This window comes from Erythranthe guttata, chromosome 3 (genome assembly GCF_056151865.1).
Source record: "Erythranthe guttata isolate IM_541 chromosome 3, IM_541, whole genome shotgun sequence".
Classification (NCBI taxonomy): Eukaryota; Viridiplantae; Streptophyta; class Magnoliopsida; order Lamiales; family Phrymaceae; genus Erythranthe; species Erythranthe guttata.
In genome coordinates, this window is record NC_142535.1 from 5588040 (window position 1) to 5660128 (window position 72089).

Genomic DNA, 72089 nt, shown 5'->3' on the forward strand with positions numbered 1-72089 from the left:
GTAAAAGTGACATGTTTAGGGACTAAAATTGTAACTTCATCTTGTTTAAGGACGAAAATCGTGTAAGTGGCAAAGTATAGGGATGAAAAGTGTAATTATCCCAAATATAGCTAATCTCTTAGATAGCCATTATTGAGATTTGTGATTCATGCAGTGTTCTAGATTTAATTGCGTGTGAATACAGTAATTGAATCCAGCGTATTAGAACCGTAATACATGCGGAAGCGGGTTATGATTAATTTAGCATAAAATACTAGGCTTCTTTTCTCTAATAAATCTTCGTTTTTAATTGCTCCAGTGCTTTTGCTTGTTTAATTTGTTTTAATTTAATTTAGAACTACTAATCATCTTTCGGGATAATTATAGTTTTGGTCCCCCAAGTTTGCACTTTTTTCACTTTTGGTCCCCCATTTACCACCTTCAACAAAATACACACTAATGTTGTCACATTTTAACACATTTAGTCCCTCCGTCTGTTTGACCGTTAATAAGTTATGGCCAATGGTTGAATTGTGGTTGAATTTTAGGTTTTTCTTTGAGAAAATTGCAATAAGACCCTTGTATTCTTTCAAAATATTATCCAATCATAATTTAACCCCAATTTCATCAATTAACCAATTTTAACCAATGACCCCGATTTTTCAAAATTGGGTAATCCGACGTTGACTTTCTTTTTAACTCGGTTGACTCTTTTTTCGATTGATTTTTTTTTTTTTGCCATTGTTGACGGATGTTGAATGTCACGTTAACAACGTTGACATTTTTTTTCTTGATTTTTATTTAAATTGTTGAGTAGTGGGAAAAATATAATTTAAAAAAAAAGTCAAAAGATGATAAAATCGGCGAGAAAAATAATATCATAAAAGAAGTCAAAATAAAAGAAAAACGGAAAAAGTCAACGTAGCTAAATAACGGAAAAATTTTAAGACAAAAAAAATAATAAAAATTAACGGTCGTTGTTAACCCCAAAACAGTTGTACTGGAGTGGTTATCTCATTTCCAAATTATTCCGCACATGCCTAATTTATCTTCTTCGTATTTTTTTGGGAATAAATTTGAGATGCACCGGCAGTTCCACGAAAAAAAAATGAGGGGAAGAAATTACAGAGTTTAGAATTTTCTTTAAATTGTATTTAGGCCCAAGAATTTTAGATAAAAACATTGTTAGAAGTTTGTAATTTTAATATTACGATACTAGATATTAATACAATATTCTTATTGTGTTATAAAGTAATAATATTGTGTTGATCGAAAAAAAGGTCAGAGGAAAAAGTTCAGAAAAAATCAAGGAAAATAAAAAAAGTCAACATTGTTAAACGAGAATACAATGTCGGTGAACGGAGTCAAAAACAGTATTAAAAAAAATTCAATGCCGAAACAAAAAGTAAAAAAAAAATTAACGGCGGTCAACGGTCAACGGTCAACGGTAATGGTGGTTAAAATCGGGGTCGTTTGTCAAAATTGATTAAATGGTGAAATTTGGGTTAAATTAGGGTCGAATAATATTTGAGGGGTTTTTAAAATATTTTAAAAAAATGCAGGGGTCTAAGTGCAATATTACTTGTACGATACGCTGCACTTGAGTGTAGGTATTACCACCAACAATAGACTTGTTAGAAGATTCCTATGGATTTTGTATTTCTTATTTATTTATTGTTCAAATCTGATTATAATATGAGGATGAAAGCAGTTGATTATAGTTATGTATTGAAAAATTCATGTTCGCTCAAAATTAACCTTTTAAGAAGCAGTTTCGAAAAAATTAACAATTCTATACATGCAACGAAATCAAATCAATTGTTCACTTGAAGTTATTTAGACGATAGAGTCGGATGAATCAATTATTCTTTCTTCTTCTTCTTCTTGGTTTTGATTCTCGGTTTTTCCTTTGTTATTCGGATACATGAGGTATGTTTGTATTGCTCCCACTGCACAGCAGAATCCATTCGATATCTGGAAAAAGTAGTCAATTAGTTAGTCGGCTGATATTAAAAAAAAAAAAAAAATCTGAAAATCATACGAGTTACGGTATTTATACTTACAATCATAAAATGGTCTTTTCGAAGTACGGCAAAGGCAAACCAGAATGCCCCGTTCAAGAACATCAACTCCGAACTGTAGAATGACATGAATTCCACGTCTTTTGTCTTCATCACCGAGACCTACATACATATTTTTTCAACAAAATTCACCAATTAATTAAAAAAAAAATTGCAAATACCATTAACTATATATATGGCAAAACAAGAGATACTTACGAGTGATAAAGTATAGAGAATGATGGAGAAAGCAGTAGCTAAAGCTCCAGTGGAAAGCGCATTAAGATTCTCAGGCATTGAAACCGGAACAATTGTACTAGTGAGCACTACCACAGATACAACAAAGAGTGCTACAATACGCTTTACAAATATATCGTCTTTCGGCGAAAGAAACATTAATATGAATATATAAAGAATAAGGATGACACTGTTTATAGCATTCCCAAGTACGGCAAGCAAATTTGGTGACCAAATTCCATACCTATTAGACAAATGCAAAACCAACCAATTAGAATATTTTGTGAATGAAATTATTACTATTCATCTGAAAATAATTAGACAAAAAAAAAAAAAAAAAAAAAAAACTAACGCACGTACAATATACAAAACTGGCAGTTCAGATATGCCAAAATATACGGGGTTACTGATAACTTTTCTGATGACCTTTCCTCCACAATCCTTGAGATAATTTTCCTATTAAGAAAATTTGGGAATATTAATAAATAACAAACATTAGTCATTAAATGGTTTTTCAGCTACTATGTAACATATCTTCATTTTTAATAATTATATATATATTTTTTTAAAGAAATCAATTTATATATGCTGCAATTTTTTTCAGCGTCGCGAAACTTACATCGGTGAGAGGTAGAGAAGTACCCCCGACATGATTCCTGTTTCATGAAAAAGAAAACAAGAATTAAAACATAATTGTGGAGAAATTTTAAAATAATTAAGTGAATAAAATAGTAAAAATAAAAAAGAAAAAAAAAAACCCACCAGCAAGTCCAACCGCCACCTTAGGGTCAGTGTTTATAATAGCTAAAAGATTCTCCATATATCTATAATAATAAAAATGAAATTAGTAACATGATTTAATTAGAGTTTAAATAACATATTTCTATAGACAAGCTTCTTCTTAACAGCAATAAAGCCACCAGATTTAACTAATGGAGCATCGTAAATAGATTAGCAAATAATAAAAATATAATTCTAGGCATGCAGCTCTTCCAATTTTATTTTTATTAAAAAAAAAAAAAAAAGATAAAACGTATAATTCATTTGAATAAGACAAACATGCATGTAAGCTGTTGAATTTCTTAAATCAACATTCATAATAAACACCTATTGAAAATTTCTTAAATCAACATTCATCAATGTTTAATTTCTTGAAGATATATAAAACTGGAAACAATTGAAAAAAGAAAAAAAAAACATGCACGGAACGAAAGTAAAAGGGAAATCGATCAAACGTTATATCAACAACTCGTAAATAGAATTGAGTGGGGAATTGAACCAAACTATATATTACCTGAAGATTGGTTGGGATAGAGAAATTTCGGCGGTACGGTGGTACGGTGGTCAGAGTAATATATCGTTGATCGTGGTTTGTAGAGAGAGAGAGTTGTATTTTACTACTTTTATTAATTTATTATTATTATTGATAAGCAGATATAGGGTCTATTTATTTTAGTGTTTCCAGAAATCCTAGTATAAGCATGATTATTATGCTTGTAGTTTCCATGTAAAACTATACCTACTTGTCCTATATATATACAACTCTCGTACACGTCTTTCATTATTGTGGGATTCTTCTCAAGAGTCATAAGACTGTAGGGGTGGGGTTGGTACCAAATTTATTGAGTAAACTGCAAAAAGTACCCCTCTGTAATCTCCAAATAGCAAAAACCCCCATGTGATAAATAAACTAGCAAAAACCCCCCTGTGAAATTTAGTCAAAGGCAAAAATCCCCCCCGGTTGACTTAAGTGTGGCTCACTCGCAAGTTGCGCGACTGGTAGTAGGTTTTTGGATGTTGTTAAATGACGAAATTGTCCCTAAAAATGTATTTATATGTATATATATTATATGTATATATAGTTTCCTTTTAATTTGATTGTTTAGAAATTAAAATATTGTTAAAAAATAGTAAATAATTAAATTTAAAAATTATTAAAAATTTGTTAATCAAATTAAGTATAGATTTTTTTTAAACATATAATAACGGAATTTAAATTTTCTTTTGATGTAGCGATAATTTAAAATATATACAAAAACTATGTGATAATAAAACCAAAAATTAATTAAAGACCCCATTGTACCTTTATAATTAAGATATAACAAAAATAAAATAATTTAAATATTTAAAAATATAAGAATTTATTAATTGCAAAATTCCGGGGGTATTTGTGTCTTTTTATATGAAGTCAACACTCAAATGATAAATGGGCCAAGTGTGCTATTTAAATAATTTCACATGGGGGTTTTTGCTAGTTTATTTATCATAGGGGGGTTTTTGCTATTTAGAGATTACATAGGGGTACTTTTTGCAGTTTACTTCAAATCTCTTATCCAAATTTTGGTATTGTAAAATTCGTTATCAAGATATAGACATGTTTAAATGCCCAAAATTAGTATTTAAGGCATAAATTTTGTTAAAAGTTAATTTGTAATTTCAAAAATTAATATTTTAAAATAATGTAGAAAAGTACATTTCATCTTCCATCATTAATGGTGGAGACTTATCTTGTTTTTTTAAATACTCCATATATTAGTATTTGGAATATCAAGAAAAAACAATTAAAGAGCAACAACTTAATTGCCCCTTAAAAATTCCATTCTTTTTGTTCATCTTCTTTGCCTTCTTTATCAACAATATTCTTCCATATCAAAGGGCAAATCTATTTAACGATCTTCCGTTATGCCAATTGGCATCAGAGCCACTTTGTGGTTCCTATCAACCTTAAAAATAAATGGCTGGAAGTTCAGTCACCACTATGTTCAAATGTTCCCCAAGTGAAGTACAAATCTTTGAGGGAGAACATTACGATTACTGCAGTAGCGAACATGAGGGGTTTTTTCATCTCTCATGATCTTTGGGATGTGATTGAGATGGACTATGAAGAACCACCAGAAAATGCCACCTCCACAACCTGGACAAGAGAGAAGCAACAGGAGTACAAAGAAAATCAAAAGAAAGAGTGCACAACATTCGATATATTAAGCAAGGAGTGTGCAAATCAATCTATCCTCGCATATTCAGCAAAAGAAAAACAAAAGATGCTTGGAGTGTCTTGCGGAGAGAGTTTCGAGGAAATGAAAAAGTCGTCTCCATAAGACTGCAATCTTTATGATAAAGAAAATAAAGAAAACTCTAAAGGTTTTATTAAAATTCGAAACTCCTCTCAGAATAAAGTCCTAAGGCAGCTATTTATACTAAAAAACTGAAAACCCTAATTAAACTAAGAAAATACTAAAAATTACCAAAAACGGTAAAAACGAGTTAGAGCCTGATTGTAGAAGATCTCTTAATGTTGGGAACAACCCAATTTACGGAATCCTAGTAAGATTTTTCTATGATTTGCTATTAATTGTCTAAAACCTGCCTAAAATAGCAAAAACGAACTTTTAGGAGTCTAAACGACGTTGGATTGCTGAAATCGGACGTGATTCATGAGCTATGTTCATGAGTTTTGTTCCTTGCGCTGTTTCACTTAAGATAGAGCTTGTTTCGTACTCAAATACAATCCGAGTTCGTAGAAAACCTTTATTTTTCTATAATTTCTTTCGATATATCCACCAATGCCCATTAATAACTCTTTTTCGAATTAAATAGTTATTTTGCAATTTGAATCCAATTTGATGTTCCTTATCATTTATCTGGATAGTGGTTGTAGCAACCATATGACTGGGAACATAAACCATTTTGAGCAGCTTGACGCTAACTTCGCCTCTCAAGTGAAACTTGGCGACGAAAAAATGCAAAGTGTTCAAGGAAAAGGAATTATTTCTTTCTACACCAATGGAGGTACGAAAAAGCTTATTCATGATGTTCTTTACGTACCTAATTTAACGCATAACGTTCTAAGCGTTGGTCACCTGATACGAAATGGATGTTAATGATGACAAGGGAGTAATATTTGACAAGAAAAAGAATATGATTGTAGCTGAAGTCTATATGACTGACATAAAGTCTTTCCTCTCATAATGCCATCTAATCCTGAATTTGCGTTGAAAACTGAACAAGCTCGTGATTCTTATCTTTGGCATTTGAGATACGGACATCTGAATATGAAAGGGCTGCATATTTTGAAGCAAAAGAAAATGGTTATCGGGCTCCCGGATATCAATAAAGAAGATAAAGTGTGTGAAGGCTGCGTATTTTGAAAAATACACCGGTTACCGTTTCCGAAAACCTCTTGGCGTGCTAAAGCTCCTCTCTAATTGGTTCACTCCGATATTTGTGGTCCTATTCGGACTCCAACTTTCTGCCAAAAAAGTTATTTCATACTTTTTATCGACAATTTTAGTAGAATGATGTGGGTGTATTTTTGCAAGAAAAATCGGAAGTTTTTTCGGTTTTTCTCCACTTCAAAGCAATGGCAGAGAGGCAAAGTGGACATCAAATGAAGACTCTCCAGACTGATCGTGGGGGAGAATTTAATTATTCTCCGTTTATGAACCATTGCAAAGAAAATGGCATTACGAGGCATCTCACTGTAAGTCGTAGCCCGCAGCAAAATGGAGTGGCCGAACGGAAAAATCATACGGTTGTCGAGATAGCGAGGAGCATGTTAACATTCCAAGGTCTACCAAATAGTTTATGGGCATAGGCAGTCAACACTGTTGTTTATATCTTGAACAGTTCTCCGACAAAAGCTGTTCGAAAGCGCACTCCGTTTGAAGCCTGGAACAAAAGGAAACCAGTTATTGATAACTTGATAATTTTATGCTGCATCGTCTAAGCCCATATACCAGCTGTACATCGAGAAAAGTTCGACTAGAAGGGAAGGAAGTATTTGTTTATTGGCTATAGCGATGAGTCGAAGGGTTACAGACTTCTAAATTCCAATTCGAATCAACTTGTGGTTTCAAGAGATGTTATCTTTGACGAAGGTGCAACCTGGGAGTGGAATGTTGAATCAAATCAACAACCAGCTAAAAATTCTAATTTCATGGAACCATTATCAACTCAAGGTGCTGATTCTTCTCTGCAAAATTCACAACAAAATGCAACTCGAGATTCACCAAGCACTCCTCAAAGGGAATCAGGCCCTAGTCAAATAATTGAGGAAGACTCTGAAAATCAGGTGAGAAAAGTTCGGTTGTTAAAGGATATTTACGATTCTTGTGACATTGCTTTTTTGAGTTGCGAGCCACAAAGCTTTGAAGAGGCAGCAAGGGAAAATGTTTAGGTTAAAGCAATGGGTGAAAAAATGAGTGTTATTGAAAAGAATAAAACGTGGGAGCTCGTAAACTTGCCAAGCAACAAAGAAGTCATTGATCTGAAATGGATCTTCAAGACCAAGTACAATGAGGATGGCTCCGTACAAAAGCATAAGGCACGGTTGGTGGCCAAAGGGTACTCTCAACAGCCCGATCTCAATTTCAATTGAGAATTTTCCTCCGGTGGTGGAGACAATAAGGACTGCTCTTGCAATTGCAGCACACATTGAATTACAAGTGTACCAACTTGAAGTCAAATCGGCCTTCTTGAATGGAGAATTGCAAGAAGAGGTTTACGTCGAACAACCACAAGGATCCGCCGTAAAAGGGAAGGAAGACAAAGTTTATCAGCTTCGAAAAGCATTATTTGGGCTGAAGCAGGCCTCACAAGCGTGGAATAGCAAAATCGACGGATATTTTTGTCAAGCTTGTTTTCAAAAGAGCCCAAATGAACCTTCGCTTTATGTGAAAAAATAAGGCATGGATTTCCTTGTTATTTGCCTTTATGTCGATGATTTTATATATTTTGGATCTAATCAAAATATGGTGCAAGTGTTGAAGAAAAACATGATAAGCGAATTTGAGATGACGGATTGGGGAAAGATGAAGTATTTTTTAGGAATTCAAGTTAAGCAAACCAAGGGACAAATTTTTCTTTTTCAAGAAAAATATGTCGAAGATTTGTTGAAAAGGTTTCATATGGCAAAAATGCAAACCAGTAGCTGCGCCTATGGTTATGAATGAAAAGCTACAACAACTTGATGGTTCGGAAAAGGTGGATGCTACTATTTTCAAAAGTTTAATTGGACCACTCATTTATCTTACATACACAAGGCCTGATATTGCTTTTGCGGTAAGTGTTGTGTCTAGATTCATGAACGATCGAAGTTCAAATCATTATGCAACGGCGAAACGGATACTTCGGTATCTCCAAGGAACTAACCAGCAAGGCTTCTTGTTTAAGAAGGAGAAAAAGTGCAATTTAATTGGCTACACAGATAGCGATTGGGCGGGCGCACTAGATGATCGCAAAAGTACATCGGGCTATATCTTTTGCCTTGGCTCAAACGTGATTTCATGGAGCTCAAGAAAGCAAAAAACAGTTGCTCTTTCATCATCCAAAGCAGAATACATTTCAGCGGTTGATGCGGCCTGTGAGGTGGTTTGGCTAAGAAGACTCCTTGCCGATTTACAACTTAAACAAAAGGAGGCCACGGTGATTTTTTGCGACAATAAATCTACTATATCAATGGCCAAAAATCCAGTTTTTCATGCTCGTTCCAAGCATATTGAACTTTGGCACCATTATATAAGAGACTTGGTTAACAATGAAAAAGTACGTAAGGAGTTCATTGGCACAAGTGACCAACCAGTTGATATCTTAACAAAAGCTGCGAGTTTGGAGAAATTGGAGAAGCACAAGGCTCTATGAAATATTACAAATTAAGCAAGGGTGTTAAGAGTTAATTTGTAATTTCAAAAATTAATATTATAAAATTATCTAACAAAGCACGTTTCATCTTCCATCATTAATGTGGGGAGACTTGTTGGGGCTAAATACCTAACATGCAAGTGCACGTATCGCAAACAAGTAGTAAAAGTGGACTCGTGAGAGTCGGATGTCGATCCCACATGGAATACTCAAATTATCTAATCCTAAGTACCAAATTCTAACAATTATGATTTTTATACAGTCTACGCAAGGTTGTCAATTTATTCAACTAAATAATTAAACTAATTATGAAAATAAATAAACACGAGAAAATATCAATAAAAACGGACCTAGGATTTTATCTCCCCCCATGCAAGAATTGCTCACCCAAAACCCATCAATTATGAAATATATGATTCATGATTATTAACCCGAGACACTAATTTACTCATAACCCGCTGTCGCGTGTATTATGAGTCTATTATTCATAAACGGTTCACTATATGTCTATGCAAATAAATTATGAATAAATCATTAACTAACAAGTCTCGTAAATGGCTACCTAAGGTGATATATGTATGTCTACGACACCACATTCAATTGACACACTCATCCGGTGAAAACTACTCGAAGGTTCTTATACTTACCGTCTAATTATCAAAATAGCTCTATCGAGTCAATCCCAATAATCACAGATAAAACACATAAATTGATCAAGTTCATGCACTAACAATCATAATAAGTATAAGAAATAATCATAAAATCATAATTGCATAATCTCAAGAAAACGGGTTCACCATCCCCACATAGGGTTCCAACAAAATCCTAGATTAAAAACTTAGCTACTCATGTTCTCTACGAAAAACATAATAAAATATATAAAAAGACATAGATTAAGAAAAGATAGATAAAAAAAGAATTGTGATGAAGATTCGTCAATACTTCGTCTTCGATTCTCCGTTCTCTCGCTCCTCTTGCTTTAAGATTGTGTAAAAAAGTTCTCTCTCTAATTCGTGCTTGGTTTGCCCTTAAATAGATGCCCCAACTTGGTAGAAGAATTTAGGTTTCCTTCTGTGATTAAAAGTCCAAAATTGTCCTAAGCGTGTTTTGGCGCGGCCGCGCGAAAATCAGTGTAATTCCCACACGGCCGCGCGAGAATCGCCGAAACCTTCTGCCCAACTTCTGCAGTTGGCGCGGCCACGCCAAAAATAGGCAAAATTTGGCACGACCGCGCGGGCCACTTTTCAGCCAATTTTCAGCATATTTTGTTTTCTTCCGTTTTTGCCCGTTTTTTACCTTTTTTGCCTCGTTTCGCCCTTGGAACTTCCAAGTCGTCAAGTTGTACCTAAAATACAATAAACCACTCATTAAGCATCATTAAATCAAGAAAAGTATACAAAAATCCTCGTAAGAAAGTATACATTGAGTGTAAAATATACACTCAACAAGACTTATCTTGCTTTTTAAATACTCCTTATATTGTTTGGAATATCAATAAAAACAAAGAGCAGTAGCTCAATTGTCCCCTAAAAATTCCATTCTTGTTTGTTCATCTACTTTGCCTTCTTTATCAACAATATTCTTCCATATCAAAGGGCAAATCCATTCAGCGATCTTCGGTTGTGCCAACAAACTTACCTAATCAAACTATTTCTAAAGTGAAATTACAAAATTAACAACTTTTAACATAAATTATATGATAACATTAACATTCAAAATATTTTTGACAAACCTAAAAACCACAACTAATTTGAATTAATGATAGTTACTTTGAATACTATATTCAATCTTTATATAAATAAATACATTATTAAAATTAAATTCTATTTATTTTTGTTTATTTATAATACTTCGGCGTGGTCGGATAATACCATAGTAATGATATTGAGTACCATATCCCTACCAAAATATTTCGGTATGTTACGATAATCATTTGGTCCTATAAATATTGGACTATTAATATCCGGGTGTTTTATTTAAAACATGATTATGAATATGCGAGTTATAATCCCGTGGCATATGTATGAAATTACAAACCATTCCAATGTGGCTGCATATTATCACAATAGATACACCCCTCATTTTGGACTACACCAAATATCTTCGTTAGTAATTAAATATTATTAGCCTCTTTTTTCTTATTTTTCCTTGTTCAATTTTTGTGATTAACTGTTTGTATTTGATTACGTAGTACTTTGCCCCGTGTATTGCATGGCCGAATATTAAAAAAAAAAAAATTGCATCGTAGGTAATTCAACTAATTACAATCATAATTTATACATGTATTTTAGAAATAAAATTTGATAGATATACCCCCTCTCTCTCTCTCTCTCTCTCTCTCTCTCTATATATATATATATATATATATATATATATATATATATATATATATATATATATACTAGCATCTTTTCCCTGTGTGATGCACGTGATATTATTTTAAAAGTGAAAAAGATATAATCAATTTAATACATGATAAGAAATTGTATTACACTAAAATAGTAAAATTTAATAATGTAGTATTATTCATATTTTATGTAACATTAATTTTTTTAAATCTAAGATATTAAGATTTATAATCCAAATAGATTTAACAAAACGGATTTTTATCTTTATCACTTAAGATTTGAGATATATTGATGAAAAATAGGAGATTGATAATTGTTGAAAATTATAGTTAGAAATTAGTAGAGAAAAAAATATTAAAAATAAATAATTACAGAAGTACCATTAAGGTAGGATTCTTCACAGTTTAGTTTCAATCTTGATAATTGTTAAAAATTATAGTTAGAAATTAATAGAGAAAAAATACTATAAATAAATAATTAAAAATAACATTAGGGTTTTTTTAGGGTTGTCCAACGTTTTTTTCTTATATATACTAGCATTTTTTCCCCGTGCGATGCACGAGATATTATTTCAAAAGTGAAAAAAATAATCAATTTAATATACACTAACATAGTAAAATCTGATAATGTAGTATTCTTCATATTTTATATAATATTGGCTTTTTTTTTAATCCGAAATATTAATTTATAATCCAAATATATAGATTAAGATTTAAAAAATCGTATTTCTATCTTTATCTCTTAAGATTTGAGATATATTGATTAAAAATTGGAGATTGGTAATTGTTAAAAATTATAGTTAGAAATTAGTAGAGAAACAATATTAAAAATTATTACAGAAATACCATTAGGGTTTTTTAGGGTTGCCCAGCGTTTCTTTCTTTTGATATATATATATATATATATATATATATATATATATATATATATATATATATATATATTAGGGGTTTTTGTGCATAAGTCTCCAACCAAGCATCTTTATTATTCGAGGTTTACGGGCTATATCTCTTTCACCAATAAGCCCATCCCTTTAATATTTATTATAAATAAAGGAAACATTCATGTATATTCCAATATTACCCTCAACCATTTATACTCAATTCTTAATTGTAACCCCAATTTAATCAATTTTGTCCATAAAAATCCAATTTTGAGCATACTTTAATATGCTCCAATTTCATCATTTACATAATTTAATCTCAATTTGACCCCAAATTTCACAAATTACTCAATTTTGACCCAAAACATTTTTTTTCAAAAAAAATTTTTGCCACCGGATTCCGGCATTGACCGGCGGTTAACGCCGGTCTCCGGCGTTGACTTTTCAATTTTTTAATTATTTTTTTATTTTTTTATTTTTTATTTTATTTTTTTTTGGTTTTATTTTTTATTTTTTTACGTCCGCCGCGAAATGTTGACCGTAACTGTACTGTCACTGACAGTAAATTAACGTAATTATACTGTCAATGAAATTTAATTAACGTAATTTTACTGCCGTTGACAATACATTCATGTAATTGTTTTGCCGTTGACAGTAAATTAACGTAATATTATTATGTTTTATTTTTTGTTATTTTTTTTTTTTTATTTGTTGACAAGTCAACGTTATTATATTACTGTCAACAAAATAACTGTAAACACAATAATATTTGTCAACAACATCAATACTATTATTTTTTTGGGTTTTTTGTTTTGTTTGAGTTATTCACGGAGTAACGTAATAATATTACTGTCTATTATTGTAATATTATTGTAAACACAATAATATTACCGTGGTTGACGGTAATATTACTGTTGTTATAGTAATATTGTTGTCAACCGTGGTTGACGGTAATATTACTGTTGTTATAGTAATATTACTGTCTCTCACAGTAATACTAATTCTTTTGGCTTTTTACTATGCTTACATTTGTTGAACGGTCAACATAGTAATATTACTATATTACACAATAATAATGAGTTTTGTTGTGTTAATATTACTGTGTTAGAGATTAATATAACAATATTACTGTGTTAAACTGTAATTTAGTTAATTTTATTGTGTTTAACAATAATATAGTTAATATTACTGTCAAACACAGCAATATTGTTGTTTAAACGAAAAAAAAAAGTTACAGAAAGAAAGAAAAGATAAGAAAAAAAAAAGTCACCGCCAGTCAACGCCGGAAACCGGCAAAAAATTCCGGAAGAAAAAAAAATATTGAAAAGTCAACGCCGGAATCCGACGGGAAAAAAAAGTTTTTGAAATTTTTTTTTTTAGAAAAAAATTTTTTTGGGTCAAAATTGAATAATTTGTAAAATTTGGGATGAAATTGAGGTTAAATTAAGTTAAGGATGAAATTGGAGCATATTAAAGTATGAGGGGTTATTTTAGTCCTTTACAAAAATTAAGACCATGTGTGGACTTATTGGTAAATGAGATTTTTGTCTGGATCTCTTTATGAACAAGTACTGTTGGGTGCTAAATACCAACACGCAAGTGTACGTATCGCAAACAAGTAGTAAAGTAGACTCGTGAGAGTCGGATGTCGATCCCACAGGGAATACGCAAATTATTTAATCCTAAGTACCAAATCCTAACAATTATGATTTTTATCCAGCCTACGCAAGGTTGTCAAATTAATTAACGAAATAAATTAAACTAATTAAGAAAGCAAGTAATCACGAGAAAATATCAATAATAAATGGATCTAGGATTTTATCTTCCCCCTATGCGATAATTCTTCACCCAATTAATTTCCTATCATGCAAGTTACGATTCCCGATTATTAACCCAAGACACGAAATTATTCATAACCAGCTGTCGCTGCGTTACAAGCCTATTATTCATAAAAGATTCACTATATGTCTATGCAAACCTAATATAAATAAAGCATTAAATAACAAGTCTCGCAAACGGCTACCTAAGGTATTATCTGTATGTCTACGATAATACATGCAATTAACACACGCATTCGGTGAAAAACTACTCGAAGGCTCTTCTATCCCTGTTCTAATTATTAAAACGATCTGTCAATCAATTCTAACAATAACAAATAGCAACATAAGTTAGCTACGCTCATGCACTAAATACGATCAAGATAGAAGAAATAATCGAAGAATTAAACTTGCATAAAAGTAGAAAAATAGGTTCGAATTACCACATAGGGTTCCAATAAAATCCTAGAATAAAAACTTAGCTACTCATGTTCGTAACGAAAAGCATAATAAAAATACGGAAATTCATAAAAATCAGAAAAGAAAAGGTAAAAGGGAAACTAGGATGAACATTCGTCAAGTCTTCGTCTTCGTTCTCTTGCTCCTCGATTGCGTGTAGAAAAGATAAAAACTCCAAATAAAAATAAAAGGTAAAAGATCTAAGATCATCCTAATTGTGTGCTTGTGGCCTTTAAATAGGGTGCAAAAATATAATAGGGCGGGTTTCCTTGTGTAATTAAAATTCCTTCACTGCGCCATCACGACCATCCGGACGGCCGTGTGAGATTTTGAACTAAAATCCGCACGGCCGTGCGGTCTTTTAATTCTTCAGAAATCTGATTTTTTCACTTTTGGCCCACTTTTTCTCTGAATTTGCAGTTTTCACCCCAAAAGTTGCCAATTCTTCAATTTGCTCCTAAAATACAAATAATAACCAAATTAAGCACCAATTATCGTAAAAACACACCAAAAGCTCCAATTAAAAGGTATAATTAAGTGTATAAATATACACTTAACACACCCCCAAACTTGAACTTTTGCTTGTCCTCAAGTAAAATCAAATTAATAGCACAAAACAAAACCATACATCTCATTACATAGATCGATGGGTCAACTTCGCGTTTTCAGAACTTGCAATTATGATGACAATTCATAGGTATTCGCAAGCTTAACATTCAACGGCACTTAGTCACTCACTATTACCAAAAAAACACAAATCATACAATTGCTTCAAGTATCCAATATTTGCAAGTTAAAGATAGAAAGAATTTATACTTACATGCATGTATTTGACTCCAAATACTCACCAAATTATTTTACTCACTAATATTGAACAATAAGCTATTGGGATCATTGGGGCTTTGTGGCTTTGAATTGTTAGGCTCTTTGGTCCGAGGTAGGTAATATGGGAATGTGTGGCTAATTTTCTTGAATTGAGGTGATTACGCCAAGATTCGGAAGATAGGCGTTTGAAACAATGAATTCACCTCTAGGGACTTAAATAAACTCGATTCTCCACAATTCACACGTCAACACTTTTGCCTTGAGGCAATGGATCGAGTTTTCAGCACAACTCAACAACTAGTCCTTATTTCTCCCTTCTAATCTATTCTTCTTCTTCTTCTTTTTTTTTTTTTTTTTTTCTTTTTTTTTTTTTCGAATCTAAGGATTTAGATATATATATATATATATGAAGATGCACATATATATCTATCCTTTTTCTTTTTTTTTTCTTTTTTTTTTTCGAAGAAGAAAGATCTTATAAGAATTTACCGACCACCAGGGGATAATTATTCAAAAATCTCCACTTTTCTACCTTCTACATATTGGCTAAAAGAAAGAACACCTTTTCTTCCGAGGCTCAAATCAAGGTTCTAAGGATAATTTGACAAAAAGGGTAGGCTTGAAAGGCTCAAACGGTTCAAAGAAGGCCCAAATCATATCCCAAATCACTTATTATCAACACTTCGTATCATAAATGTCCTAAGGTGAGATTTAAAACCGAACAAAGCATGATTGAGCACAAATAAATTCCAAATTTAAAATGCAAAACATTCAACCAAAGCAATGCACAAGGTGTGATTCCTAGCAATAATTCACTTCTACGTTCCGTTGAATCGAAAGCTAAACAAATACATACTCCATATCAACATAAAACAAGTAGTCTCATCATCAAACATTGACTATCTACCATCATCATAATTCATCGATGCATCGGACACAAATTTTTTCTTTTTTTTTTTTTTTTTTTTTTCGAAAAACGAAAATAATAAAACGGCAATTAAAACAAAAACTAAAGCATGCAAAATAAAAATAAAAAAATAAAACACACGTAAAGCGCACATAAACGAAAACAAGTAGTTAACCACCCCCAAACTTAAAATTCACATTGCCCTCAATGTGATTTGCCCGGAGTTTAAGGATAGAAAACACTTGTTTACGCGTCGGGGCCATCTTCGGGCTGCTCGTCAACTCCGCCTTGCGCATGAGCATTACCATCTCCTTCATCATCTGAAAGCTCGGGTACCGGCTCAAGAATCGGTGCGGGCAACGGAGCCGGTTCTTCGCACTCGGGATTGCCACATGCCAAATGGCGCACAATGGCTTGGAGCATCTTTCCCGACCACCGTTGGAGGGATTCGATCGTGCTCACCTTGTGCTCCACCGTAGCAAGCCGATTTCTCGTGATTACCAACTCTCGCTCCATTCTTCTTTGAAATCGCCGGTCCGAACTTGTGCTTGGACCCTTGGGCGGAGCTATTGGTTGGTTCTCGACGGGTTGCTCGCCATCTTGGATGGGTGCCTTGTATTGCCGGGCCGCAAGGTCATTCATCGGATTCCGAATTGATGTGAAAATGTCCGTCGGTTTGGTTGGGACCTTCGCCTTCTTGCATAAGCCGGTAATGAGGCAAGGGAAATAAAACCCCTTGGAGTTGTTGACCATGGAGGTCCAAAATCGGTCGGATATGATTACGCCAATGTTGATCGGTGTGCCCTTGAGGATGTAGTATGCCAAAGCGCACCGTTCGGGGTCCACGCGAGTCCACGAGCGGGTGGGAATGAGGTTGGCACATATGAACGTAAGGCACGCCTTGCCTACTTGGTTGATGCATTTCCACTCTAACTCGTACTTTTCTTCGGTTGATAGTTCGGACCAAATGGGGGGTCCATCGCACAACACCTCGGCGATTTGATCTCGTGTGACCGCAAGTTGCAATTGCCCCCAATTGAATGGCGTCATGTGTCGGAGGTGATAGAAAGAATTGATTGCGTAGGGATTCCACTCGACCTTCTTGCCTCGAACCGTGCTCGAGTTCCGCTCCGTTGTGAGGAGGATATGGTTGTTGGCGTAGAACTCGCGGACCAATGATAGGTTGATCGAACCCTCCGGTTCTAATAATGTTTGCCAACCTCGTCGTAGGAATTCTTGGTGCAACGGTGCAAATTGTGGAAGGGTGATCTCGTAGGCACGCTCCGTCACTAGTTTCTTCCCCTTTTGCTTCTCGAAACGAGCACTAGCGCCTTCGACACAAAAAGCGTCGTCGTCGGGAGTCGGAATTTGGTCGGTTTTCTTGCCCTTCCCCTTGCCTATTGAGGTGCTTTCGCCTTGAGAAGGGCCCTCCCCGTCACGTCCTCGTTTCCCCATACTGTGAGAATGTGTGTAGAAGGGATTACGAGTGGAATTAATTGCAAAATTTCCCCCAAACTTGACTTGGGCAATTCGTCGAACACCTTGTGGGCGTTCTTGGTGGAATGGATTTTTGGAGAATTTTGCACCTTTCTTGAACCCCCCTGCACAAATTAGCAACAAACAACCAAGTTTAAGTATTATGTGTGTGTAATTGGTGAATTTCTGGAGAAATTTGTCAAAGAAAATCAAAAAAAATTGAAAAGAGAATGTTAGGGTTCGAAGTTGGAGAGAAAAGGGTTTTGGAATTGTGAAGATTGGGGTGTGGAAAACCCTTATTTAATCTGCCCGCCTTTCCTATTCGCACGGCCGTGCTGGATTTTGTGAAGACATCCGCACGGCCGCACCGTTTTGCGAAATTGGGCAGTGGCCCTTTTTAATTTCGGACGGCCGTGCAAGATTTTGAACTAAAATCCGCACGGCCGCGCCATTTGGTGAATTTGGGCAGTAGCTCAATCAAGTTTTCGGACGGCCGTGCGAGATTTTAGGCAAAAATCCGCACGGCCGCACCAATGTGCCAATTTGTCCAGTAGCTGCTCCGAAATCTCACACGGCCGTGTGAGATTCCTGCCTTTTTCTTGCACGGCCGTGTGAATAATTGCAAATAAGTCCCTGCAAAATAAAAACTTCCTATTAGTGCCCCCAAAACTTTTTTTTTTTTTTTTTTTTGAAAAATAAAATAAAATAAAAGCCAAACTAAAATTTTAAAATAACATAAAATACAAAAAACGAAAGCTCGGGTTGCCTCCCGAGAAGCGCTAAGTTTACAGTCTTCAGCCGGACTTTGTCTGCTTCTTTGTTCAAGCTAACGTGACCGAAGTCACTTGGCGATTGAATTCCTCTCCCCAATAATGCTCGTTTGGTTCTTTAGGTGGCCACATCCACCTGGCACGTTCATCATTATTATCACCCCGACTCTTTTGACTGTCTCTCGGCGGAGTTGAAATTGAGCTCGCACAATAAACTTGCTCCGTCCGACTATCTTTTCCGCCACCATCTCCTGCACTCAAAAATCCTTTCCCACGGTCTAAGATCAAAGCGTCAAAATCGTCATGATTTGTGAAATCCACAAGATCTATAGCATAACAATCATTATCATCACTTGGATTTTTATTAGTGCTAAAAACGTTAAATTTGACCGTTTGATCATGCACCGTCATTGAAAGATCACCACTAGCACAATCAATTAGAGTTTTTGACGTGGCTAAAAACGGTCTCCCTAAAATAAGAGGTATCTCCCTATCTTCATCTATGTCAAGTATAACGAAATCAACAGGGAAGATAAATTTGTTCACTTTTACTAGCACATTCTCTAAAATACCTTTTGGGTAAACTAAAGACCTATCGGCTAATTGAAGAGTTATAGCCGTTGGTTCAATCTAACCTAACCCAAGATTTTTGTAAGTGGAATAAGGCATAAGATTAATGCTAGCACCTAAATCAATGAGTGACCTAAAATTTTTACCTCCAATAGTGCAAGGGATAGTGAACTTACCTGGATCGCCGAGTTTTTGTGGAAGGGGCCGTACAAGAATTTCACTGCATTGCTCCGTGAGTTGGATGATCTCGTTCCCTTGCAATTTATTCCTCTTTGTCACGAGCTCCTTGAGGAATTTCACCCACTTTGGCATCTTTTGAATGGCTTCGATAAACGGAATGTTGATGTGGATTTCCTTCAGCTTGTCCAAGAATCCTTGGTGCTCGGCATCTAGCTTCTTCTTTTTAAGCTTTTGGGGGTATGGGACTTGAGGGACTCGCGAGTTCACTGTGGGTGATGGTGGTTCTTTGCGAGTTGCTTCTTTTTCCCAAATCACATTTGGCTCCTCGATTACCGTGTTTTTCTTCTCCTTTCGTGGGGCCTCCTCCAATTGTCTCTCGTTCCTTAAACTTACGGCGTTGCACTGCTCGACGTTGTTCTTCCGAGGATCTTCTGTATTTGACGGCAGTGCTCCCGATGGCCTCGCTGTTAGTTGGGTTGCAAGTTGACCCATCTGTGTTTCCAAATTTCGGATGGAGGCTTGAGTGGTTGTCATGAACTGCGCCAAGATATTTGCGAGATCTCCACCTTGAGGTTGGGCTTGAGGCGGATTTTGGAATCCGGGAGCTGGTCGTGAATAATTAGGCGGTTGACCTTGAGGTGGTGCTTGCCTTTGTCCTTGCTGATTTCCTCCCCACCCAAAGTTAGGGTGATCCTTCCATCCGGGATTGTAAGTGTTGGAGTACGGGTTCCTCTGTTATCGGTTGGTGTCATGCACATAATTCAGAGACTCCGTTTCTTCTACGCGCTGGTCAGGAACTTGGACTGCGTGGACTTGCTGCGTCTGCAAAGCCGCTACTTGCTTCGATAGCTTCTCCAATTGGGCCGTGATTGCAGTGACTCCGTCTAACTCCAAAATTCCTCCCGTCTTGACTGCTCCGCTATTCGACCGGTTCGATGCTCGCATGTATTTATTTCTGGCGATTCGTTCCAAGAGCTCGTATGCTTCGTCATAGGTCAAACTCATGAACATACCTCCAGCTGCAGAGTCGAGCACTGTCCTCGAGTTGTCTTGCAGTCCATCGTAAAATATTTGCAATTGGCGCCACTCTTGTAGTCCGTGATTCGGGCACCTCCTTACTAGCTGCTTGAACCGCTCCCACGTCTCGAATAATGCTTCTCCGGCTTCTTGTATGAAGTTTTGAATTTCTCGCCAGATTCTCTCAGTTTTTGTTGGGGAGTTGTATGTGTTCATAAAAAGTTGAGCTAACTGGGCCCACGACGAGATGGAGTGCGGTGCACGAGTTTGCAACCATTCTCGGGGCTGCTCCTTGTAGGGAGTGCTTGAACAGACGGAGTTGCAGTGCTTCGGGTGTTACTCCGTTCATCTTGTGCGAGTCACACGTTTCGAGAAAGTTGACCAAATGGAGATGTGGGTCTTCATGAGCCAATCCGCTGAATAACCCATTGTTTTGGAGCATCGTGAGGAGTCCCGCTCGAATCTCGAAATTGTTGGCTTCAATGGGGGGCTGCTGGATGCTTGATTGGAACCCATTGAGTGTCGGGACGGTGTACTCATGCAGTGCTCGTTGACGAGGTGGTGGATTAATCAGCTGGCATTGCTCTTGCTCGTTGACGATTTCTCTCGCCACATTCGGTGGGCGCCTTTGGTCACCTTCTCCACGATTATTCTCGTCTTCCATCGTTGCCGGAATTGTTTTGGGCTAACCGTTGATTTCTCCTGCCTTGCCTAAACGTTCGCTCAATTTCGGGGTCAAGAGGTAGCAGGCTCGTGTCGTGTCCTCTTCGCATAAAAAGTACCTAAAACAAAAATAAAAAATAATTAAATAAAATAAAATAAAAAAAATTGGCTGAAGTAAGAAAAATTGCTCAAATTTAATATTAGGATAAATAAATAATTTAGCCGTACTCCCCGGCAACGGCGCCAAAAACTTGTTGGGTGCTAAATACCAACATGCAAGTGTACATATCGCAAACAAGTAGTAAAGTAGACTCGTGAGAGTCGGATGTCGATCCCACAGGGAATACGCAAATTATTTAATCCTAAGTACCAAATCCTAACAATTATGATTTTTATCCAGCCTACGCAAGGTTGTCAAATTAATTAACGAAATAAATTAAACTAATTAAGAAAGCAAGTAATCACGAGAAAATATCAATAATAAATGGATCTAGGATTTTATCTTCCCCCTATGCGATAATTCTTCACCCAATTAATTTCCTATCATGCAAGTTACGATTCCCGATTATTAACACAAGACACGAAATTATTCATAACCAGCCGTCGCTGCGTTACAAGCCTATTATTCATAAAAGATTCACTATATGTCTATGCAAACCTAATATAAATAAAGCATTAAATAACAAGTCTCGCAAACAGCTACCTAAGGTATTATCTGTATGTCTACGATAATACATGCAATTAACACACGCATTCGGTGAAAAACTACTCGAAGGCTCTTCTATCCCTGTTCTAATTATTAAAACGATGTGTCAATCAATTCTAACAATAACAAATAGCAACATAAGTTAGCTACGCTCATGCACTAAATACGATCAAGATAGAAGAAATAATCGAAGAATTAAACTTGCATAAAAGTAGAAAAATAGGTTCGAATTACCACATAGGGTTCCAATAAAATCCTAGAATAAAAACTTAGCTACTCATGTTCGTAACGAAAAGCATAATAAAAATACGGAAATTCATAAAAATCAGAAAAGAAAAGGAAAAAGGGAAACTAGGATGAAGATTCGTCAAGTCTTCGTCTTCGTTCTCTTGCTCCTCGATTGCGTGTAGAAAAGATAAAAACTCCAAATAAAAATAAAAGGTAAAAGATCTAAGATCATCCTAATTGTGTGCTTGTGGCCTTTAAATAGGGTGCAAAAATATAATAGGGCGGGTTTCCTTGTGTAATTAAAATTCCTTCACTGCGCCATCACGACCATCCGGACGGCCGTGTGAGATTTTGAACTAAAATCCGCACGGCCGTGCGGTCTTTTAATTCTTCAGAAATCTGATTTTTTCACTTTTGGCCCACTTTTTCTCTGAATTTGCAGTTTTCACCCCAAAAGTTGCCAATTCTTCAATTTGCTCCTAAAATACAAATAATAACCAAATTAAGCACCAATTATCGTAAAAACACACCAAAAGCTCCAATTAAAAGGTATAATTAAGTGTATAAATATACACTTAACAAGTACCCATTGATGAGCTTATTTGTAATCACCCCTACTTATTTTTCTTATGACGTCACAAAAAGGAAACATGTAATATGTTTGAAGATAATATTTTGGATGAAATTAGGAAGATAAAATAAGCAGATATTAAATGCAAGTATCGCATAAATGATAAAACAGTGGATGAGGTTTTTTTTTTTTTTTTTTTTGTTTTTTGAGGAAACAGTGAATGAGTTAAAAAATAAAAAACAAAGCCTCTTGGAGAGAAAAAATCATAGGTAAAACTCTTGTTCGTGGACATGATAGTTATAAAAGGTAAATGAAATAATGATTTGAAAAATTATTCATCAAATTTTAAATATTTTGGATAATGCGTCACAACTAAAGTATTCAATTGCACATACTTTACAAAAAAACGAAAAAAAGATAATATTTATAACAGATATATTCATGGCACCAAGCAATTCTAACACAACACTTCATCATATGTCACAACTTACATTTGAATAAGTTTTATAAACTAATAAGCAAATTTAAAGTTATAAATAAAAATAGAAAGTTAATTCATTGAATAAAAAGAGATAAGAGTCAATGTATTAACTTACTCTCACACTTTTTATCTCGGTGTTAGAGAAGATTCTTAGCAGTTTTGAAAGCCGTTTATGGCCTCTTCGTTGAGTTGTGCACGCATCAAATGAGTATTTCGACAAACCAATGAAATATCGCAAATAAACGTTCAGGAAGTATCCAAATTTTCGACATAAACATGATGAAAACAACGCATAAAAAATCGGGAATAGTAAAGCATCAATTAGTAAAGCAATAAACTTGACAATTGATGCCAGCAAAACTTACAAAACAATATGGTGAATGGGGAATGACATAAACAACGGTTCTAGGTGGCCAGAGTATAACATTATGACACAGGAAAAAACTCGAACTTATGTACATTCTGACGAAAAGAAGAAGACGCAACTGGTGGCCAGAGTCGAACATTATGAACATTATACAGATTATACAAATTATACATAGAGTAATTGAAATTTCACATGAGTATGTCAACACCATAAGGAATATGCAGAATCCATGCCTGAACAAATGCTCTTCTTCCAATATGCAGAATCCATGCCTGAACAAATACAAACTCAAATCAGAAGTTATTATATGAATCAATTGCTGTAGAAAAAAAATTAATTAAGAAATATTTGAATAAAACTCGTTTTAAGAAAAATAGATGCAATGAATCTATATAATTGGTAATGTTAAAGATAAAAAATTGTTAGATTAAAATAATATTTACCAATTTCCTCAATTGCATCGTCACTATTCTCATCGTTGGAGACATATTCAGAATCTACATGGAAAAAAAAGTTATCATTATAATAAAACATTATATTGACAAATGATGAATAATAATTAGATAAATTATGTAATAATATGACAAAGATAATTAATTACCTCTGCTGTTGGAAGAAATATCTCTTACTGTCTGTAAATCATCATCTACTAACATAGCTGGTATTGATTTCATATTTAACACACGTGCTACAGAGTATTGTTTTATGACTCCTTGACATCTTCTTTCCAGTCTGCATGGAACAACTAACATTATAGTATATGTTATAAATATTGAAATTACGCGGTTATATAACTATGTTATTCTAGTCATAATAGGATTTTGTAACTTGAAATGGATCTTCACGTAATGAAATATCCATATAACCATATGAAAATGAATGTTTGGTTGACAACAACGCAATTAATGTTCAAATATAAACAATTTTATTAATATGGATAATTCATTTTCAATATATAAATAAATTTGTGTGTGCCGCATCAAAAAACATAAAACATATGTAAATTCATTTTATAATTGAAATAAAATATATATTATTTTGCAATATAACAGTCATATAAAATAATAACAAACATCCGTCCACACAATAGGAAAAATGAATTGAAATAAGTTGTATGCAAAAATAGTAATGGTATTGTCTCAAATAGCAAAACAATATTTGTCTCCAAATACGAAATAACAAACCAAAGATGAAAGGAAAAACAAAACAAAAGATAACGAGTAAGGTAAAGTAATCGAATTATTCTATTTTATCTTGTTTGATCTTTTTCAATAATTTAGTGGATGATTGCTGGATGTTGGGATCATTGATAATACTATCCAAAACACAATCGTTGGATCGCTTCATTGGAGTAATAGCAGTAACATCATCATCTACAACACCATTAGTGATGATATAACCATCCACAACGCCATCATAAAAATTATAACACGTTGCAGAGTCTTGCAAATTAGAAAAAAATGAAGTAAAATATTTTGTACACATGTAACATCTTTTTATGCAACATGTGAAAAATCTAATGGAAAAAAATCGTTTAATCCACCTTTGATGAGAAGACACACCCATCGTTGTCATAATTGAGACTCAGCGATGGTGAACCATTATCATGTTTCTCAATAATATAATATACATACACATTAAAAATAACTTAATAAAAAATAAAATGACTTACATTAAAATTAAATATTAGTACCGCATCCATTTCATAATTCTTCACAAAGGAAGCAATGACTTGCATCATCGGTGCAGACTTTTTGAACATTGTAGATTTTATGATGTTGATTGACCACATTATCACTATTGATAGCAATTTTGAATAACATTATTCGATCAATTAACCCATCATGTTCTATAGGATACTCTGTAGATTCTTCGCCCTTCAGAGTATAAAAATAAATAAATGGTAAAAAAACAAAATCAACTAGTTAGTTTTAAAAAAAATAAAAATTTTTAAGAAAAAAAAATGATGAGTGCTTGATGAATATACGATGTTATCTACCGTTTGAATTAATGAATCAACAACCCGTATACAATTATCAAAGCTGGATTTGTATAGTCCATGACAATGATTTCAACTTTATACCTAAAGACAATTAAAAAATGTTAATGAACTGTTTTTGTTAAATAATATTAGAATTAATCAAAAAACACAAAATATATTACGTACGTTGACTTAGCAGTGGGCCAATTAGCTTTGCAAAGGTGACAATAGTTAAATATAGTTGTAATCAAATCTGACAAATCGTTAATATTTATATTTACTGAAATGTACAACTAAATAATGTAGCAAATACATTGTTAGTACCTCATTTGTGACGCTCAATTCGCCCAAATTTTTTCTAACAGTTTTACGTATGAAATCATCTTTCATCGAGTAGGAAGACTGCGACGACATTTGACTTATCACTTGACCACTATGTTGGTTTACTCTGAATGAGACTAAAACAAAAAAGGACATGATAATAAATCATAATGAACGAAATAAATGTAAGAACAACGTAATTAATTTATTTAAAGATAAAATTATAACCTCGTTTTGAACTCGTTAATTACACGAATATCCTCATTTATAACCACACATGATGAATGTTAATGGTTGATTACCTGGACTTCACCTAAGAAAACATAAGAATAGTCTTGCAATGAAATAAATGTCTTTCAAATTCATTAAACCAAATACATAAGATAAATATTGAACAAAATAGTATCATTCCTTATCTCAGTCGTTGCAAATTGTATTACAAGAATATACGGCCCTACACCAATATCCTGAATTCATTGAAGTATGTAGTCGGCAAACATTCCCCACAACAAGCGTTGACCTTCGAACCACTTACATACCACAGAAAAGGATGATTGATATGAAAAACACATGTAAATATATAGGAATTATTATTTAAAAATATATATTTTAGTGAGTTTTAAAATACTCAATATCTTCAAGATCATATGGAATGTTCTGCTTGGTTCCACCAGCTAGCTGAGCCAAGGAACCTATCGACAAAAGCGAACCAATAACATATGCAATCAATATTAACACATTATAAAAGAACCATTTATAAAAAAAGTCTACATAGAAAAAAAATCATATAAATAACTAATAACTATCGTATACTCATTCTTGTTCGACGCTTGCTGGATATCTGCATAAGGTGTGAACTAAAAAAAACAGATAGTTTTGACATTACATAACATTTGTTCTCTCTGATCTTAGACTCAAACCTGCATAACAGTGTATATTTAATGGAAGCTTGAACTGTATCGCTCTGCGTAAGGAAGAAACAAATCTGATAATATGGTTTGCTAACAAATCAAAGTTGACGTGTGAAAATAAAATTATCACCTGTACATTATGGTTGTTTCCAAATGTGCAAAACACGGACTTTGAGATTCTATGATTTTTTGTCGCCCCCCAAGTTTCTAATAAAATCTACTTGACTTGACATCTATAAATGTAAAACAATGTAATCAAAAGTTTATTAGCTAGTTAAATAGCATAATAAAAGAATAATATATGGTTACAAATCTTGACCTATATATGTTACTTAATATTAATTACATTACAATATATAATCTATATGAAAAAAGTCGATAATTCCTATACTCGAATATTGTAACAGAAAAAACAAAAAAATTAAATACACAATATCCAAGTAATAATTAAACAACGTACTGTGTCAAACAGATTCTAATCACATATATCCCGAATGTATGTCAAGTACTCTAAAAAAGCATGTGCATTAAAACATTGTGGCATAACTGTTGTAAGAATACTATTATACTCACGATTACACAAAGAGAAAGCTGGCCAAATGATGAAGCATTGGGAGAATAATATTATTCTGCACTTGAGACCAACACTAAAATAAACCGTGTGTGTGTATATATATATATATATATATATATATATATATATATATATATATATATATATATATATATATAAGATGGTGCGAGTAAATGGTTCCTAATTTAATTGTTGATTTGAATATTTTGTAATCATGTGGGAAAAAGACTTAATGTCCCAAATCTTTTCTTGCAATAATATTCACATTCCATGTAATGAAATACAATTAAGCAATTTTCTATAGTTAATAGAAATTTTTTATTTAAATTCTAATACTGGTACTGGTACTAATATTGATACTGATACTGATATTGATATTGATATTGGTACTGATACTTATACTGATACCGATACTAATATTGATACGGATACTTATACTGATATTAATACTAATATTTTTACTAATACTAATACTAATACTAATACTAATACTAATACTAATACTAATACTAATACTAATACTAATACTAATACTAATACTAATACTAATACTAATACTAATACTAATACTAGTACTAATACTAATACTAATACTAATACTAATACTAATACTAATACTAATACTAATACTAATACTAATACTAATATTAATACTAATACTAATGCTAATAATAATACTAATACTAATACTAATATTAATACTAATACTAACACTAATACTAATACTAATACTAATACTATTACTAATAATGATATTAACACTAATACTATTATTAATACTATTACTAGTACTAATCTGTTAATATTGTTAATGTTAATGCTAATACTAATTTTAATGCTAATGCTAATGTGGATATACTTATTATTATGCTAATGCTAATTATAATTGTAATTCTAATATTATCCAAATCCCTATCATATTCCTAATCCTATTCATAACATAAATAACAATTATAATCCTAATCCTAATCATAATCCTATTCCTTACACTAATCATAAGCCTAATAGTTTTAATACTAATAATGCTAATGGTAATGCTAATGTTAATTCTAACTCTAATCTTAATTATAATTTTAATCCTAATCCTAATCCTAATGCTAATTATAATCCTAATACTAATACATGTCACTAGTTATCGTACTAAGCATAATCATAATCTTAATAATAATTCTAATATTAATATTAATCATAATCTTAATATTATATTAATCTTAACTACAATTCGAGTCCCATTTCTTGTATTAATCTTAATTATAATTCTAATATATCTAATTCTAATGCTAATGCTAATATTAATCACATATCCTGATTTTGCATCAATTTTTTTTTTTTTTGCAATGATCTATTATTTTGTATAGAAAAACAATTCTATGCAATCTCGAACCTTTATATCAAATTTCTTATGTGTTGTAGCTCAAGCATCAAAAAATACGTCTTAAATATATTAGAAATTAATATTTAGTTATATTATCAAACTGACATTAAAATTATTTAAAATACTATAAGGGTATAAGCAAACGTTACGACGTAAAAGATTAATAAATGTTGTTAATAAGATATGAAATCCTCCTGAACTTAGGCTAAATTACATAAAACACCCCTACTTATCGATGATTACTAAAATCCCCCTATGTTTGTTTCTGTCTTACACGACCTCCTTATGGTGTGATTTTTTACTGATTTTTTTTTATTCCATGTAATATCCCAAAAAATATGGATTCTACCCTAACAGACGTGATATTTCTTTTATCGTACTTTTTAAATACAAAAATTACCCTCAGGGATGGATGGTCATGGTAATAATAAAAATTTGTGAAAGTGTTATTTAAGAAGAATAAAGATTTCGTGTAAAGTCCTCCTGAGGGTAATTTTTGTCTTTAAAAAGTACCATAAGGAAATGTCGCGTGTGCATGGTATAATCAGTATTTTTTGGGAAATATTCCACGTAATAAAAAAAATCCTTGAAAATCATACCACAAGGGGGTCGATGTAAGACGAAAACAAATATCAATGGAATTTTGGTAATTACGAATATGTGTGGGTGTTTTTCTTAATTTAGCCTAAGTTCAGGGGATTTTCATAACCATACGTTAGAAACTAACATAAAGGCAGATGTTATTGAAAATAGATCAAATTTCAAGTAACAAAAGTCACTGTAAAATGCTTATATAAATAAATAATGGAAAAATAAAAAAAAAATTGGATTTTTGTGTAAATCAGTCGAATATATTGTGATTAAAAAAAAACATAGAGATATTAAATCGATATTAGGTTCTTATAAACATAATACAATAAATTATTTCATTTTACAAATATTTAAAAAATGGAAATCAAGAAAATAAATATAACTTATTTTATATGATGGGGAAATAGAAAACTTAAGAATATTTCACTAATTTAGTTACATAACTTGTAAGTTAGACAAAATAACTCATGTATTCCAATACCAAAATATATACAGTGTGAAAATATTTAATAATCATTTACGTTATTATACCCTACATTAATATTTTTATTTTCATATGGTTTAAAATTTTAATTCAAAAGTTAGTCAAAATATTTGTAGCTAAACATATTTTTTATTCAATGATAGGTTCTCTATATCATTCTTTACCCACACTATAGGATTGTAGTAAATCTCGTATAAGTTCGATATAGTACCATTATCGTGTCAAATGAAATGATAACCACTAAGTTGGTATTTGATAGATAATATTTTGTTGGTGTACTATGATACTTGATATTTGATAACTTTTTCCATCCATAGCCACAATATTGCATCAATCTTTCTTGATTTGAAAAGACACACACATATTTATGGAATTACTTCTCATATAATTGTAGTCATTTATGTAATATATAAATATCTTATTGAATTTGTAACTAAAATGGATCGTAGAAACTACTGATTTATCGATTGATATTGTATTTGTTAATATAAACTACTTACGGCAAGAGCACATCGAGTGCCATTATTAAATGAGCTATCAAAACCTTTAACAACCATTTTCATACTCAAAAATAGTAATTTTTAATTCTAATAGTGCTATGAAATCAGGGTTGTTTTTTGATATTTCATCTTTCAAAATGTAAAAATACAATACGCAATCATGCAGAATAAAATATCAAACATGAGTTATGAATTTAATCACCTTAGTGTCCATTTAGAAAATAACATGTGGCAATTAGAAATATAAATAAATTTAATTATATTTAATTAACAACTATTTAATACCTATGGTTGGAGCAAATACATTTTGATAAATATCAAAGTAAAATATTAAATAGCACATAAATATTTGCAAACTCATTTTGATACTTTTGGGTTGGAGTTGGTCCAGATATGTACTTAATTATATTTATAAGAGTTATAATGAAATACTTATTACTGGAATACAATTGATACGATTATTTACATTTTAAACAGAACAATTGATATTCTTAATGTTTGACATTAAATAAAGTGAACAAACTAATTCAATACCAAAGATATAGAATAACATTGTTATATTTTGAAATATATAAAATCAAATCGTTTTTTTAATCAATTGATTAAACTTAACCTATGTTATTCAATTTATAATTATGATAAAGTTTGTATTTTAATTAGTATATAATTTAAAAAATTAAAATCAATCGTAAAATTTATTGTCACTGGATTCAGTGAAGAAAAATTAACTATTTAAATAATATCATGAAATTCATGTAGTTATAATTTTGAATATACTAAATAATTGGAAGTACATTACTCTACACATGGCAGGAAAAAAATAGTGTCAATTTTCGCAATATAGTAAATTCGAACACGTATCTTTCTTTTTTAGATATAATATTAATATATAATATTAAATGAGTAAAAAAAAACATAATTGTCTCTCATCCAATTTTTCAAGCCACAAAGCCACCCTTTTATAGTGTAAACTGTAAAATAAAGATCATCATAAAATCCATACTAAATATAGAATAAGGGAAATTTATGTAAGTTTTTTGAGGCAAATAATTTTTTTGTAGGTTTCAAAAAGTTGGTTCAAATGAGCTCATAAATTGGTCAAATAAAATATTTATTAAAATATTATTTTGATTAAAAAAACGGGGCAATTTGCTATAGGTCCTCCTATAAGAGTTTTTATATGTATAAATGCAATTACTAATTCCCTATTTTTATTATATTTATTATTTTTATAGTGTCTAAACTACCCCTAATAAAATAAGAAAATAAAAATCTCTCCACCAAATAAAATCCGCTAAATCTCTCTACCAAATAAAATTCCCTAAAACTCTCTAACAAATCAAATTCCCCAAAATCTCTCTCTCTCTCTCTCTCTCTCTCTCTCTCTCTCTCTCTCTCTTCTTCCAATTTTAATTAAGAAAAAACATCATTCGTGAAAAAAAAAATTCTGCAAAAATTCAAACTCTCCAACTTCATCAGATACAAACGTCAAATGCAAACAACAGACACCAACTAAAAAATTATAATATGTATTAATTAACTGCAAACAACATACTACACTCGACTAAATGCAAACAACAAAGTGCAAAGTCGAATATGCATCATCTAAGTAAACAGTAAATTGAAAATAAATTGAAAATATGATTAACATCATCTAAATCCAAACAAAAACAAGAAAAAGTTAATTCTTTTTTTAAATACACAGTATGCAAATGCAAAACACAACAACAAAATCTTCCATGCCAAAAAATAGAATTTACAATTTGCAAAAAATCTATTATTACGGATTGCTATTTGCAGTTTTCAATTTTATGTTTCAAATTTAGTTTGTCAATTTAAATTCTTTTTGGTGTTTGGTGAAGCAAAAAATCAATTAAAAATGCATCAAAAAAATATAAATTTATTATAAATAAATTTAGAGAGGCAGGGAGAAGCAAATAACTAACTTTTGTAATCAAGGAGGTGTTTATTGTCGACCAAGAGATAATCTCATAATGTAAAGCTCCCTTCGTTTTTTTCCTTTATTTATTCATATTCCCTTATACAAATTATTTGGATTGTCTATGTATTCTTTAACAAAAAACACAAAAATAGAATTCGAAAGAAAAAAAAAAGGTTTGAAAAGAAAGAGAGAGTAATGCACGTGAGAGAGACCAGGAGAAAGAGAGATTTGAGATTAGGAATAAATAAAGGCGTGAGATTGGAGATAATGAGAGAGTAATACGTGGGATTTGTTCCCTAATTAATTAAGGGTGTTTATGTCTATATAGTAACATTTAATTTATATTATTATTTTGAGTTAAGAGACCTACACCTATATTCTAACAACTTGGATCCCAACATATATAAGTTTGAAATAAGGGGTGTTTTAGCCTATTTCCCCTCAAAAAACCCCAACATATTATGTATGCATATATTTGCTAAATATCAAATATCAATTCGATATTGACAAATTAAAATATATGAATTGTTTTGCTTTGTAACTAAAAAAAGTGCAAACGTGTGGAGGTGCCCTCATATTTTGAAAAACATTAAATTTGAAAAAAAAATAACAAAATACTAATATTCGTATCCGACAAGGATAAGTACTCTTTTCTGGCCCTCCGATCATATTAATCTCAGCCGTCCATTCATCACCGACTCTTCTATATATACCCATCCCCTCCAAAATTCGTATTCCATTCTTTCGTCTCTCGTTTTTGTTGGTTTGATTGCCTATGGTTCTCTGCGGGTGCGGGTGTTTATTTGTGGTTTCCGTTTTTCAGATTATCCATCCCATGTTTTTTTTTCTTCTCTTTCGCCATACCGTCTGATTGTAGGGTCCTAATTTGATTTTATTCCGGTTATTCTGCCGGTCTGATAATCGGATCGTCATGGATTCGCGAGGCCGTTTGATTGTGATTCTGAATTGGTTTTCTTTTGGTGATTTTGATCCGGCGAGGTATTAGGTATGATATTCGGTTATTCATCAACAAGTGGTTTTATCTTGCTAGGGTTTGGTAATCGGCTGATTTGATTTTTGCTCAAAAAGATTCTTTGTAGAAGAAAGCGCTTTGAACATCAACAATTGTGTTGTTCTGTTCTTCTGACAAGGTCGGTATAAGATGTTTTGGCTGATGATTCTAAGCAGAGTGTCTTGTAAAGTTTCTTCCTTTTGATCTGCATGTACGACCGGATGTTCAACCTATTTGTCTCGGAATCTTCTGATTGAGATTTGATTCTCCTTATGATATATATTTGCTATACGATATTCCTCGACCTTTTCTTTGGGCTGTGTTGATCCACAGGTGTGGTATTCAGTTCCACTGATTGTTCAATCTCGCTTTTTCTTTCTCCCTCATCCTCCTTATTTTTCTAACTTTATATCACAATTTTTTTAATGTATCTGTTAAATCCCTTTACTGCTTTTCCTACTTGTTTGCAGAAATTTGCAACAAACATTTTGGTGCCCGCCCTACTATTTGGTACTTTCTGTTTTGTGGCTTTACGAAAGTTGTGCTTGTTTCATCTTTATTTTATGGGGCTAAGTTAACTGTGCAACTAGAACGTCGTATCTGATTTTACTAGAGCCTATGTACACCTGGATAATGTGGATAGGATCGGCAATTGCTTAAGCTAGAGATCTCGGTTGGATCTGATGTTGGCAAGATAATTTATTTTGTTTCTGATTGTGTAATATGTTGATCAGTGGGTTCTAGTGGAGTCTACTGCTGGATATGATTTTGTATGTTCCAGATTATATATTCTCATGTAATCTCCTACTATGGAAGTTTTATCACCACTTCCTTCTAGTTTCCCTGCTCCAGTTGAGATGACTCATGCCACTAATGCAACGACTTCGGCTGCTTCTAGCATTCCGGAGATTCGAACAGCTCTCACACATCCTATGCCTCAAACCCTGAAGGTTTTCAACCAGTCTAGTCAGTCCAGGAGGACTCTGCAATACCTGCTTGTATGTCATCCCAGTCTCATTGCCCGTCGAAGGCGGGTCAACCTCAGGAATCCCAGGGGGCCAATCCCTACTTTCATGTTTGATCCTCTTTCTGGTTCATCCCACGACGCTAGAACGGGTTCAGTGGCCGCTCCTGCTTGACCTCAGATTATGTCTTTCGCAACGTCAAGTAATTGGATAATCTCGACAGCTGGCGCATCTGTTCTGGTCTCTCCTTTTTCCGTTTATTTCTATTTCTATCCCGGTTAGATCATGGGATGACTCCTCGAATCCTTTGCTTTCTTTCATCTCTCTGACAATGGGCTTTTGCCAATCAATATCTTCTGACTTTCTCAAATGAAGGTCGTCCTCATCCGTATCATTCAATTTTCAGTCAGATTACTACGTTATATGACCATAACATTTCCTATTCGTACTTGGGTGATTTTGATGTTTGGTTATTTTCAAATTGTTTGGGTCTGATGGTCCATTGATTTGGTTTTCTTTTATGAGGTGCTGTAGAATTCGTCGGAAATGGTTAAAATATGATTTTTGGTAGAAGAAAAAAGCTTCAAATTTGAGTATTTTCTCATTATCCTGGTTTTACTTATATTATAGTTTTGTGTGAAGTCCCGAGAAGTTTGGTTACCACGTAAGATGTTTGGCTGAGGCGAATCAGAGTATATGGTACAGGTGAACTTCTATTTTACCATGAAAGAGTCCCTATCTGTTTAATCTTTGTCTCGTCTAAAGAATAATAACAATAGCAAGATGCTGTTCTGGACCTTTGGTTTTGATCCTGTTGATAGTCAACAGGTGGCGACAAATTAGGGCACCAAGATGTGACTGGTCGGTTTCAGATGTTGACCAGTTTGATTCTAAGTTTATATTACCTTGTGTCTCTTTGTAATTACCCTTATCACCCAAATTTTAGAATTGTTTTGAATTTTTAAAATTCATCTTCAAATCCCGGCTTCGCTTTTCCTCTCGAAACTAAAATTCATTTCACTTTTTCTCACATGAGGTTTTTCCTTTATGAGTAATGTTCTCCACAATAATTAGAAGATAGAAAAGTGAAATGAATGATTGAGAAACGAGTACAAAAGTTTTTACAAGGAACTAAAGCTTTTATCCAATCTACTATCCTTTGTGATTTTTATTCCATCTACTGTCGTATATGAATCAAACTATTTCTCAGCCTTAATATTTGTTGTCTGGAATGGTATGTACAATTTCCATGCTTATATCTATTTGTATTATTTGTGTGTTTTGGTGTTGGTAGTTGTATCTATAGGTTTATTCTTGTAACTCCGCCTGTGCTGCAATATTTTATTTGCTCAGCACAGCCGGTCCCAAGCCCGGGTAAAGGAGGAGGGCCCAGAATATCTAACTGTGAAATTTTCCCATTTTTCTAAATTTTCGTTAGAAATGGAATTTTAGTCTTTGCGTCATGCATGAAATGGATGTTGAATCTGAATCATAATAACTCGTTTTTTTAGATCTCGTTCTCTCTCTTTTTTTTTCACTTTTTTTTTTTGGCGATTCACAACTGGTCACCGGTGGAATTGCATACGGTTTTGTACTTCTGGAAAAATCTGGTTTTTTTTCTATTCAATTTTGAGATCGATACTGAACCCATAGTCTTTCCTTGTTTTCTCAATCTCAATATGATTTCTTATCCACAGAGAAAAAAGGGTCTCTTTTGAACCAATATAGTACTGTAAATGTCTCATGATAAGTTCATCGTACAATGTAACCACATGAGATTAATAGACAGTTATTTTTTGTCATCAGATGTATTTTAAGATTTGTCGAATTAATCAAATTGTCAAATAAAATATTATTATTTAAGCAATTTAACGTATCTATCATCTATATATACATACCATATATCCCCTTATTTGTTCATGTGGTATTTCATCTTACATGCTTGTCGGTTTGATTGGTTTTCTCTGCTGATTAGGGTTTGATTTGATTGGTTCTTACTTCTGCGTTCTTCATCATTTATATGATATCTGTGCAATTTAATCTAATCTTCGAGAATTCTCAGTTGTATACTTTTTATTTTTTTCCTCTTATTCGATTCCTGTCTTATTGTGGTTCTGATTTAATTTTATTTGGGTGATTTCTCCTGTATAACAGTTTCTCCTCTATGCGAGAGGGTTTGATTGTGTTTTTGACATGCTTTTCTGCGGTGATTTTGATGCGGCAAGGTATATAGGGTATGATGTTCGGTTATGTAGCAACATGTATGTATGTGTAATCATGCAATTTTCGGTCGGATCATGTTTTCTCTTGTCAGGGCTTGGTTATTTTCAGGGTAGAAGAAAGTGCTTCGAGTTTGAGTATCCTCTCACACTGTGCTTATATGACGAATCTTCTCCCTGTTTTTACTAATTGAGATTTGATTTTCCTTTCCTCGACCGTTGCTCTGGGTTATGTTCATCCGTCAGGTTGTGGTGATATAGAATAGTCTGCTCTGAGATACTTGTTAATTTCAGAGTTTTCAGTTTTTTCGTTGCATGACTATGTTTCTAAATCTATCTTTAGAGTTCGAGATCTTCTTTGGGGTGATGCTAATACGGCATATCACATATGGCAGTTGTTGGGTTACATGGGTTTTTTACCTTCCACGAACGCAACTGCGCCTATTCCATAACCACACGAGCGATCCCATACTGAGAGACAATGAGGTTTCATAATCCGTTTGGTGTTTCCGGGTCCAAATGCCAACAGTCGTACGATACCGATGCCGCCACACATCCACACATGACTATATGACAGGATGGAGCCACATGACCTCCGTATGGCGTATACTTCTGAATGTTAATGCTGATTTCGATGTTTCCAGTCCACTGATGTAGGAGGATGGGGCCGACACATGGTTTATCGTTATTTAGAAGTCGCCATCATAAGTATATGTTTGGTATGAATATTGAAAATTTTAGATGTTAATGTAGTCTCGCATTGTATTTCAAAATTTTATTTGTATGTATTTTTCTTAACTATTTCAAATATAAAAATCAAATAATAACTACATGGTAATAACGTCATCTTTATGTAATCAAACACATTAATGTATATTATTCAATTTAAATTTCTATGTTAATTAAATTAATATCCAATTTAACATTAATCAAGTTCGATCTATGTAGCACGGATACGGGAAATTAGGGAAACGGACACGGGGAAACTTTGTTTTCCAAAAAGTTGGATACGGAAACTTGGAGGAAACGTGTAAATAATAAAAATATACGGGTGCATTCATAGTTTCTAAAAAATATTATAATGTTTAATATCATTTCACAAATTAAATTTGGGGCATATAAATTTACATTAGTATGGAATTAACATCTACAAAAATATAAGGGTCCATTTGATATACACTCCTCATATGAAAAATATATAGTGATAGGTCCACCCCTACAAATCTTCTTTTGAGATATACCGGAGATGCAAAAGTACTATTGTGCCCTTATTTACATTCAACATTTTCACAAACTGCACTTATCATTTTGGACCTGCATTTAGTATTTTTGTATTGCATATATCATAATTTTTAATTTAATAATTTTTTTATTCTTGTATATATATTGTACCTTTTTTTTTATTATTATTGTATTTTTTTTTTATAATTTGTTATAATTTTTTTTATTTTTATTAATTTTTATAATTTTATAATTTTTAACTTTGGGTAAATAGCACTCAACCCCCTTGTGGTTTAGACATTTAGGCACATAACCACCTTGTTGTTTTGACATTTTGCACATGACCCCCTTATGGTAAGAAATTAGGCACATAACCCCCTTGTGGTTTTGAAATTTTGCACATGACCTCCTTATAATATGAAATTAGCATATAACCCCCTTGAATAGAAAGCCGGAAAAGACTAAATTACCCTTATAAAGTCAAAAATTCTTGTTTTAATTTAAAAATAATTATTCTATAAAATGAAAAGTTTAATGTATTTTTTTGTAAAATGAGAAATATAATATATTATTGTCCATCTTCGTTAATTCTCCCAAATCTTTGTTAATACGAAAACCCTCCTGAACTTAGCTAAATAACAAAAAACACTCCCACCTATTCGTAACAACCAAAATTCCCATCTAATTACCTGTTGATCGAGTTTTTTAAAAGAAAATGTGTACAGTCTATTATACATTCTGTTAAATGGGTGAGACATAAAAGAAATATTTGTAATTGTGTAAAGTCTATTTCCTGGAATAAAAAAAATCGTGAAAAGTCACACTGTAAGGGAGTTGGTGTAAGACGAAAACAAACCTCAGTGGGTTTTTGGTAATTACGAATAGGTGAGGGCGTTTTTCGTTATTTAGCCTAAGTTCAGGGAGTTTTCGTATTTTACCCTATAAAAATATATTAAATTGAAAAAGGTGAATTGCATTTAGCATCCCGCAATTAACCCCAATTGGCGCTTTGCACCCCAATATTTTATAATTAGCATAGTCCACCCTCAAATTATATTTCTCATGGCACAATGCACCACATCAATTCTTTATGAGACTTTAACCCAAAAATCAATATATCACGATATATTAACTTTTGAAGGGATTTTCATGCTTGGTGGTATATTAAAGTTTTTAGTTTTAAAAAAAATATGCGAAGCCTTATTTTAATTAATCCATTTAAACACATTTAAAAAAAATAATGTCCAACAGTTCTCATTCTTTTTCTTAATATATATTAATTTTATGGAAAATTAGGATTTTTTGAATTATTTGAAAAATAAAAATTGAATTAGAAACTTTATATACATTTTTGTTATGCGAAATATAAATCACCAGTTATGTTTTTTTTTTTTAAATTTATATACAAGTAAAATAATTAAAATAAATATTAAGTAAGAAAACAAAACATAGAAATGAAAATTCTTCAAATGTGTAAAATATGACGATATATTATTAAGTTTTGGCAAAAATATCACAACAAATTGAGAAATGAGATGTATTTTGTGAGGTTGGACTTGGCCAATTCTCAAATGATAGGGTGTAAAATGCCAAACACTGTTAATCCCGGGGTACAAAACGCAATTCACCTAATTGAAAACCACATGTATAAGCAAGGTTGTAAAAAACGGTAATCGGGTCGGAGGCGGTCAGAGACCGACTCACGATTAATCGGTGCGGCGGTGATTAATCGGTGATAAATCGGAAATAAATCGGTTTTTAAAATTAATATAATATATTTCTAGATATTATTTATAAATACTCAAAACATATATAAAAAGTTATTTAAACATAGTTATATCTCTATCATGTATATATCTTAATAACATAATAAAAGTTTAATAATAATAAGATTATAATACATAAATATCCTTATAAAGTATAAATAAGAAGCTATTTTTTTTAATTTACATTTATTCTTGAACATTCCTGACATACATCATTAGTTCTTTAACAATAACGGTTAACATAAACAAAATAAAATATAAGCTCATATTTTGTTTATTAAAATCCCAACCTTTATTTTGAATTATTAAAAAAAATAAAAAAATAAAAAGCGATTTTTGGCCGATTTTTGTCACCAAAGTTTGACCCGTCATAAAGGTTTGACTGGCTCAGACCGTCTCGGCGACCGATTAATCGGTCGCGGCCGATTTTTAGAACATTGTGTATAACTAAAACTTGTAATTAATTCGCCTTTTATTTGAGCCCAACGCCTGCAGCAGGAAACACTAGAAACCAAAAACAAAAAACCACGCGCCTCAATTCATTTAGCTCTACAAACCCTAAAACCAGAACATCGGCGAAGTAATCAATCGGCCATGTCAATAGAACACCATACCTCAAATCTTCCGAACGAGATCATCGAAATTATCCTACTACACCTACCGATTAAGTCTCTTCTTAGGTTTAAATCAGTTTCCAAATCATGGAATTCCATCATCTCCGATCCTGTTTTCACCCACACCCATCTTCAATTCTCGAATTCTCCGAATCTCTTTCTAATCAAGAACAGATCTTTTCAAGGAGCTTTTTCTTTGCTTAAATTAGAAGCTCAAAAATTCCACAGAGAAAATGTATTAAGCGGCCCTTATGGCTGGAATACGGTGTTATGCCATTGCAACGGTGTGCTTCTGTTAACCGACTCTTATTTCAAGCCCACGTGCTACGCATTGTGGAATCCATCCACTCGTACGGAGACGTATTTCACTTTCAGATACACCTTTTACGAGGATATGAACTACGGGATCTGTTACGATCCCGTGATCCACGATTTCAAGGTTGTTTTCGCTGCCGGAAAGAATTACGCTGTTTTTTGTTGCAAGACCGATACCTGGACACGTAGGGTAGGGTTCCCGTTCAAAGGTACCGATTCGGGGGTTTTCGCTGACGGAGCTTATTATTGGGTTTGGAGAGACAAGGTGGATGTTAGACACGTGGTGTATTTCGATTCGAGAATCGACAAGCTCAAGAGATTGCAGAAGCCTAAACAACTAACCGACGAGGACCATGTCTTCGTGGCTTGTTTGAAAGATAGCTTGTGTTTGTACTGCACTGCTTTAGGGGATGAGACGAAGGTTCGATTCTGGATTAAGGAAAAGGGCAGCAGCTTCAAGAACTGCTGGAACGAGTTCTCGGTTATTGAGAATGTGCAGACTTCGATTTGGTCGTTTAGGCCACTTTGCTTTCTGGAAGACAAGATTGTGATTCGATTGGAAAGTGCAAGATTTCTAATATATAGCCTTTGTGACAATACTTTCGAAGAATTTGTAGACGATGAGTTGTGTTTCGTTGATTTGGACCCGTATAAGAATAGTCTATTCTTCACTAATCTGAATGCTGTTTCCAGGAGGAGACGAGTTATTGTTATAGATTAAGACTCGCAGTCTAGTTTGATATATATTGACTGGATGATGAAGGCTTCTTGGATGCTCAATCTATAATTTGTTTTTAAATTATTAATTAGACGCGTCTTGTTTCTTAGCTAGGATTTCTGTTGCGTTTAGCTCGTTTATTAAGGTTAGCTTTCTTTATAAAATTCAATCAGATTATTCGTTTCACGACATTGTCATTATCATTTTGTAATGAAGCATTGTACTATGTATGAAAGAACTATGCGTCAGTTAGGTACGCCCGGTTTCTTGCAATATTGTGTTTATATACCGGAATGGTTCTAGGAACGCTAACCCAACTTGAAGAAGTAGCATTCGAACATCCGAATATGCTTTGTGTGCCAAATTTGTTTAGTTTTCCTTAAAAGAAATTCGACTAGTATAAGTTTGTATAAAATTGCTGCCAAGGAAGTTTAGGATTTGAAAATTGGAAAATTGTATAATTTTTAGCTTGTTTAATATTGATTATAACGTGAGCTTCCATTATAGAATTCAATCAGATTATTCAGTTCACAACATTGTCATTATGATTTTCGAATAAAAAAATTGTTGTATGTTTATAAAAGAACTAACAATGCATCAATTAAATGCTTGTCTTCCCTGAATTTTTGCCGGTTTTGATATGCTGTCTATGAAGTTTAGGATTTGAAAATTGGAAAATAGTTCAGTTTATGTATATTGTTGTTGTAAAATGACCTATTTAATCTAACTCTTTGGTTTGGTGATTGTTGAAATGCATAAGAACGTAAATAACAATAATAGAGAAAGAGAAGGAGAGACCACAAAAGAACAACAATTCACTTTTCTAACTCAAGTCTCTATTTGTCCGAAAATTCACTTTTCTAAGTAATCTAGTAAAATTATAATTCGGTATGACTACTAAAACGGATGTTGACATTGATATTCTCTTGGGCTTTAAACTAGAGCCTGAAAATCTTATTCATAACTGAACTTTTGCCTACTATGTGTCGAGAATTTTGACTCTTCTTTCACTTGTTGGTTATTAACTTTTTATCTTTGGGTGGTTCGCTTTTCCGTATCTGTGACTTTTTATCTACTTTATTTTTCTTTGGCAGTCTTCAGTTAATCATCCCTATCGTGTATTTCTCGATTCCACGAGACACTTTTATCATATTAACTTGCTTCATGACACTTTTATCTCAGAATAATAAACGTGCTTTAGTTGGATTTCGTGCATGTAGTGATTTGTTGATGTTATGATCCATTGTTGTCAAGTGGCTGCCGTATTTGAAGTTGACTGTTAGGGCCTTGGTTTCTGCTCGTATGTTGTGATTCTTATGAAGAGATTTTAGATTCGCTGCTCTGTTGTTTTAAGGATGTTTGAAATCTATTGAATATGCTTTGGAGTACCATTGTGCACAGTTCTTCATCGTGATTTGTACTTCTATTGCGTGAAATTGTCTTCTGCAGATTGAAGGTTAATGTTTTTATCCAACACTGGTAATACGCTAAAGTGATGCATTTTTCAAGACTCGGTGAATTTATTTGATTAGGTTTGTTTCTGTGTAAATGTGTAAGTATCAGTTGATAAAATTTATTTCCTCTTAGATTTGTCCCCGATAAGACTTTGGTAATTTTTTTCACATGAGGTTTTTCCTTCATCAAATGTTCGCCACAATAATTAAAAAAAAAAGGAAAAAAAAAAAGGGAAATGAATGATTTAAACGAGTACAAAAGATTTTTTTTGTAGTAACTAAGCTTTTATCCCATCCACTATTTTCTGTGATTTTTAGCTGCTTAGGGATTAGTGGTATACCGTATTAATTAATTTACTTATAAAATTAACCTACTAATTGTTTGCCAGTACGTAGACTCGTAAAAACAATTTTGTCGAATGTAATAATAGCCTGGAGGCATTAGTTGATTAGTAGATATGTTATATGAATCAAAATATTTCTCAGCCTTAATTAATATTTGTCGTCTGGAATGGTATGTACAATTTCCTTGCTTCTATCTATCTGTGATTATGTGGGTGTGTTTTAGTGTTGGTAGTTGTATATACTATATAGGTTTATTATTGTAACTCTGCCTGTGCCTGTGCCTGCAATATTTTATTTTCTCAACACAGCCGGTCCCAAGCCCGGGTAAAGGAGGAGGGCCGAGAAAATTTAACAGTCAAAACATTAATAATATGGTTTTTGTTGTAAAATATAAAATATAATATAATCATGAATTTTAAGTAATTGAAAAGATGAAGACATACGCTATATTCATGAATTGAACTGCATACTGTTGAAAGCATTCAAAGTAATATTATATAATATACATTATTGTATTATGGAAGATGTATTGATCCGCAGAGAAAGGTGATATAATAAATATTTAATTAATAAAAGCCATCTATTTATACATCAAATTTTACACTTGATACTCATCAAACAAAATAGAAATTATCTCATTTATTGACACGTATTACTAGAAGATTAGTCATCAATACAAAACTTAGTGCGGAAGTCTACTTCTGATATATCACAAAACTTCTCCTTAGATGTACCACTAATTTTTAGTGTCTCAAATCTAGCTGTGTGCATAAGCTGGCTCGTCAAAAACCTTTACTGGAAAACCCTGTGGGACGAAATCAGTCATAAGGGAAAAAGAGTGCAGTGCACCATTGCTCCCCTTGAAATGAGCAATATAATTTCTGAGATGGGGCGTCAATCTTACCTCACATTGGCTCTTCTCATTCCAATGGAGTATACCAATTTCTCAAAAGTAGATGTCGGTAAGGACTTTGTAAATAAATAAGCAAGATTGTCACACAAGCGAATTTGTTGGACATCAATTTTTTCCATTCTTCTGAAGCTCGTGTGTATGAAATAATTTTGGTGATATATGCTTGGTCCTATCACCCTTTATATATTCGCCTCTTGTTTGTGCTAAGCAAGCAGCATTATCTTCATAAATAGTAGGGGGCGTATTTGTAACTGGATTTAATTGACAAGAATTTCGTATATGTGAAATGACCGATCTTAACCAAACACATTCTCTGCCACCCTCATAAAGTGCAATTATTTCTGAATGATTTGAGGAGGTGGCCACTTATGTTTGTTTGGTAGATCGCCAAGATATACATGTACCATTATATCAAAACAAATATCCAGTTTGTGAGCGAGCTTTGTGCGGATCAGATCTATATCTCTCATTGGCATAACCAACTAACCCTTGTTTAGTTTTATTTTTTGAATAGAATAATCCAAAATCCGCAGTACCTCTGAGATAACGAAAAATATGTTTAACACCATTCCAGTGTCTCCGGGTTGGCTCAGAACTGTATCTCGCAAGCACATTTACCGCAAAAGCGATATCAGGTCGAGTGCATTGTGCTAAATACATTAACGCTCCAATAGCATTGAGATATGGCACTTCTGGGCCAAGTATCTCCTCATTGAATTCTTCAGGTCTGAACGGATCCTTCTTAGGATCTGAATTGCACACAATCATAGGGGTGCTCAATGGATTAGCATTTTCCATATTAAATCTTTTGAGCAATCGTTTAGTATATGCAGATTGGTGTATAAGTATGCCGTTATTTTTATGCTCAAGCTCTATTCCAAGACAAATTTTGGTTTTTCCAATGTCTTTGACCTCAAACTCTTTCTTTAAGTATTCAGTAGCATTGACCAACTCTTCAGGAGTGCCAATCAGGTTCATGTCATCTACATAAACGGCAATGATAGCAAATCCGGTCTGATCTTTTAATAAAAACGCATGGGCAAATAGGGTCATTTTTTTAATCTTCCTTGATACCACATGCGACCGTATTGCTTTAGACCATACAATTATCTTTGTAATTTGATTGAGTGCAGCTCACGAGGAGCGCAAGAGTTTGGCATTTTAAATCCATCGAAAATTTTCATATAAATATCAGAATCTAGTGAACCAAATAGATAGGCTGTTATAACATCCATTAGACGCATATCCAGTCCCTCTTGGACGACCATATTTATAAGAAAACGAAAAGTGATCGTATCGATCACTGGTGAATACGTCTCATCATAATCCATCCCAGACCGCTGGGAAAAGCCTTGAGCTACAAGGCGGGCTTTATATCGTACAATTTCATCATTCTCGTTTCTCTTACGGACAAATACCCATTTATACCCAACAGGCTTTACATTATCCGGAGTTCGAACAATTTGCCCAAATACTTTCCGTTTTCCTCGATCTTCAATAATCGGAAATCTGGCGCCAACAGTTCTTATGGAATACAAGAAATGATGGCAAGCATAGGGGTATCACGCTTCTAGCATCCTCTATCATATACAAGGTCGTTCAACACATCAGGATATTACATCATACGAGGTTATTTCGGCGAAGAGCTGGATTGACCTATTTTATCGTGCCAGTCCACCAGCTCATCCACCTCGCCGAGTTGTTTGGCATCCCACGGACCCTAGTTGGGTGTAACTAAACACAGTATAGCAGCCATTGGCGGGATTATCAGAGGCCCCAACGCGGAGGCCATCCTGCATTTCACGAGAAAATTTTTGCCCCAAGTACCATCGCAACCGAGCTTGTTGCACTTGCTTCGGGGTTGAGATTCATCATTCAGAGACAACTTTAGAGTGTTTGGATTGAGATCTATGCAGAGGTAGTGGTCCGCCTTGTTTCGCATTCTGACAGAGGTCATTGGAGCCTTCAGGTTCACTTACGGCTATTCGGAACTCCCATTCCACCTTAGATTATCGGATTACACATATCTATCGAGATGGCAATTCAGTCGCTGACGCATTAGCCAACTTGGGGTGTCAAACTGAGTTGGCTTGTACCTTCACTACAGCGGAGCTCCCCCGGACTATACATCAGATGATTCAAATGGACCAGCTTGGGTATCCGTCCTTTCAAAGTCAAACTTCTACATAGGTTCCATGATTTTCACCCTTTTTTGTTTTTGCAGTGTATATTTTTAGTAGTTTTTCATAGGCGGGTTCTCATTTATTCTATGTTGGGCAATGATGGGGTGGTCATAGTATGTTTGAGTTTATTTGGAGTTGTCTTTTTGCCGCATGGTGCCATATGTTGTTTGCAGTCGTTACACCTGTTCTGCGCATTTTTGGTGGAACTATAAGTGGCCTCGACTATTGTTGTGAAGTAACGGAATCTCTCGATTCTCTAAGGTTTTATGTGATCATTCTCATTCTTATGTTTTCTCATTAGTTTGGGCTTCATGTTTTGCTCGTATTATTCTATTTTTGATAGGTTTTTTTTGGCAATTGCTTTTTTAGCAATTGTTCGAGCTATAGCATATTGATTGCATTAGACTATTTATGTAATTATTGATTTTTGATATATAGACAGGTTAAGGGTCCAGATCAACCCCCAATCGGGTGTTCGTTCTTAAAATATCTCATTTTCAATATAATAAAAATATGTAACTAAGTGATCAATTTATTAATTGTGAATGTCGAAAGCTTAGACCTTGGTAAACTTAACCGGGTGTAACATATGTACCCCATCCACAACTCTTTTCCCTTAGTGGTAGTGGATGCTCTAAGAAGAATATGAAAGAAGATAGGATATATTTATAGCTATAACAGTTGCATATTACCTAAACATGTTGGAAAATATCTGAGCAGGCCCGCCAAGTAAAGATATGAACTTTGAGGGGAATGAGAATAGACCAAATAAATTTCCAGCTTTTTTTTTACCATTCCACTAACTTCCCCATCTCGGTGACTCGACGAATCTTTGGTGTGCACTCGACCTGCAAGAATAACTTGATAGCATGATTTCACAGAGAAGTTGCCACTCGAAGTATAGTCCAGATTACCGTATCTTTTGAAAGATCACTTCCAATATGAACTGCTAGTATTCGATGAGTATTTGACTGCAGGCCAAGACAGTAATATTAATGAAAAATAGTTATAAAAAAGTCAACATGGAGGCTGACGGTCAACAACGGCTGACCTGCCGGAAAAGAAATTCATAAAAAAAAGTCAACATCGGACACTGACAGTGGTGGTCAAAATTGGTTAATTGGTGAAATTGAGCAAAATTGGGGTGTAAATCATGAGATAAGAGTTGAATTAGGGTTTCAAGGAGTTGGAGGTAATTTTAGTATATATGAAAGAGTTTTCCGTATTAGCAAATAAGTTAGGATGATGTGGATATATTTGCAAGACAAAAAAGTAGGATGTCCTTTTTTAATTAAGTGCATTTGTCATGGGGCTATTTGTCATTTGCTCTAAAATTTAAGCGTGGTCTTTGTATTATTTTTTAAATAGAAGGGGTTCATATGCAATTAAATCCAACTTAACAGGGAGGTCTATGTAATATGCTCAATCTTGTGGGCGAAAATTGAGTTTCTAACAACTCAACTGTCGAAAATGAATGAATTGAGATCAACTGCGGCCACTTTCTCTTCAAAGAGCCCTAGAATAATCTTGGATGTCCTGTGTGTTCTCATAGTTTGTAATCTTTAAGTCTCTGGCCAGAGCTGACTAAGTGATGATTAGGGAATTCGATTCTCTAAGTCATGCACGTACCGATTACAATACTTAGAACGATCGCACAGTTATTGAACTTGAAAATAGGTCTCGATGAACCAATGCCTCTAGTTCAATCGGGACATATGAATCGAAGGGATCGTACTGTACGTTAACTATATCACACGGTTCTTGCAGGCACTTCACTTGTATCTAGGGAATCATGAAGCATAGTTGCTAGACGCCAATCTTGATTCGTTGGGTGATTAAGTTGAAACGAGCTTCATCTTAATTGTAACTCTAGGGACGAGTTTAAACCGCAAAGAGTCGTGGACCCACGGCTAGCTTACACCTGAACCATCGAGGGTCACACTGCTCGTGCACTCGAGTTCTTTGAGTAGACGGTCAAAGATAAAAATGTTTAATCTTTGCATAATATGAAGTCAATATGATTGAGTCCAACATCCGTAATTTGGAATTCTGAATGAGAATAAGAAAAGGAAAGAACTAGGCGAACATCTTAGTGAACTTTCTAAATTGGGAAGTTTCCAAATTTAGAAGGTCCAGTGAATTAAGGTTTCCACTTTTAGAAATTGGAAATCGAGAATTGGCATTCGTAATGACGAGGACATTTCTATGATTCCGAAAATATAATTTTTATAATTTTCCAATCATTGAGTTGTGATAAACGAGCGACGAAAGACTAACGAACTTAAGCTCGTTGGGCCTGGTACAACTTAAGCCCGTTAGGGCTTTTATACAAGACACTATAAATATAAGATTTATAGGTCTTGCACAATACACAAGAAACCCTAGCCGCTCACACACACGGCCGCTGCCATCTCCGACCCCACCGTCGCCGGAAATCGGTGCCCCACGCGCCGATACTCTTTGGTAGTCCTATTCCTTTTTATTTTATTCTTCCGTTTATTCTAAATTTTGCGTGTCTAGTGCCACGTATTTAGTAGAACTTGGTCTACGAGGTGAAATCCGAGAGGAGGAAGACAACGGAGTCAAATCGCCGAGAAGCACTCGCCGAACAGCCGCCGTACGCGCTCTTACGCGCCGCCCAAAGACAGCGCGTGATTCACCCGCGCGTCTGTCGCCGCCGCCGCCCGCACGTCCGTCGCAGCTCCCGACTGCACGGGTTGGTTTCCGTGGCAGTTTGCTTCAATCCGAGAATTCGCCTCACGCTTTAAGAGGTAATTTTCGGATCCGTATTGTATTGTTTTAATTTAATCTAATTAAATTAAATGTTGATATTCGCAGTATGATTTTGCTTGAATGTTTTCATGAAATTGTTTATGTATGAATTATTATTTACTGCGAGCATGCTACATGATTTAATTATCGAATTAATATGCATGTAGTATTTTAATTTGCGCTGGAAGCATTAAGGTACGCAATTAATTGCTATTATCGAGTACGTGTTTATGTGATTAAAATTGTTTTTCATATATTTTTTTTGTTTTCCGCTGCGTAAACGTGTCCGATTCCCAACACAAAGTTCACTCCCCTAAAAGCAAAACTCATGGAAGTATGGATGGTGGCAGAACAGAAAGGTTTTGGTCCAACCCCCACGACAGATGAAAGAAAATCCGAAAAGGCAAAAATTGGATAAATATTTGTGAATACCATCGAGATTGGGGCCACACTACCGACGAATGCTTCGAACTTAAGCAAGAAATCGAGAGACTGGTTAAGAAGGGACACCTTGGTGAATTTGTGGATACCTCGCTACACTCGAAATTCAAAAGTAAACCACATTTTCTATAGAAAGGAGAACGTCCCAATCCTCGGAAAGATCGTGAGGACGATAATCTTATGACTCAAGGAATAATCACAGTCATTTCCAGAGGAACCTCGAGTGGTGACACCCCCAGTGCGCGCCGCGCATCAACGCGGGCAGTAGGAGGATCATACTCTACGTCAGAACGTCCAGCGGAACATGTTTACCATGTTCACCACCCAAACTTGGAGATCGCATTTAGCGACGACGATCTCGAGGGGCCATGTGGTGAGCACAACGATGTGTTGGTCATTTCTGCATCAATTTCCAATTACTTGGTGAAGAAAATTTTGGTAGACGGCGGTAGATCGGCTGACATTATATACTACGACGCTTTCGAAAAACTAGGGATAGCCAATGCTAAACTTGCACCCGTGAAAACGTCCCTAGTAGGTTTTATAGGACACGCCATCGAAGCTGTGGGAGAAATTTCCCTCGTCTTGTCTTTGGGCTCATTCCCATGCCAGGCAAAAAACACCGTTAACTTCTTGGTCGTCAAGGCACCATCTACATATAACGTGATTTTGGGGCGTCCAAGTATGAACCTCTTCAGAGCAATCCCATCAACATATCATATGAAGTTGAAATTTCCTACAACTAGTGGAATTAGAGAAGCCGTAGGTGATCAACGCGTTGCTCGAGAATGTTATGTGAATACCTTAAGGACACCTCAACTTTGGAACAAAAAGCAAGTGGGAGGAGGGGATGACACTCCCAATCTTCTATAGAGAAAATGGGTGATGGTTGTCAAAGATGCGCTCATCACCTCCTCAACCGATCAACAAGCCGACAACACGAGACTCGAAACAGAAGAAGAATTGAAAAACATAGAGTTGATTCCGGGTAATCAAGATAAACTGCTCCGAGTGGGAACAAGCCTTGAGCTCTAGGTGGAAGCGAAGCTCGTAGGTTTCCTCCAAAAGAACGGTGATGTTTTTGCATGTAGAGCAGAAGATTTCGAAAGTATCCCCCTATCTAAAGTTGTCCATCGGCTCGACGTTGACCCGAAACTCAGGCCAGTTAAGCAAAAGAAAATTAAAGGACTTTTGGACCAGAACATAATAAACATATCAAATAGAAAGTGGATAAGCTCCTCGCGGCTGGAAAAATACGCCCGGTCCAATATCCTAAGTGGTTGTCAAATGTTGTCCTAATAGCGAAATCGGGGGGAAAGTGGCGTTTATGTGTGGATTTCACCGACCTAAAGAAAGCTTGTCCTAAGGACCCATTTCCTCTCCCAAGGATCGATCAACTTGTGGATTCTACCTCGGGATGTGAGTTGTTAATCTTTCTAGACGCATACCAAGGGTACAATCAAATCCAACTAGCCCCTGAAGACCGAGAGAAGGGAAGCTTCATTACTGACCAAGGCATATACTGCTATAAGGTAATGCCATTCGGCCTCAAGAATGCCGGTGCAACTTATCAACGACTCGTGAACACTATGTTTGCCGAACTCAATGGGCGTAACATGGAGATATACATCGACGATATGCTAGTTAAAAGCACCAAGGCCGAAAACCATTTGAAGGACCTCGAAGAGTGCTTTGCTATTCTCAGGGAATACAAAATCATTTGAAATGCTCGTTCGGGGTGAAAGGTGGGAAATTCTTAGGTTACTTGATCTCACAGCGAGGAATCGAAGTAATCCAGCTAAGATTGACGCCCTGATCAACATGGCCCATCCCAAGTCCATAAAAAACGTCCAACAATTGAATGGTTGTTTGGCATCACTAAATCGATTTATTTCCCGCTCGGCAGACAAAGAACTTTCTTTCTTCAGAGTGCTGCGAGACAGGAAGAATTTCAAGTAGACAGAAGAGTACCAAAAGGCATTCGAGGAGCTGAAGCAATACCTAGCATCGCCACCCCTCTTGACCAAACCAAGGGAAGATGATGAACTTTTATTGTATTCAGCAACTACGTCAGAGGCAATCAGCGCAGTTTTAGTGCTTGAAGGCGAATGAGGGCATAAACCTATCTACTACGTCAGTTGCACCCTACGGGGAGCCGAACAAAGATATTCAAACATAGAACGACTGGCCTTAGCACTAATCACGACCGCACGAAAATGGAGGCCTTACTTCCAATCACACCAGGTAGTAGTTTTGACAAATTTCCCTCTTAGCCAAGTGGGAAATCGAGCTCAGTGAATATGGGGTATAATTTCGATCACGTCCGGCGATCAAAGCACAAGTCCTTGCGGAGTTTCTCGTCGAAATGGTCTTTAGCGAATCTTCATGTTCCTCCTCAATTTGGACAGTTCAAGTAGACGGTTCCTCTACTATAGGAGGCAGTGGGGCGGGAATCTGGATCACGAGTCCCGAAGGCGATGCCTTGGAGTTCCCATTGAAGCTAGAATTTCCGGCTTCAAATAATGAAACGGAATACGAAGCCCTCGTAGCTGGTTTGAAGTTAGCTCAAGTAGCTGGAGCTAAGAAGTTGGTGACGTACAGTGACTCCCAACTAGTTTAAACCAAGTCATAGAAACATATGAAGCCATGTAAGGAAAGATGATTAAATATCTCGAGTTAGTCAAACTCCTCATGGCGAATTTCGAGAAGGTGGAAGTATAGCAAATACCTAGAGCCGAAAACACCATGGCGGACAAGTGGGCTCGTTTAGCAAGTTCCATGTCAAAGCTCGACAGTCGTAGGATCACCTTTCTCTCTTCCGCAAAACCTGAGTTAGAAATGAGCACACAAATCCTTTGCACTAGCAACAGTCCGTGTTGGAAGGACGAGATAATAGAGTATCTTTCTACGTCAGAATTACCCCAGGACGGAGCAACAACGAGAAAATTTAAAATAAAAGCCGCTCGATTCCTTATCATTGGGTCAGGGAGCTATACAAGAGAGGTTTCTCGGTACCTTATTTAAGATGTCTTGGACCGGACAAAGCAAGATACGTCTTCCGCGAAATTCATGAAGGAATTTGCGGGAACCACCTAGGAGGGCAAGCCCTAGCTGTCAAAGCGTTACGCCAAGGATACTTCTGGCCATCTATGAAGCAAGACGCTAGAGAGTTAGTTGTGAAATGTAGACCTTGCCAAATACACGCCAACATTACTCATGTACCTGGATCTCTTCTCCAACCAATCGAAAGCCCAGTTCCTTTCGCTCAATGGGGGATAGATATAGTGAGGCCCAATGTTTTGAAAACCGGACCGGACCGGCCGGTCCGACCGGTTCAACCGCGAACCGCCGCCATATCCGGTCCGGTTATAGGTGAAAAGCCAAAAACGTCAAAAAACCGGGTTAACTACCGAAAACCCGGTTCGATCGGTAAAAACCGGTAAAACCGGGAACCAGTCCAAGAATCGGGTTTTAACTCAAAAGAAGGTGTCATGGCCGGATCCGCTTCGAAAATGGTCGGAGAAGATTGTGGGTGGACAGATCTAGTCGGACCCGGGTCGTATTGTCACCCAATCGTAGTGGTGGATGCCATATCTATCGATCGAGGAAAAGAAAAGGAAGAAGATCAAGAAAAAAAATGAAAAAAATATGGAGAAATGAAGAAATGGAGAAAATAAAATATATGCGTGGAAATGGAAAGAAGATGTAATAAACATAAGGAAAAGAATAAAGAAAAAGAAAAATAAAAAGAAAATAAGGGAAGAAGATGCGGGGTGGTTTCTGCGTGAAACTTACGAGGAAGAAGAAAGGAGAAAGAGAGAGGGGAGATGAGAGAGAAGAAAGAAAAAAATGATTATAAATTCATTTTTTTATAAAAGTAGTGGAGTTAGTTGGATAATAAAGAGAAGAAAGAGGGAATAAAATATAAAAAAATATAAAATATATTGCATTTAAGTTATTAAATAAATAAAATAATTATATATAAAATAAAAGTGAAAACCTGGTCGAACCCCGGTTGAACCGGTCGAACCGTGACCCAGTGGTGTGTCCGGTTCGATATCCGGTCCGGTTTTCAAGACATTGGTGGGGCCGTTTCCGCAAGCTAGTGGACAACGAATTTTCTTAATCGTGGCGGTTGACTATTTCACCATATGGGTGGAGGCCGAACCCTTGGCTAAAATAGCTGAAGTCGACGTCATTCAGTTTCTATGGAAGAATGTAGTCTGCCGTTGTGGGATACACGAGCCTTAATATTAGATAACAGAACTCAATTCTGCGGAAGCAAGGTCGCGGACTAGTGTAAAGGGCTATCAATCAAGCAATTTTCACTTCAATAGGAAACCCGCAAGCTAACGGACAGACTGAGGTTACAAACCGTACCATTTTACAACACCTAAAGGCTAGATTGGGAGAGGCAAAGGGCCCCTGGGTTGAGGAGCTCCCGAGCGTAACATGTGCTTATCGTACCACTCCCCGAACCTCCACAGGTGAATCACCTTTCAACCTCGCCTATGGGATGGAGGCTGTCGTTCCAGCCGAAATAGTGCAACCATCATGGCGAATATCCAACTACTCGATCCTACATAATGATTTGGAGATAAAAGCAAGTTTGGATCTCGTGAACGAAGTTAGAGAAGACGCATCTACAAGAATGGAAGCTTACAAAACTCGAATGGCATGGGCCTATAACCAACGATTCAAACCAAGGTCATTTCAAGTAGAAGACTTGGTGCTTCGAAAAGTCGGGATCTCAAATGCTGTAGGGAAGTTGGACCCAAAATGGGAAGGACCATACAAGATTACTCAAGTGGTCAATGTACGGATGGACATCAAGTTCCAAGGACTTGGAACATAGGGAACTTGAAGAAATACTTTTCTTAGAGCCTTAGGCGTGCACCTTTTTCGTTGTGTTATCGTATATTTATTTTTCAATAATAAATCAGGAGCATACCGCTCGCTGTAATGCTTAAACTATGTAATAAGTCGGGAGCACACCGCTCACCGCAATGCTTTAAATTATATAATAAGTTGGGGACATACCGCTAGCCACATATGGTTTGAATAAAATACCTTAGCCGGGGGCATATTGCCCACCGCAATCCGCAACCTTTCTACTCTGTGTAATTTCAATTAAATATTTTATTCTATTAAAATTTCATGATCATTTTTGTTATTATTGTGCAGTATTTGGATCTAAGAGTGACCTCACAACATCCAAATAATAAACCATTGAGTACACTTAAATGGGAAGATAACAAGGATCATAAGGGTCTGGCCAACTCGAACCTTGTTTTCTCACTCCCCAAATCTTAAATTGATAGAGAAATCAAATTCTCAAGGACTCCGCTACACAAAATTAAGAAAAAAAATTGGCAAAACTGCGGAGCCCCTCAATAGAAACATAGGGGTCTGATCAACCACTAAGTACCAAAAAGCACGAAAGCTGCAAAATTGAGAGGACATAAAAATAAAAATCCGCTCATAAAGCAAAAATGTGCAAATGAAAACAAAAGGCAATACGTCTAAAAAACAAAAAAGAAAAAAGTCTTAAAAATAAATCATAAAGAAAATACTATTACTCTCAAGCAAGCATTAAATATTAAACGACTGCACTACTCGGTAGTTGGATCAACACTCGCGTCTTCGTCTCCACTAGCTTCAGGCAACTCGTCAAACTCGTCACGCTCACCAAGTGCCCCAATTTTCTCTGCCCCAATTTTCGGCTCAAGTTCCAAAACACTTGGCTCTATCTCCCGTAAGATGGCCTTGGGGACAAGCTTCGTAGCACGAAATTGACCACGAATATCCCGCACGATCTCTGCAAAGAACCCACTAGCATACTTATTCCTAATCTCGGTATAAGACTCGCTCCCTAAGAACTTGCCAACCACCATCAAACCCAAAGGCGTCTTCAAGACTTCATTCGACCCTCTATGAGCTTCCATGAAGGAGAGAGCGACGGTCTTTTCATTCTCCAACTTTTTTCTTAGATCTTTAATCTTAGCTTCGGCCTTGAGACGACTCATTTGTTCCTCATCTGACCGGGTCGACAAACTCTGACACTTTTTCTCCAAGGCACTCAGCTTCCCTTTCTCTTCTTCAAGATACTTCTTCAGGCTTTCATTCCCTGAGCGGAGAGAAGCATTGTCACTTTGAACACCCGCATACAATGACTTAACATTCAGTTTTTCCGCGTGTATCTTAGCATGCTCAACCTCCAATACCCTCCCACGATCAATAATCAATGGCACAAAAGTCATAGCCTAAAAAACATATTTAAAAATAAATAAAATAAAATAATAGATAAGTGTGGCGAATACGGTACTAACCTAAGCAAAGGATGCAGCCAACCCTTCGATCATATCATCCAGCAGTCTTCCTGCGAGACGAGTCGAGTCAAACTCCGTCGGGAAACCCATAACCTTCTCCATGGCCAAGGTACTATCGAGAGCATCAAACACTGAACCGCCATTCTACGTCCTATCAACACCAGCAACAAAAGGCTCTCTCCACATACTAACTGGCGGTAACACTAACTCCTCAGCCCCTAAGCTATGAGGTCTTTTTTCACGCACAGTGGAAGGGGTACCACGGGTATCACCAGAAGCGGAGGGCGTCTTAAGCTCACTCAAGGGTAGCTGTGGTGCACTCACAATAACAGGGCGACTTTTGTCGGCGGACCTAGAATTTGAAACTCCAGCGCCTTTCCTCCCAACCACCTCCGGCCCACGCGACGTTTCTGCCCCGTGGACTATTTTTTTGCCACCACTTTGATCCTCAGCGGTGCCCCTTCCCGACTCCCTTGCCAAGGGTTTCAGAGCCGGAGGAGTGTTTCGAGACACGGGCTTCGAGGATCCATTATTCATGCAACGACGTTTGAAGTTGTTATAGCTCATCGTATCACATGTATAACACAAAATCGACAAATAGAGGAATATTAGCTTGAAGAACACTATAAAGCAAAATAATGGAGCAATTAATATATCATCACTCGACTACCCTTAGAAAATTAAGACAAAGGGTCAAAGCATTTACCGAAAAACCCCATCCTGAAGTCCATTTTAAGTTTAGCAAACTCATTATTCCACTCAACGGGGCGCACTTTACCCCATATAGACGGAACTTCCAATCATTCCGCACATAAAAGAATCACTCTTTCCAGCTCCCCCACTTATAATCATTTTTTATTAAAAAACTTGCATTTTGACCTCGGATGAAAATGAAAATTAGGAGCTTTGTCCTTGAGCGGCTTCACAAGAAACATGGAACGAAACAAATTCACCGAAATAGGAAAACCCTCAAACTCAGCGCGATGACGAAATCCTTTGAAATAGAGAAACGCAATCAGCGTTAATTGGTTGAGGCTTACCTTGACATCGCGACAAATTTGGAGAAGAACTGGATCGGACGGCAAAGTAAATCCAACCGAAAATGAAGTGAGGTATACCTTAAAGTAGCCATCAGGAGGTGCGTAACATCTCTCTCCCTCAACTGGAACTAATATCTCAATATCACGGTCAACACACATATGACTAAAAATCTTGGCTAGTTGACCGACTTTAAAGGAGGAATCAAAATTTAATTCGGATAATATCTCTGCATTTTTCCCGGAAGACCAAGCGCGGGAAACATCAACTGGTCCCTCTTCCTCATCGGCCAAAAAACTCTCGTCAACCTTGAATTCAACCCCGCTACTTGACTCACGGCGCACGGAATTTTTTATATTTCGATTCGTCTAATACTCTAATACGTCGAGACCACGCCCAAGTTTCAGGATCACTAGATTCTAACTCCACGAAACACACCCCCGGACCACCATCGACGTTGGTAGCTGAAAAACAATTTTCGGCGGACAAAACCGGCTCCCCACAGCCTTGCACGCAGGCCGCACGTGCCGCCGGTTCGCCAGACATGCGTCCACGCATGGAACACCCTGCTGCAGCAGTCTCCACGCGCCCCACGCGCTCCGGCCTCACGCACCCCACGCGCACGGACTCCCCCTTCCCCTTTCCACGAGATCATGCTAATGTCATGTTCAACTACCTCCCGAGTTGACCCGCCTGACCGAGTTGATCCGCCCGACCGAGTCGGCCCATCCGACCGAGTAGAACCGACCGTCCGAGTTGACCCGCCCGACCGAGTTGAAGCCACAAACCAAGCTGACCCACCCGACCGAGCTTACCCGGGCGACCCACCAGACCGAGCCAACATGTCCGCCCGTTTCGATCCGGCCCCCCGGCTCGCACCACACGACCGAGCTGACTCGCCCTCTCCCACTCGTGCAAGCTTCCCAAGAACCTGTGACGTCATGCCACCCAGGGCTGACGTCACAACCGCCTTTCTTACACGGTTTTCTGTGCCCAAGCTGCTAGAATTCCCTTTTTTTGTTGAAAAACGCACCTTTACACTATTCTGCCCTTAACTTCTCGCTCACAAGTCCGAATTTCAAAAAAAATGTGCTCACGAACTCCAAATTTCGCGCTCTCGCAACTCGACTATCAAGATTTTTAGAATTCCCAAGTTTCTCATTGTCGGAATCCAAATTAACTCCAGTTAGTTCGTCGTTAGACTCATCCAATAACTTTAGACTCGACATCCAGAATCTACGCTATTGTCAACGCAATTTTGAAACTCCAAACACTAAAGCGAGGATTCTACCAACGACACAATAATTCAAATAAATAAAGTTAGAAGATTCGCAGAAGATATTTATACCTTTGGAAGTAAGACAAATATCATTAAATCTCGGTAGGTAGCAGAATTTCGGAAAAAGAGACCACACAAAAAAAAAAAAAAAAAAAAAACCCTACTAGTACATGATGCAACTAATATATTACTTCCAAGTAGGCCCACGGGCCCGTAACCCAACTTGGAAGTGGGAGGCTTAATGATGTGCCTAATTAGGATTAGGCCCAAAAGCCTAATTAGGATAATGCCCAAAAGGCCTTAATTAATTTAATTGATTATGAAGACCCAATTAACATACTTTTTACCCTTAAATGACAACTCATTGTCCCACATTGGTTTTCTACATCAGTTCTACCTATTCATTCACCTATAAACATGTGTTTCATTTCACATAACAAGGTACACACTAATTTGGCAATTAATTATTATTATTTGCTTATATTATTATAGCTTCTGACTTGAGCGTTGGAGGATAATCGCCGGGCCAATCCCGGCGTGTCATCTAGTGTTTTCAACTGTTTTGTAGGATTAACGGGAAGATTCATTGATTACATCGAGTCACGTGGCAGTGACCTTCGGCATTCTTTATAATTTATAAAATGCTTTAAATATATCAACTTTCTTAGAAACTCCAAATAGATTTATTTTTGAATTTAGTTTTAAGGGGTTTTTGTGCATAAGTCCCCAACCAAACATCTTTATTATTCTAGGTTTAGGGGTTATATCTATTTCACCAATAAGCCCATCCCTTTAATATTTATTATAAATAAAGGAAAAAAATATGTATATGACTATATTACCCCCAACCCTTAATGCCCAATCCTTAATTGTAACCTCAGATTCCAGCGTTGACTTTTCGATTTTTGTTTTCTTCCGGATTTTTATGCCGCTCTCCGGCGTTGAACTTTTTTTTTTCTAGTTTGTTTTTTTCCGCCGCCGGATTCTGGCGTTGACTTTTTTTAGTGTTTTTTTTTTCTTTTTTTACGTCCGCCGCTAAACGTTGACCGTAATTGTGCTGTCATTAACGTAATTATACTGTCAATGACAGTTAATTAACGTAATTGTACTGCCGTTGACAATACATTTTTGTAATTGTTCTGCCGTTGATAGTAAATTAACGTAATATTATTATTTTTTATTTCTTTTTATTTTGTTTGATTTGTTGACAAGTCAATGTAATTATATTACTGTCGTTGACAGTAAAATAACTGTAAAAACAATAATATTACTATCAACAACATCAATATTATTATTTTTTTGGGCTTTTCGTTTTGTTTAAGTTATTCAAGGAGTAACGTAATAATATTACTGTCTATTACTGTAATATTACTGTAAACACAATAATATTACTATGTTTGACGGTAATATTACTGTTGTTATAGTAATATTGTTGTCAACCACATCAATATTATTATTTTGTTTAGATCTTTTTGTTTGTTTGAGTTAGTCACGGAGTAACGTAATAATATTATTGTCTATTATTGTAATATTACTATGGTTGACGGTAATATTAGTGTTGTTATAGTAGTATTACTGTCACTCACAGTAATATTAATTCTTTTGGCTTTTTATTATGTTTACATTTGTTAAACGGTCAACATAGTAATATTACTCTATTACACAATAATAATGAGTTATGTTGTGTTAATATTACTGTGCAAGAGATTAATATAGCAATATTGCTATGTTAAACCGTAGTTTAGTTAATTTTACTGTGTTTAACAGTAATATAGTTAATATTACTGTCAATCACAACAATATTGTTGTTTAAACGAAAAATATGTTACAAAAAGAAAAAAAATCGGAAAGTCAACGCCGGAATCCGGCGGCAAAAAAAAAATTGAAAAAAAAACGTTTTGGGTCAAAATTTAATAATTTATGAAATTTGGTGTCAAATTGAGGTTAAATTAAATTAAAGATGAAATTGGAGCACATTAAAGTATGAGGGGATATTTTAGTCTTTTACAAAAATCTGGACCATGTGTGGACTTATTTGTAAACGAGTTTTTTGTCTGGATCTCTTTATGAGTAAGTACCCATTGATGAACTTATTTGTATGACCCCTAATTTTAATAGTAATTAATTTAATCTTAATTTAGTTAAATTCAATTTAAAACTTTCCCTTATTATAATTGCATGATTGGTGGTGTTACGGAAATTTTGTATTTTAATTCATAAACATGGATTTCTATTAAAAAAAAACATTGCAAAATAAATCATTTGATATTATATATTTTACATGCACATGACCAGAAAATATGTTTTTCTTTCTTAATAATTTAGTATTATATATTAATATTATCTGTATCAAAAAAATATGCATGTTCAAATTTACGATATTGTGAAAATTGGCACTGTTTTTTTTTTTTTTTTCCTGCCATGTGTACAATAATATACTCCCACTTATTTACCATATTAAAAATTATACTACATGAATTTCATGTTATTTTTTTAACTTTTCTTTTTTCTCCACTAAATCCAGTGACAATAAATTTTATGATTGATTTAACTTTTTAAATTATATACTAATTAAAAATACAAACATTATGATGATTGTATTGATAATTTGAATAACATAAGTTGAATATAATCATTTGATAAAAAAATAAACGAATTGATTGTATATATTTCAAAATATAACAATCATATTCTAAATCTTTGTTATTAAATTTGCTTATTAACTTTATTTAATACCAAAGATTAACAATATCAATTTGTTTTTAAAACGTATTATGATCGCATATACTATATATTGTATTCCACTAATAAGTGTTTCACTGTAACTCTAATAAATATAATTAAGTACATATCTAGATCAACTCCAACCCAAAAGTATCAAAATGAGTTTGCAAATATTTATGTGATATTTAATATTTTATTTTGACATTTATCTATATGTATTTGGTCCAACCATAGGTATTAAATGGTTGTTAATTAAAAATAATTAAATTGATTTATATATCTAATTGTCACATGCATTTCTAAGAAAATGACACTGAGGTGGTTAAATTCATAACTCGTGTTTGATATTTTATTCTGCATGATGTATTTTTACGTACCGAAAGATGAAATATCAAAATACAACCCTCATTTCATAACTCTATTGGAATTTAAAATTACTATTTTTGAGTATGAAAATGGTGGTTAAAGGTTTTGATAGCCCATTTAATAACCCCACTCGAGGTGCTCTTATTTCAAATAGTTTACATTAACAAATGCAATATCAATCGGCAAATCAGTAGTTTCTACGACCCATTTTTAGTTACAAACTCACTTAGATATTTATATATTGCATAAAATAATTATATGAGAAGCAATTGCATAATTATGCGTGTATCTTTTCAAATTGAGAAAGTTTGATGCAATCTTGTGGATATGGATGGAAAAAAGTTATCAAATATCAAGTATCATAGTATACCAACAAAATATTATCTAACAAATACCAAATTACTGGTTATCATTTCATTTGGTACGATATTGGTACCATATCGAATTTATATGAGATTTACTACAATCCATTATAGTGTGGGTAAAGATATAGACAACCTATCATTGAAAAAAAAAAATTTTTAGCTATAAATATTCTGACTAATTTTTAAAATTAAAACTTTAAACCATATGAATAATGTAGGTACTATAGAGTAAATAATTTATTATTAAATATTTTAACACTTGCATATATCTCACTATATTTTGGTATTGTAATACATGAGTTCTTTTGTTTAACTTAGAAGTTATGTATCTAAATTAGTGAAATATTCTTAAGTTTTTTGTTTTCCCATCATACATAATAAGATATATCTATTTTGTTAATTTCTATTTTTAAAATATGTGGAAAATAAAATTATTTATTTTATAATGTTTATAAGAATCTAACAAGATTCTATATCTCTATGTTTTTTTTGAAATTAAAATATATTCGACTGATCTATACAAAAAAATCAATTAACTTTTATTTTTTGACTTAATATTTATATAAGAATTTTATAGTGACTTTTGGTTACTTATCTATTTTCATTAGCATCGGCCTTTATGTTAGTTTCTAACATATGGTCATGCGTGTAAATCAATTTAAGTTGTATATTAACAAGGATAAATGACGAAACCCCCTGAACTTAGGCTAAGTTAAGAAAAAAACAACCCCACATATTCGTATTACCAATATCCCACAGATGTTTGTTTTTGTCTTACATCGACCCCCTAACGGTATGATTTTTCACGGATTTTTTTAATTACGTGGAATATTTCTCGAAAATGCTGATTCTACCCTACACATGCGACATTTCTTTATGGTACTTTTTAAAGACAAATTACCCTCAGGGGGACTTTACAAAGAATCTTTATTCTTCTTAAATAACACCTTTACAAATTTTTAGTATTACCATTACCTCCACCGAGGGTAATTTTTGTATTTAAAAAAGTAAGTTAAAAGAAATGTCACGTCTGCAAGGGTAGAATCCACATTTTTGGAATATTACATGGAATAAAATAAGATTTTGTAAAAACTCTCACCATAAGGGGGTTGTGTAAGACAAAAACAAACATCAGAGAAATTTTGGTAGTTACCGATAAATGGGGGTGTTTCCCGTATTTAGACTAAGGTCATGAGGATTTTAGTAATTTATCCTATTAACAACGATTATTGTTCTTTTTACGTCTTAACGTTTGCTTATAACTTTATAATATTTTAAATAATTTTAATGTAATTTTGATAATTTAATTAAATATTAATTTCTAATATATTTAATATGCGTTTTTGGATACTTCAGCTACCACGCATAAGGAATTTGATATAAAGGTTGCGAGATTGAATAGAATTGTTTTTTATACATAATAATAGATCATTGCAAAAAAAATTGATGCAAAATCAGAATTAGGAGTGTGATTAGTATTAGCATTAGAACTATGATTATAATTAATATTCTTTGAATTAATATTTGCATTAATACTAGGATTAGGATTTGGATTGTAATTAGGGTTAATATAGTATTAGAATTAATATTAGGATTATGATTATGATTAATATTAGTATTGCAATTATAATTAAGATTATGATTAGTACTACAATTAGTGACACGTGTTAGTATTATGATTATGATTAGAATTAAGCTTGAAATTAGAATTATAATTAACATTAGTATTAGTATTAGCATTAGCATTAGGATTATTAATATTAAAATTATTAGGGTTAGGATTAGAATTATGATTAGTGTTATGATTAGTGTTATGATTAGTATTAGTATTATAATTATGATTAGGGTTATGGATAGGATTAGGAATAGGATAAGGTTTTGGATAATATTAGGATTACAATTATAATTAGCATTAGCATATCTAGATTAACATTAGCATTAATACATTAGTATTAACATTAGCATTAACATTAACATTAACATTAACAATATTAACGTATTGATATTAGTAATCGTATTAATATTAGTATTAATATTCGTATTAGTATTAGTATAAGTATTAGTATTAGTATTAGTATTAGTATTAGTATTAGTATTAGTATTAGTATTAGTATTAGTATTAGTATTAGTATTAGTATTAGTATTAGTATTAGTATTAGTATTAGTATTAATATTAATATTAGTATGAGTATATGAGTATGAGTATGAGTATGAGTATCAGCATCGATATCAGTATAAATATCAATATCAATATATGTATATGTATCAGTATCGGTATCATTGTCAGTATCAATATCACTATCAGTATCAATATTAATATCAGCTTCAATATCAGTTTCAGTATCAATATCATGATCAGTATCAGTATCAGTTTCAGTATCAATACAATATCAGTATTAGTATTAGTATCAGTATTATTATTAGAATTATGATCAATATCAGTATCAATATAAGTATTAGTATCAATATTAGTATGAGTATCAGTATGAGTATAACTATAGTATTAATATTAATATTAATATGAGTATCAATATCAGTATTAGTATCAGGTATCGGTATCGGTATCGATATCAGTATCAGTATCAGTATCAGTATTAGTATTAATATTAGTATTAGTATTAGTATGAGTATGAGTATGAGTATTAGTATGAGTGTTAGTATCAGTATTGTTAGAATTTATTTCGTGCAGATATAAATTATTTGTGTCAGATTCAGTTTTTCGTTACTGTTGCGTGAAGTGTTGCAACCGTTCGTGAAGCAGTTCGTAAAAACAGAAATAAACGAGACACAAATTTTAATGTGGTTCGGATACAATTGTACCCTACATCCACGGGGACCTGCAAATAAAATTTACTAATTTTTAGTTTTACGAATACAATAATAGGACTTAATCAAAATACAAAGACTCCCTCTTTGTTGACGCCGTTCTTGTAAACTACGTTGAATTATAAATCTTCAATTTGCAGGACGTCCCTTGCTCCGCACGGTTGAACTCCCTTCAACGTTGAATCCCTCAGTCGGCGGATCGATCTCCTCCCGAGATCTGTTTAAGCCCCTCTCCCGAAGAACCGATCTTATTTTTGTATAGAAGAAGCAAACTTGTGATACTCCTTGAATCTTGGTGTCTTCAACACAAAGCCTTGAAGCCGGTATATTTTCTATGAAAATCACGTATCACGATGGAGCAATAAAAACGAGAGGAAAAAAATAATTCTCTTGAACTTCTCTCGATAAACAAGACGCTAGAAGAGCAGCAAAGAAAAAGCAATATTTTTCTCTCCAGCAGACACACACCAAAACGCCGTGATGTGCTGCTTATTTATATCCTATGAAAAATAAGAATCCTGTAGAAAAACAAAGCCCATTACGGTTAGAATTCTTAAGACACGTAAAAGCATGTATTTGAGAACAAAGGAAATTCTCTCTAGGAATAAAGACAATTTCCTATAAAAATCAATTAATGACAAAATAAAAGAATTAAAAGCTACAAGGACTCTTCCCTTCTTTAGCTCACGGTATATGCAATCTTGTGGCACAAGTTTAATTTAATTCTTGTATAATTAGAATCCAAGGGATTCTAACAATCTCCCCCTTTGTCGTTTATTGATTATAATCATTTTCTCCTGCTGAGTGGAACCTGAAAATAAAACAATCAGAGGATAGACAGAAACAATAAAACTAAAGATCATCCTCATCATTAAAGGAACAACTCATCATCTTCATCTCTTTCAGCAATAAGAGTCGCATCAAATGCTGCAATAGTGAGTGCCACAGTTTCAGCAACTATTCCCACAGTAGTGACTTCGGCGGGTAGTTCACAACGGAGTCAGCTCCCTCTGCATGTGTTTCTCCCCCTGTAAATGATCCTTAGGCAGTTCCTCTTGTAAATGACTTCATTCTTCCCCTTTGCTTTCTTGGCTTGGTAGACTTGGAAGGTGACGTGGTAAATCATCCACGTGATAAAAGACTCAGCAAATAGCGTCAGCATTAGCTCCTCCTTTTATATTCTGTTGAAGACCTAAACCAATTAATGACAATAAACACAATATTAGAAAAGGTGAAATTCCTTCTATTTTGGAGAGATCTTTCATCTGATTAATATGGAGAGATAATTTATTTAAACTCAATTATCTAATGAGATAACTAAGGAAAATATGTTCCTCATATTAATACATATCTCCATAGAATTCCACTTGGTATTGTGGACTTAGAATCCCATCGAGATTCTAACACTCTCCCCCTTTGGCATTGATTGGTCAGAATATTTACTCCCCCTAAATATATGATACCTGCATGAACAAGGGTTAGCAAATTCAGAATAACATCTGCACATATAAACTGTTGTAACAGTTTATCAAACAGTTCAGCAGATAGTGTATACTGTAAATAAACCACAGTTCCAAAATTAAATCATATAATTCATTCAGATAAGCACGAGATAAAAGGATATGCGGCTGCAGGAACAACTTCTCTTCACAATGCTCATTATTTATCCTGTATTTCTGCACTATTCCAGCAACTGTCTGATGCACTGTCTCAACAGTTGTCTGAACTCCCCCTGTGTTCATGCCATCTTTACTGTTCTTTTCTCCCCCTTTCTGGACAATCACTATGCACAGATAAATCAACATGGACTAATGATCTTGATGTTTCGAGCAATCTGTTCAAAACTTAACAAAAAGATCAAACGAAGAGAGAATTTTGAAAGTAAGTAAGAAGAATCACCATACATGACGTGCACACAAAATCACAAACTCACAAACTCAATACCACACGATAATTGCAATGCGAAAATCAAAAGGATAGTGATATCAAATCCAGCATTAAATAACAAAGGCTATAGACTTTGCCAAACTTCATACGAAACGTGGAAATGTGAGTAGTAGGCCCAAAAGATCCGGTTGCAACAAAAATCAAATTTAACCGGCACATAAACAAAAATCCCGTCTCTCTCTCTCTCCTTTTTTTTTTTTTTTTTTTTAAATAATGCCTAATGCAAGACAAGAAGTAAACATGAGAAATAAACATGAGTGAAGAGACATATGTGAATAGGATACTGCATGGACAAACAGAACATATGGGATTTATCTTCACATTTACGATAAGCGCAATCCCCAAAAATCCGACTGCCAATGCAACCAATAAACTTAATAATCTCAAGTCAAACACAAAGATGCTCTTATTATGTAGCGTACACACACGTCTAATAGTAGCTTTTTCCCATGAAAAACAGAGCAATTAAAAGGAACGAGATTATGGTGGTCGTGCAATGTGTAGTCCCCTGGGCTTTCTAATTGAGCTTTGTAGTAAGTGTTCGTTCAAATGGTTTACTGGCTCGACTCAACTAGGCTTCGAACTATTCACTGACCATATATATAATTTATATTGGCCGTGCAATGTGTAGTCCCCTGGGCTTTCTAATTGAGCCTTGTAGCGAGCTTTCGGCCACGTGATTTACTGGCTCGACTCAAAAAGGCTTCGAACTATTCACTGACCAAATGGTTGTAGATATATATATATATATATATTAGTGACAGTAGTTCAAGAGTAGCTTTCACTCATTAAAAGAGGCAGCTTTTCCCTATAAAAACATACAACCATGACAAGACTATTCAGAGAAATAAATAAGTTGGAGCCTTTTAAGTAATCATTTTGGGAATTGGTGAAGTTCTACCCCCACAAAATTTAGAAATACACGAAGTATCAAATTCACATTTGTCTCAATCATATGCAGTATGCTTAATGCAGGTCCTATATGAGATGCAAAAACATATGAAGTGTCCTACCACTAAAAGTTGCAAGTCTGGACACACAGACTGTTGCAATAGTTCATGCAACTGCATCAGATTAAACAACATAAATTCCCAGCGATTTTCGCAAGGAATCAAATTTCTGTGCATCAAGGGTTTTTGCAAAAGCATCAGTTAATTCATTCTCCGTTGCAGCATAATCAATTGAGACAACCCCCTTTTCAACCAAGCCCCTTATGAAACAATGACAAATATCAGTAAGCTTAGTTCTCGAATGTTGAATTGGATTCATAAACTTATTTTTCGCATACAGATTATCACAATTCAGATTACCAAGTTTTTTATTCCCCAAACTAGCTTTGTCACCAGAACTGTTGGAACAGTTAGTACTATCATCACATGATTTTAAAGAAGTAATGGCAGATAAACAATTAAGATCAGATTTCTTTACCCAGATTTTTTGTTGAGATTTATTCACTAAATCAACCTTTATCTTGGGTTTTTGAGACGACACAAAAGTGTGATCAATTTTAGCGGAAAGTGGTGAGCGGGCCATATTCTTTTAACCATTTTCAAGTACTTAAAACACATGGGTCGTATATGACCAGGAACATGACAAAAATGACAGGTAGGGACAAAACGTTTTCTTTGAGATGACTGTGTTGATGCAACTGTCGCAACAGTTTGTGAAACAGTGGATTGTTTAACAAAATTGATTTTTCTTTTTGAATCTTCTTTCTGTTTCAATGCATCATTAGATAGCTGATTACCCCCTATACCTATACGACAGTAGTTCGACTGATTTTTGTTCAAAATTTCATTCAAGGTTACTCTACCAGTATTAAACTTAGAAATAACATCTTGGGTTTGAGCAAATTTAGCCTTCAAGCTATCTATTTCTCTACTAGAAGAAATAACATTTTGTTCAAGAGTAGAAATTCTTACCTTCAACACTTTATTTTCCTCTATGAGAACATGCTTATCCTTTTCAAGGCGCTTATTTACCTCAGATACTTCAAGCCACTTCCGGTACATTTTTTCATATACATCTTTCACCTCTTCGAGGGTTGGCTCTTCATCATCACTACTGCTCTCAGATTCACCTGCAAAATTAAATGGTGAAGTCAGACTATTGTCCTCATTTAAAGATAATTCATCATACCTGAAATCTGTCGGACATACTGTTGCAACAGTTCCCTCGGTTCTGTTCATCGACGTAGTACCACTGAATGCCATAAAGTTAGTGGTTTGATCTTCTTTATTGTTCTCATCCTCATCACTGTCCTCTTTATCACTCCAAACAGTGGTGAGTGACATCTTGTTTTTCTTCAAAGTGTTCGCACACTCGGCCTGAATATGTCCAAAACCCCCACACTCTCGACATAGCATTCTCCTAGACTTTGCATCACTAAAATAACCATTATTAGAAAACTTTTTAAATTTGTTAGGGTTAACAGACTTACCTGATTGAGAGGAATTTCCTCTATTCTCAATTTTTTGACGCAGGCTTTCGAGGTTATTTGACATAATTGCTAAGGATTCTTCAACATCAATGTCACACTCATGAAATGTTTGGCCTTGTGAGATGCCATGGGAAGCTTCAGCCTGGAATGCCACATTCTTCACCTTTTTCTTTTCTCGAATATTTGCTCTAAAATTCATATCTTGGGTTTGCAGTTTACCCATGAGTTCATCTAGCTTTAGCGTATTGATATCTCTCACTTCTTCGATTGCTGCAACTCTGTAAGCGAATCTTTCTGGTAATGAACGTAGTGCCTTTCTTACCAACTTTGTTTCCGAGTATTGTTCACCTAGTGCATACGATTTATTTGAAATATCACACAACTTAGCGTGGAAATCAGCAATCGTCTCGTCCTCCTCCATATGAAGACTCTCAAATCACGTGGCTAGCATCTGCAGCTTAGATGTTTTAACAGTTGATGTGCCTTCATACGTCACTTGTAGGATCTCCCATACCTTTTTTGCTGATTCACACGATGCTATCAGTTTGAACTGATTGTCACCAACGCCACTGAAAATTGAGTTTATCGCCCTTGAGTTGTAATTGGCAAGTAATATCTCTTCATTAGTCCATGCATCTTCTGGTTTTACCGTTTGCATACCATCCGTTCCTTTAGCCATGGGCGGGGTCCAACCAGTCACGATAGCACGCCAAGCTCGTTCATCAACGGACTTGATGAACATCTTCATCTTCGATTTCCAGTAAGAGTAATTTGATCCATCCAAGAGAGGTGGTCGTACTGTAGACGCTCCTTCACGATGAAGCATATCTACACAAAACAAATTAAAAAAATTAAATCCCAAAATCTCACTAAGTGTATCTAGTGACAGGCTCTGATACCAATTGTTAGAATTTATTTCGTGCAGATATAAATTATTTGTGTCAGATTCAGTTTTTCGTTACTGTTGCGTGAAGTGTTGCAACAGTTCGTGAAGCAGTTCGTAAAAACAGAAATAAACGAGACACAAATTTTAATGTGGTTCGGATACAATTGTACCCTACATCCACGGGGACCTGCAAATAAAATTTACTAATTTTTAGTTTTACGAATACAATAATAGGACTTAATCAAAATACAAAGACTCCCTCTTTGTTGACGCCGTTCTTGTAAACTACGCTGAATTATAAATCTTCAATTTGCAGCACGTCCCTTGCTCCGCACGGTTGAACTCCCTTCAACGTTGAATCCCTCAGTAGGCGGATCGATCTCCTCCCGAGATCTGTTTAAGCCCCTCTCCCGAAGAACCGATCTTCTTTTTGTATAGAAGAAGCAAACTTGTGATACTCCTTGAATCTTGGTGTCTTCAACACAAAGCCTTGAAGCCGGTATATTTTCTATGAAAATCACGTATCACGATGGAGCAATAAAAACGAGAGGAAAAAAATAATTCTCTTGAACTTCTCTCGATAAACAAGACGCTAGAAGAGCAGCAAAGAAAAAGCAATATTTTTCTCTCCAGCAGACACACACCAAAACGCCGTGATGTGCTGCTTATTTATATCCTATGAAAAATAAGAATCCTGTAGAAAAACAAAGCCCATTAGGGTTAGAATTCTTAAGACACGTAAAAGCATGTATTTGAGAACAAAGGAAACTCTCTCTAGGAATAAAGACAATTTCCTATAAAAATCAATTAATGACAAAATAAAAGAATTAAAAGCTACAAGAACTCTTCCCTTCTTTAGCTCACGGTATATGCAATCTTGTGGCACAAGTTTTATTTAATTCACGTATAATTAGAATCCAAGGGATTCTAACAAGTATTAGTATCAATATTAATATTAGTATTAGTGTCGATATTAGTATCAATATTGGTATGAGTATTGGTATCAGTATTGGTAGTGGTGTATACATCTTGTCTCTTTTGCAATATTTATAAGTTGTATTGTTGTTTGAGTAATGTGCATCACTAATTGAACGCTTTTAGCGATAAACTTGCAGGTTATTTGAATATCTTTGTTGTTACTTCTTTGCTACCGTCTTTATTGTTAAGTTAGTTATTTTTTGCAGAAGATTCACATGGTGTAGTAGATTGCATTTCATGAAATAAACTTATACCATATGTTTTAAATGATTTCACTTAATCTTCATATCGTGTTTTCCGCGCTTCACGTTTTCTTCTTTGTAATATTTAATTGCATTTTATATGTTAGAACTCTAGATTAAGAGATAAAGTTTATGTCGTTTTATTTCTCTCCATTTTATTTTACTTGAATTGGTGTTGTTATAAAGACAACTCCCGGTTGAGATTCGGTTGCAAGAGGTCATAATTTTGATTTTTATTATGTCACTAGCAAGCAACACGTGCGTTGCACGTGGAAATGTATGATTTGACTTATTATATAAATGTATACTTAAAAATATTAAAGTTAGATGCAATATTTAAAAGTGAATTAAAATTAAATAAAATCAAGTAAGTATAAAAAGTAATGTTGTGATTATGTATCTATGAATGGTAAAATATAATTATTTTAAAAATTGATTTGATAAGAATATAAAATATAAAACAATATAACTAATTTTTTTTTTTCTATATATTAGTTCATACATGCTCACATTATGTTTTCTCTGATTTTATTGTGATTGTTGAAACAATTTTCATTTTAATGAGTTTTTCTACATCGGTATTTTTTGAAACTATTAAGTTTTTATTTTCGTGTTACTTAAGTTATGGTTTCCCTGATCAAAATGTCGACACTTGAAATTTGAATATTAATTTAATCATAGCTATTATCGGTTTTATTCATCTCTTTTTTTTCAATTTTCTTCACGGATACATCTTGTATTTGTCACAGCCTCACATGTGTCAGAATAATATACTTTTATATTTAAAAAAAAAAAATAATATATCTTTATATTTACAACAATAATTTTCTTAAAGAAATTTACTTTAGAAATATTAAAATATTTGAGATTCTAATGTAGCAAGGTTTATTGATGAAAAATATTATATTATCCAATAGCATGTAAATTAAGTATTTTCAACTTTCAAGATCGAAATCAATATCGCTAAATGAAGATATGAATTATAAAATAGTAATAATTAAAAAAACAGGGAGGTAGAGACAACTAAATACAGTTGGACATGCATATTTATTCAAGTATCTTGAGTTAACCAATTCATATATGACATGTTAATCACGTGTAATAATATCCAATTTACTACTTATGGGTAATATAATCAGTGCATAATTCATAATTTTATTGTTACCTTGGTGTTATAATATCCTCATCATATTATTTTTTGTTATTGTTGAAAGTTTAAGTGAGATATGTTTTGTTACTGGAGTCATAATAGTTATCGATCTTCAATTTCACCAATAATTTTCTTACAAAGAAAAGATAATTCAGTGATTATAGTGACCATTGATGTTTTTGAAACTATATGTTTACCCTTGACCATATATTGAATAATTATAGTGATCTCTCCTGAGATCAGGTCTAATTACATACATATACACTGTAACTCTCACATTTAAAAATAAACAAATATTATATTAAAGATGCTCCTCTGAAGTATAATTTTAATTATTTAATTACTAATAACAAAATAATATTTTTATAAGATATTTTTGATAAAGAAATTATATTAGAAAATTAATACTATTTAAAAATATATAACATAAATTAAATTAAATATTTTGCTTATTTCTATTTTGTACCCTCGGAATGTATCATTTATGCACTTGGCACCCCCGAAAAAAATCTCGAAAGGAATTAAATCATTCACATTGCATCCTATTTAAATTTTAAGGTTAATGAGGATAATTTCATCTTTTAGTAGCATTTTGAAATGATAATTTTATTTGGAGTGATCAAATGTAATTCAAATAAAATAATTTTCATGATTAAATTGTGAAATTATTGAATAGGTATATCTTTAATTTTCTTGGAATTGGTAAAAATATATTGTTC

At 34.3% G+C, this 72089-nt stretch overlaps 3 protein-coding genes and 1 long non-coding RNA gene across 4 annotated transcripts; 3 read left to right on the forward strand and 1 right to left on the reverse strand.

The window, feature by feature from the left end:
- Positions 1-1681: 1681 nt before the first annotated feature.
- Positions 1682-3096, reverse strand: LOC148771622 (bidirectional sugar transporter SWEET1-like). The gene is made up of 6 exons (XM_088815146.1): positions 3039-3096; positions 2896-2932; positions 2637-2732; positions 2259-2520; positions 2043-2162; positions 1682-1953 (listed from the first exon to the last, which is right to left on the reverse strand). The coding sequence occupies exons 1-6, from the start codon at positions 3094-3096 to the stop codon at positions 1816-1818; spliced, it is 711 nt and encodes a 236-aa protein (XP_088671272.1). The 3' UTR covers positions 1682-1815.
- A 29381-nt stretch (positions 3097-32477) lies between these two features.
- Positions 32478-34269, forward strand: LOC148771623 (uncharacterized). The gene is made up of 2 exons (XR_016030261.1): positions 32478-33670; positions 34215-34269. It is a non-coding gene; the product is annotated as an uncharacterized LOC148771623 (long non-coding RNA).
- Positions 34270-39639: 5370 nt separating this feature from the next.
- On the forward strand, positions 39640-40695 carry LOC105976158 (putative F-box protein At3g49980). The gene has a single exon (XM_088815147.1). It carries the CDS (start codon positions 39640-39642, stop codon positions 40693-40695), a length of 1056 nt encoding a protein of 351 aa, XP_088671273.1.
- Positions 40696-48980: 8285 nt separating this feature from the next.
- Positions 48981-50524, forward strand: LOC148771624 (uncharacterized). Its single transcript, XM_088815148.1, has 2 exons — positions 48981-49566; positions 50103-50524. Exons 1-2 carry the CDS (start codon positions 48981-48983, stop codon positions 50522-50524), a joined length of 1008 nt encoding a protein of 335 aa, XP_088671274.1.
- Positions 50525-72089: the final 21565 nt, after the last annotated feature.

Coding starts and splice junctions, on each gene's coding strand:
- LOC148771622 (XM_088815146.1), bottom strand. CDS start 3,096: ATGGAGAATCTTTTAGCTATTATAAACACTGACCCTAAGGTGGCGGTT. Junction 2,933..3,038: donor GGTGGCGGTTGGACTTGCTG/GTGGGTTTTTTT, acceptor TTCATGAAACAG/GAATCATGTCGGGGGTACTT. Junction 2,521..2,636: donor AACTGCCAGTTTTGTATATT/GTACGTGCGTTA, acceptor TTTGTCTAATAG/GTATGGAATTTGGTCACCAA.
- LOC105976158 (XM_088815147.1), top strand. CDS start 39,640: ATGTCAATAGAACACCATACCTCAAATCTTCCGAACGAGATCATCGAA.
- LOC148771624 (XM_088815148.1), top strand. CDS start 48,981: ATGACTCAAGGAATAATCACAGTCATTTCCAGAGGAACCTCGAGTGGT. Junction 49,567..50,102: donor TGGAATTAGAGAAGCCGTAG/GTGATCAACGCG, acceptor TTGTCCTAATAG/CGAAATCGGGGGGAAAGTGG.